The sequence below is a fragment of the Cajanus cajan genome, chromosome 5 (assembly GCF_000230855.2).
Source record: "Cajanus cajan strain Asha chromosome 5, NIPB_CcT2T_4, whole genome shotgun sequence".
Classification (NCBI taxonomy): Eukaryota; Viridiplantae; Streptophyta; class Magnoliopsida; order Fabales; family Fabaceae; genus Cajanus; species Cajanus cajan.
Genome location: NC_138521.1, coordinates 30,834,625 through 30,906,713, shown reverse-complemented (window position 1 = coordinate 30,906,713; position 72,089 = coordinate 30,834,625). Strand labels below are relative to the sequence as shown.

The following is a 72,089-nucleotide window of genomic DNA, read 5'->3' as shown; positions in this document are numbered from 1 at the left end:
GGGTTGTATCCTAACCCTTGTTTCCCCGGATTATCCTTGATAATGGGTAGCTCCGGGATTCCTTGGGAGTCCTTGCCTAATCCTTGTCCTGGCAAGTATCCGTTCTTAGTGAGCATGGAGGCTACCTTCTTCATTTCTCGGGGAAACGTTTCGACATTGGCGATTTCCAATGCTTGGAAGGCGGTTTCTAAAGCTTCCTCCGCTGCATCCACGTAAGGTATGGTGGATGGTTTGCTGATGAGTATGTCATCTTCAGCTTGTACAGTCACCAGTTTGTCACCCACTATGAACTTGACTTTCTGGTGGAGCGTAGAGGGTACAGCTTTCGCATCATGAATCCAAGGTCGGCCGAGGAGACAGCTGTATGCGGGAGTAATGTCCATCACTTGGAATTCGACATTAAAGATAGTGGGTCCAATTTGGATTGGAAGATTGATCTCTCCCACCACTTCTCTTTTAGAACCATCGAAGGCTCGAACGATCATGTTGCTCGGGCGCATTTGGACTCCCTTGATTGCCAATTGCTTGAGCGTTCTTTTTGGCATCACATTCAAGGAAGATCCATTATCTACCAAGACTTTAGCGATGTGATACTCCTTGCACTTTACAGAGATGTGCAAGGGCTTGTTATGATTCGGTCCCCCAGCGGGGATTTCTTCATCGGTGAAGGTGAGGTAATCACTAGCCGTGATGTGACTAACAATCCCCTCAAACTTGTCTTGGGAGATAGTGTGCGACAACAGAGTGATCTTTGCTGGCGTCTTATGAAGTTGATCCACGATGGAGTACTCGCTCTGTCGGATATATTTTAACAGCTTATCTGTCTCCTCCTCGGATTCTTTGTTTTCCTCGGTTTTCTCTTCTTTTTCTTTCCTTTTATTCTTGGGAGCTTCATCATGAAGATCTTCGGGAGTGTAGATCCTGCCACTCCTAGTTATGCCCCCAAGTCCAGCGATGTTAGAGATATCGCTGTCGGCAGAAGAATGGATGTCGTATATCCATGGCACAGCCTTATTTGATTTGTAGGGAAAAGTTCTTGGAATAGTGATCCTTAACGGTGTTGGACCTTCCCCTTTGTTCGTCTTGATTACCAACAACGGAGTTGACGTGTGTTCGCTTGGCGCGGTTGTTGGCTTACACTTAATAACAAATGGCGTGCGATCCATCTTGAACATACGCATCGATTTAATCCTTTCTTTTTATTAATGTTTATTAATGATTTACTAGGAGGGATGTATGAAATGTAAACCTAGATCCCTCCATGATCTTTGATAAGAATGCATGATATGAGATGATGACGTTGAATACGCATGCATTGTGTTTATTCAACTAAGCATTATCATGCTTTTAGGATGTCCCTAAGATGATGCATGATATTGCTTGGTTTGGATAAATAATATTTTTCTTTATTTTTCTTTTGGGTATTTTTGTATTTTTTGGGTGAAAAGGGAAACTACCTACATGAATGTGATGAAGGTAGATGTTAACACCATGCAATGGAAGATTCTTATTCCTATTTATTCTTATTTAAAAAGGAATGTTGTATGTTTAAAGAAATGCAATGTATGCTCAAACAATTTCACATAATCAATGCACAAACAATTCACTCATCCACGAACAGTCACGAGCGAATCACGAGGTAGGGGTATCCTGCAGAAAAGTTCATATTCAAGGTGGTTCTAACTGTTCTCACCGGTCTGAGGCCCCCAAGGTGCCCCCATTATAGGGACCCAATTCCTCTCGTCGTAAGCCGATGGAAAGCTCCAACGCACTGTCGGACTCGAGTTCATGGTTATCACCTTGAGTGATGCTTTCCGACAACGGTCTACGGGCACCTATAGACCCATTCGACAACCGGCCGTACTAACATCCACTCCCTATGGCTTACCACTCATGCCCCCGGGTATAGAGGGAACTGTTGTGTGCAAAGGTTTGTGTGCAGTTTTTATTTCAAACAATTGCGGAAAATTAAACAAACAACAGTTATTAAAGCCAAATAGATAAACATATTATCATACAAACAAGGGGTAATAAAGTAATTTTAACTATTATTTGTTAAAAATAATCTGTCACTAAATGGGACTGACTCTCGAGGCTTCCCCAGCAGAGTCGCCATCTGTCGCCACCGGCCCGAAACGGGCTTTCGGCATTCGTGAAGGATGGTTGGACTCTTTTATTTGTTTAAAAATATGGATTGCTAGAATGACTTATTCTCAAACTGAGACCTTGTCAAACGAGCAATTTTATTAAAAGGCTCACCAATCCATGTTAATCCCAAGCGGGACCCTCCATGGATTAGCGGTTTTCATAAAAAGGAAGGGTTCATGGAGTCGCCACCAATGTTTTACTCAAAACATTGGAAAAAGAAGTTTAAGGCAATCGATTCAAAAATCGACTTCGGCCATTACAACCAGAGTCGGGTAAGGGAGTCGGTTACGCGTGGGGAAGGTGTTAGCACCCCACAGCGCCCCTTTCGGGTTCCCTATGACAGATTATTTATTAAATAATAGCTCAAAATTACTAAATTACCCCTATTTATTATAAGCGATTGTAAATTAAATATCTACATGATGATAAATTTAAATATGCAACAATCAGAAAGCGGTAAAAGAAGGGATTTTTAGAAAAGAAACCTCTTGAAGCGTGCTTTTTATATATCAAGTAAAACTGGGAAGCTTTTTGGCGTTCCCTCGCTCTACAAGCCCGCTCACTCCTTCCTAAAAATAATTTTTGACTATGGAAATCCGGAGGATTTCCCTTCGACTAAGTTCGAATCTCCAAGCTAAATGCTCGGAATTCCAGAACTTCGTCGGATCGACTCCCAGAGAGATTTCTAGGGCAGAACACTGCTCAAAAACCCCAGAATACTCAAGGAGGGAGTCAAAACTTAGTCCAAAAGTGTGAAATGACGTCCCATTGACGTCATATTTATAGGGATGAGGCTCAATACGGTTTAAGAGGGTCAATACGGTCCGTATTGAAGTTTTGAACTACAATACGGCCGTATTGAATTCAATACGGCCGTATTGAAGTTCAAAAACCTCAATACGGCCGTATTGAAGTTCAGTGCAGCCGTATTGAGTTCAAAAACCTCAATACGGCCGTATTGAAGTTCAGTGCAGCCGCATTGAGTTCAATGCAGCCGTATTGAAGTTCAGAAACTTCAATACGGCCGTATTGAACTTCTGGGAGGCCGTATTGGGCTTCATTCCCTCCACTTTCTTATTTTTTGCTACTCTAAGACCTCTAAACCTACAGATTGTCATCCTAGGGTCTTCCAGGGTCTTCCAGGAGTCCTTCCGGCTGACTTTCCTTTGGTCTTCGAGAGTCTTCAAGCTTTATTTCCGACCCGGACAATTTTAGGGGTCTACAGTGCACCAAAGTTTGAATTCAAAATTCAAATTTGAATTCAAACTTTAGGCGCCATTTTGTGAGGCTTTAGTTTAGGCACCTATGGGTCACAATTCCGTGCATACTTAAGCCATTCTTTCACCTTTTGTATTCACTTTGAATGTTTAATGAAATTTGTGAGCCATAGTGCCGAGTTTCCTCTCAAAGTCTCCTTGAGTTCATCTTCAAAAGCCTTAGGAATTCACCTAGAATCCTTCTCTTTGAAGTGTGCTCTCCATTGATGCTTGAGCTTGGATGCTTCCCTCCTAGTTCTAGGTTGAGTTCATCCGTGAGTTCATAGCTTGCAAGTGTTCTTGAGTTGAAGAATTCATCCTCCATTGAAGAAGATCCGGCCTAAGCAAATCCGTGGAGAAGAACATCTTTCACTTCTCCTAGTTTTGCTATCATTTTTGGTATCAAGAGCAAGGTTCTTCAAGGAGATAAGTTGTTTCACTTTTGGTCCGATTGTTTTTGTGTTCTTTGTGTTCTAAGTGTCTTGTTTGAGTTTCTTTTCGGATCTACATGTTTTATATCATATTTTGTTCCATAGATCCATTGGTTGATTGTTCTTGAATTTCTTCCTCAATCAACTTGTTTAGGACCTATTAGCTTGTGCTTATTTTTTGATTTTAATTTTGAGTCTCTCCATTCCTAATATGTGTCCGTGATTGGAATGCATACATTGCATTTAGATTTTGGTTTTTAATCCATGTTTTGTCTTAGTATGTTTGTGTAGTCTTTATATGTCTTAAAATTCCTTGAATAGCATGTTGACCTAAATTTCTTTGTGTCTTGTTCATCAATTTGTTGCTCTCGGTTTGCTTATTGTTCTTGCCTCCTATATGTGCTTTTTCTTTTACCTTATTGTGTTCATAACTTGCTATTAGTTCTAGTAAGTTTCTTTAGAGTTAGGTTTCTATTGTGTCTTAAGTTTTCAAATCACATTTCCATTGAAAAATCTTATAAAAGTTTTTGTGACTCAAAATTTCAAGTGCTTAATCTTGCTTCTAGTGCACTATCTTTTGGATTCAAATTTTAAAAAAAGTAAATAGGCTGAAAACAGAGACAAAAACAGAGCCTAAATCAAAAGAAAAGTACAAAGATTCAAAGAAGAAAAGTGTACAAAAGAATCCAAGACAAAACCTAAAAACTAGTGCACTAGTTTCCTTGTTTTCACTTGAATTTTTGTCTAACTTGTAGTCACGGTTTCTATAGCTTGGAATCTTAGAAAAATTTGAAACAAAAGGCAAATATACTCTCTGGACTCTTAACTTGAATATAGAAAAAGAAAGAATTAAAAAAAAAATTAGAGAAAGCATTTTAAAGTGAAAAAGCCGAGAGGTGTACATTGGTGAAAAATCACTTGATTCCTTGTTATTGTTTTGACTACTACTTGTTCTATACTTGTCCAATTGCTTTCAAATTTTTTTTGTTTTGTTCATCTACTCTAGTACCTATCTAGGATTCATTCTAACTGAGTGCTAGCTTTGTTTTTGGAGTCTTATTTTCCAGTTTTACTTATTGAACTTCTTTGAGTCTTGTCATATATACATATTACTCTTAACTTTTGGTATAAGCTTTCCAAATTGTGCTTTTATTGCTTGTCTAGTTTTCTTTCAATAATTTCCCTGTGTTGGAAGTGGCCTCAAATCCTTGCTCAAGGATCAAGCATTGCTCAACAAAGAGTAGGAAAAGTTTGGACACTAAGACCTAAAAATTTGACCTAATTTAGTGACCAAAACTTCTCCTAAACTTCCTTCACTTGAGTGACCATTCCTTTCACCTTGTGAGGCAGCCACCATTAACCTCTTTTTTGTGTTTCTTTTGCAGGTCCAGTAGCATCATATTGAAGGATTAGTGGCGGATTAAACACTTGATTAAGTGTTGGAAAAATTTGCACAACAATCCGTCACTAGTTGGTCACCAAAACCGCCATTTATTGCTTTCTAGGCTAGTTTAAATTTTGCAATCTCTCTTGTATTTTAAAATCAATTTGTAAAGCTTGGAGGGAGTATTAAGAAGCTGGTCAGGTATATCTAACTCCTTGTTAGCATCCTCACGTGTAGTGCTAGTGGAAGTGGCTTGGAAATTTCATATGTTTCAAGCTTCCATTTAGGGAACCCGACTAGTTACTTATCTTGATTCCTTTAAGTTCTTTGTCTTTTAATTGCTTTATTTTGCTGCCTTGAAACGTCTAGACTTGTGTAGATTTACTTGCTCACGTTTAGTTTAGTCTCAAAAACAAACAAATTGTGAAAAAGCATTCAAAATTTTTGTGAAAAGTTTTGGGGAATTGGAAGTACCACAAAGGAGTTTAGTGATTTCCACTTGAAAAGGCTTGGTTATTAAGTGGCTCTTTGTAGCTCACCTCCCTTGATAGTGCAACTTGTACACTTAGACTTCCAAGTGCTATTTTCATTCCTAGAAAATACCAAAAACATTTTATAACTTTTTGCATAGCATATAAAATCTTATTGCTTAATCATGAGTCAACATTCTCAAAGTAGTAGTGACTTTGAATCTCCTAAAAGTTTTAAAAGAATTGTCAAGGAGGTTGAGGCACTAAAACTTTGGAAGCATGATGAAATACTTCAAAAACAAAAAGAAAAACTTGAAAAGGAAGTACAAATCATGGCTTTAGAACAAGAGATTCAAAAGATTAAGCAACGAGAAGAAAAACTTTTGAAAAGATTGAATAAAAATAAAAGTCCAAAAGGTTCTTCGAGGTGCTCAACCAAGAGCTCCAATGATTCTCAAAGCCAAGAATATGATGGTAGTTTGAACATGGATGCATACTACCAACCTCATCCTAGGAGAGTCATTAAAGAACACAAAGTGAGGGAATCAAGGGTTGATCTCCCTTACTTTCATGGAAAAGAAGATGTGGATGCCTACTTGGATTGGGAAATGAAAGTGGAGCAAATCTTCACTTGTCACCAAGTAGGTGAAGAAAGAAAAGTTCCCTTGGCCACCTTAGCTTTCCAAGGACAAGCTATGTATTGGTGGACATCCTTAGAGAGAGAGAAGACTTCACAATGACCCTCCAATCACTTATTGGAATGAGTTGAGGAGTGCTATGAGAAGAAGGCACATACCTTCTTATTATAGTAGGGAGCTTATGGATAAGCTCCAAAGACTTCAACAAAAGAATATGAGTGTTGAGGAGTATAGACAAAAGATGGAGTTGTATCTCATGAGGGCTGGCATAAGGGAAGAGGAAAGATTGACCATTGCTAGGTTTTTGAGTGGTCTAAATTTTGACATAAGAGATAGAGTTGAGTTACTCCCTTATAGGGACCTTGATGATTTGGTCCAACTTTGTATAAGGGTGGAACAACAAAATTTAAGGAAAAATTCTTTAAAAGGAAAAACTCAAGCTAACTCTTATATCAAGAATGACTACAAGAGGGAGGGTCAATATGACTCTTCTAAAAGCTCTAGTAAAAGTCAAGAAAAAGATAAAGAAAATGATAAAAATGTTGTCACTTCTAGTAGTAAAACTAGTGACATCAAATGCTTTAAATGTCTTGGGAGAGGCCATATAGCTTCTCAATGTCCAACTAAAAAGATCATGATTTTGAGAGGACAAGACATTTATAGTAGTCTTGATGAATCTAGTTCTACCACTTCAAGTGGTAGTGAGACTAGTGAGGAAGATCCTAAAATTGAAAAGTTATATCCTGTGGATGGTGATCTTCTTATGATCAAAAGGCTTCTTGGAAGCCAACCTTGTCCCACTTCACTATCTCAAAGAGAGAACATCTTTCATACAAGATGTTTGGTTTCTAAAAGAATTTGTTCTCTCATTGTTGATAGTGGATCATGTTCTAATTGTTGTAGTACAAGGTTGGTTAACAAGTTAGCCCTTACCACCATTCCTCACCCTCACCCTTATAAACTTCATTGGCTCAATGAAGGTGAGGAATTGGAGGTGAATCAACAAGTGAAGGTCAAGTTTTCTATAGGGGATTGTAAAGACAAAGTTTTATGTGATGTGATCCCTATGGAAGCTTGTCATATTTTGCTTGGTAGGCCATGGCAATTTGATAAACAAACTATACATGATGGCCTCACTAACAAAATATCCTTCACTCATAAAAATAAGGAAATTGTTTTTAATCCTTTAACACCATTCCAAGTGTTTGAGGATCAAAAGCAAATGAAAAAGAAAAGAAACAAAGAAAAGAAAGAAGGAAAGAGTGTGGATAAAGGGGACTCCACTAAGACCTTTATGACAAAAGAGAGTTGTTTTATGACCAAACAAGACTTGAAAAGAACTCTCTTTATTCACAAAAGTCTTGACTCTTATCCTAATGCTGCCACTTATCTTAAAGTTGAGAATGAGGAACAAAATGAATTTCAAGTAAAGAATTCTTCTCAACTTCGAGATATAGTGAAGAAAGAGTGGACTATAACGCCCGTTTCGGGCCGGTGGCGACAATAACGCTTGACTGACGCGAGGAGCTTCGATCAGTTTCCGACCGACCATACCCATACCGAGGGAGTGGTCGGGTATTGGCCGAGAGGGTCTTAAAGGCGGGGGGGATCGGAAAAGGGCCGATCTGGTTTAGGAGAGAGTGAGTGATGGAATCATGCTTTGGAGTGCAAGAGGTGACATACTCAAAGAACCAAGAGGAGTTGGCTAGACATGAAGGTTTGGGCCAGTCAGGGCCCAATGGGCCTGATGGGCCTGGGAAGGCCCAAGTTGAACTTTTCATGGGCCATATTTTGTTATAGCTATTTTCATATGTTTTGTATACATCATGTTAGTATAGGTATCATATATTTTGGTCTTGTATTTTGGACCACATAGAGTAGCATTTTAGGTTTTAGGCTAGTTGGGCCTAGTTTTGGGCTTCATGGGCCTTTGGGCTTTTGGTACCCAATATTGGGCTCATTTTCATTCTTGTAATTTTTCCTTTCCATTGTAATTGTTTGACCAATGTAATTAGGTCATTAGAATAGGAAAATACAAGGAATACTAAAGTATGCTAATTAGGTTAAATTAGGTTTAATTTGGAAGTCATTTAAGTTACATTTGAGTCACATGTTTAGCACCATGGGTGGCTGAACATGTGCCACTCAAATTAACCCTAAATGACTCTCAAATCACACCTAAATGCACCTTGGTACCTAAATTTTCGGACTTACACATGTGCACCAAAGTTTGAATTCAAAATTCAAATTTGAATTCAAACTTTAGGCGCCATTTTGTGAGGCTTTAGTTTAGGCACCTATGGGTCACAATTCCGTGCATACTTAAGCCATTCTTTCACCTTTTGTATTCACTTTGAATGTTTAATGAAATTTGTGAGCCATAGTGCCGAGTTTCCTCTCAAAGTCTCCTTGAGTTCATCTTCAAAAGCCTTAGGAATTCACCTAGAATCCTTCTCTTTGAAGTGTGCTCTCCATTGATGCTTGAGCTTGGATGCTTCCCTCCTAGTTCTAGGTTGAGTTCATCCGTGAGTTCATAGCTTGCAAGTGTTCTTGAGTTGAAGAATTCATCCTCCATTGAAGAAGATCCGGCCTAAGCAAATCCGTGGAGAAGAACATCTTTCACTTCTCCTAGTTTTGCTATCAGTGAGGTCGGATCCCGATCCGACTTTGAAGTTAGGCAAAATCGAGAATCAGCCGAGACGGTACAGTAGGCCAAATAGGGAATCAGCCAAGACGGTACACTTGCCTTCCAGCCTTGAGCCTATGAGGCGAAAAGGCTAAAGCAACTACGTGTCGGGGATCGGTCAAGACGGTACACTTTCCTTCCAGCTTTGAGCCTATGAGGCAAAAAGGCTAAAGCAACTGTACCTTTTAACGGCATCGGAAATAGGCCGAGAGTACTTGTCGGGGATCGATCGATATGGTTGACGGTGGGTCTTAGAGTGTTGCATACGAAAAGTCACGTATACCTTGTCTCTTCACCTTACCCTTGAAGAGACACCCATTTATTGTAGCGCCGTCATCGCAGTAGGCACATAATTACTGTGCCACGTGTTGTGCGTTTCGCATGACTTGAGTGTGTGGGGCCCTTGGGGTCATAGGGGCGTGGTGCTTCACGCACGTTATCCCTTCACGCCCTCTCACGCGCGCCCTTCCCCCGATTTCTTTTCTTTTCCGTTCTTCATCTCCGGCGAGTTTTCTCCTTTTTCTACGTCTTCTCACGGTGGTTCACGGTGGTTCTTGTGGCAGCTTTGAGTGGGGAAGAGGTGTTTGTGAGCCTTTAGGTACGCCTACCTATTTTATCGCGTTTGTGTCTAAGTTTTCTGGTTGTTTAAGAAATTTGGGTCTTTTTAAAGCATGGAGTACGTAAATTATAGGGATATTTATGAGTGGGTGAAGGATGATGTATTGAGGTGTGAGTCCTCCATAAATTCCTGGCCTATAATGGAGAGTTTTAACAGAGAACATGTGGTGTCACGAGGCCCCGAGGACGTCTTAGTGTGTGAACCTTGTGTAGATAGGGAGCCTGTGTGCATGAGTGCGACTTCTGAGCGTTTTACTTTTTGTTACGCCACTCTCATTTCCAAACTTAGGGTTAGGTGGCCCCTTACTGAGTGTGAAAAAGGAGTTCTCCAGAGTTTGAATGTTGCCCCGACCTAGTTCCACCCAAACTGCTGGGCCTTTGTCAGGGGCTTCGAGGTATTGTGTCTTGGGCTCGGTATAACTCCGACCACCAATGGATTCTTTTACTTTTTTGAAGGTCGGTCTTCTAAACGTAGTAGTTGGATGTCCGTGAGTGGTTAGTCGGGTTGGGGATTGTTAACCTTATTTCAATCGTCTTATAAGGACTTCAAAAAGTCTTTTTTCCGCGTCCGATGCCGTCCAGGACACGAGGATATATTTACGGGGTATCCTCTTTTTTGGAACAAGCACACAGCATCCTATGGCAAACTAGATCTCGAGTCACTCTCCGGGAGAGAACGAGAGAACGTTAAAAAACTCGAAGATCTTAAAACTATTTTCAACACTGCCAAACTCCTAGATCTAGAAAATAGGCCTCAAGAATTGAAAATATACATAGGTATTATGTTGTTTGAACGCCTTATACTATTATGATTTAACTTTTGCTCCTTTGTATAACTTGTGGATGCATTTTGCAGAAGGCTTCCCAGGTCGCCGGGTTGGAGGAGTCAACGACCGAGAAGGTCGTTGCTGCCAATAGGCCGACTCCCTTGATCAAGAATGTGGCCAAGACATCCCACAAGCGTCATCGAGAAGCCAACAAGCCTATCTCAGTGGTGAACCTGGAAACACTAGTAGCTGCCGAGGGAGATAAGGGCGAGGCTGAAGTGCAATCCACCGAACGGACTTTGAGCATGTGCCTTGGGGATAACTGGGACCCTGTGGATCTTGGGGCCGATCATGGTAAGACTTTATCTTTCTGGGATGAAAAATTTAATCATTCCACCCATATTCGTGAGATCGACCTGCTGGCTGGAGATAAGGATGACTTGGAAAAGATGAGCGCCTTTTCCATTGCCAAGGGAGTTGAGTCCTTAACGAACCGGCTTTCTGCCCTTTCCTTGATTAATGAAGACAAAGTTCGTGAGATGGCTAGGGACCTCAAGCTTCAAGGAAAGAAGCTCAACTCTTTGGAGGGAGAATTGAGCAAAGTGAAAGGGGACTTGAAATGGGTGACCTCCGAGAGGGATAGACTTCTGGAAGGGCGTCGGACTTTTGATGCCGAGAGAGAGAGCTGGGCCGCCGAGAAGATGGCGATGGAGAAAGAATTGGATGAGGCACGCCTGGCACGAGATAAGTCGGCTGATGCTGCGAACGTCTTCGAGAGTGATTTGTCCATAGTGAAGATTGAAGTGGAAAAGCTGCAAAGCGATCTACAAGCGGTCAAGATGGATTCTTTGAAGAAATTCACTCAAGGTTTCGATGCAGCCACGAGCCAAGTAAAATTTCTCCATGCTGATATCGACCTCGAGGGCATTGGATATTTCAAAGAAGTCATAGATGGGCAGCTTGTAGACCCCCCGGAGGACGACTGAGTTTACTTTGCAACCTTCTTGCTTTTGTATAAGTTTCTACCTATGTTTTGTGTTCGAGTCTTAATTTTCTAGGTGTAAACGTGTAACCTTTTGACCTTGGTATCTTCTAAAATTTGGTGTCTCTTTCCCTAAGTCTTGCTTATGTTCCTTGTTGCATTGTTTATTTTTGAGCTTTTGAATTGATCAAAAGAACTGAGACAAATTTTCTAAGTTAAAAATGAGCGTTTTCCAAAGCTAAGTCGCCTAAATGAGGAATTTTGTTAAGTAAAAAAAAAAAAATCTACTCGCCCAAATTCCGACTTCAAGAGAGTGGAAAATTTTTCCAAGTACAAAGAATCTTTGCAGATACTCGGTCAAATTCCGCCTCATGTAGCTAGTATGAAATATTTCTAAGTGAATTGTTGTGAGCTTAATCGGTTTAATTCCGATTCGTGTATCAAAGCTAAAAAAATTCTAAGTTAAAAAATGAAACTTTGCGAATACAGTCGGTAAAAATGAAACTTCGCGAAACCAATCGGTAAAATTCCGATTTACATGACATACTAGAAAAATTTCGTAGTTAAAAACGAAACTGCGAAAGCAGTCGGTAAAATTCCGATCAGCAATACATCTTAAAAATTTCTAAGTTAAAGACGAAAACTGCGAGTCCAGTCGGTAAAATTCCGATTTAAATGACCCACTAGAAAATTTTCTAAGTTAAAAATTGATACTCCACGGATCCAGTCGGTAAATTGCCGATTTACATGTCATACTAGAAAATTTTCTAAGTTAAAACTGATACTCCATGCATCCAGTCGGTAAAATTCCGATCTACATTTGATACTAGAAAAATTTCTTAATTAAAAACGAAACTGCGAAACCAGTCGGTAAAATTCCGATCAACAATACATCTTAAAAATTTCTAAGTTAAAGACAAAACTGCGAAACCAGTCGGTAAAATTCCGATTTAAATGACCCACTAGAAAATTTTCTAAGTTAAAAATTGATACTCCACGGATCCAGTCGGTAAATTTCCGATTTACATGTCATACTAGAAAATTTTCTAAGTTAAAATTGATACTCCATGCATCCAATCGGTAAAATTCCGATCTACATTTCATACTAGAAAATTTTCTAAGTTAAAAACGAAACTTCGCGGATCCAGTCGGTAAATTGCCGATTTATATGTCATACTAGAAAACTTTCTAAGTTAAAATTGATACTCCATGCATCTAGTCGGTAAAATTCCGATCTACATTTCATACTAGAAAATTTTCTAAGTTAAAAATGAAACTTCGCGGATCCAGTCGGTAAATTGCCGATTTATAAGTCATACTAGAAAATTTTCTAAGTTAAAATTGATACTCCATGCATCCAGTCGGTAAACTTCCGATTTACATGTAATACTAGAAAAATTTTCTAAATGAGGCATTGGCCTAAGAAGTCATCCAAATTCCGAATCGAATAATGGATGAGAATTTTTTCAAGTTGAAAATTAAAATTCAAATAGAGAAATCGTCATTACCCCGACTCGGTTGTGCTTTATCGCCAAAATTCTGACTGGAAAGAGTAATAACATGCATCGAGTTTTAAAAATTCCACCTCATTCATAGGCGATCGCAAGTTTGTCTTCAAGTTATTTATACTCGCCCAGTCGGATTTTTACCGATCAATCATGAGTTTGTCTTCGAGTTATTTATACACGCCCAGTCGGATTTTTACCGATCAATCACGAGTTTGTCTTCGAGTTATTTATACTCGCCCAGTCGTATTTTTACCGATCAATCACGAGTTTTGTGTAATTTCTGTATAAAAATGTCAGAGATCATATGAGGAAACAAGAAATAGTGATATTCATTGAATTGAGAAATTATTGAATTTTGGTGCCTCGTTAAAAACCTTCTCAGCAAAAAACCCCTCTCATTTTTACGGGGAAAAAATACTGAGTTAGGAAAAGAGTGCACCTAATACAAATATGGAAAGAAAAATTAGTTGTAATAGAAATGCAAATTTGCAGCGTTCCAAGTTCTCGGTATCATCCCTCCATCCAAAGTTCTCAGTCGGTAAGCTCCTTTGCCGACGACGTCATCAATTCTATAATGGCCGACCCATTTAGGTGACAATTTGTTCCTCATCTGAGTTAGCTGGGCGCGCTTCAAAACGAGGTCTCCTACAAAAAAATCTCTTGGGACAACTTTTTTGTTGTACTTGAAAGCTGCTCTTCTCTGGGCTGCTACTTGATTTATCCTTGCTCTCTCCTTTGTTTCAGTGATCAAGTCCAAATCCACTCATCTTCCCTGGTCGGATTCTTCCTCAGAGAAGGCTGTGGTACGCACTGAGGGTTCTGCAATTTCAATCGGGATCATGACATCTGTTCCGTACACTAGATTGAAAGGAGTATCTTGGGTTGACGAATGAACAGTTGTGTGGTACGACCATAACACTCGGGGAAGCTCCTCCACCCATGAAGCACCTGAGTCCTGGACACGCTTTTTCAGACCCGAGAGTATAATCTTATTGGCCGATTCCGCTTGGCCGTTAGATTGAGGGTGTTCAACGGAAGTGAATGTCATTCGGATACCGATCTCCCGACAGAAATCACGAACTCGTCCACTTGCGGATTGCGTCCCGTTATCCGATACCAGAACTTGGGGAACACCATATCTGCATACCACGTTCTTCCACAAGAACGTCTTTATCTTCTTCGCCGAAATGGTTGCTACTGGCTCCGCCTCAATCCACTTGCTGAAGTAGTCTACCGCCACTACCAAGAACTTTAACTGTCTCACCGCTATCGGAAATGGACCGAGAATATCAATGCCCCACTTGTGAAAGGGCCAGGGAGACAAGATTGAATGAAGGCGCTCAGCTGGGGAATGGTGCAGTGTTGCGTGTCTTTGGAATCCATCACACTTTTGGACCCAATTGACGCAGTCGTTTCTCAGAGATGGCCAAAAGTACCCTGCCCGAGCAACTTTATATACCAGAGCTCACCTTCCGATGTGACTTCCGCACATTCCGCTATGCACTTCATCCATCACTCTTTGTGCTTGTGACGTTGTCAAATACCTCAAAAGAGGAAAATTGAAACCTCTTCGATACAACCTTTCATTGATGACCACAAACCTGACTGACTCTCTTTATATCAGCGACACTTCCTTTTTGTCTTCTAGAAACTCCCCCTGAGTCAGGTATGCAATATAGGGCCCCATCCATGAATCAAGCTCTTCTTGGATGAAAAGGACACTCTCCTGCGGCTCATTAATACTTGGCTGAGCTAAGGTTTCTTGGATGACCGACCGAGTAGCTCCTGGCTTCTTTGTGCTTGCTAACTTGAAGAGGAGGTCTGCTCTCGAATTCTGCTCTCGCGGTACATGGTTAAGTGTAAACTCTCGGAAATTTTCTGATAAGAGCTTAACTTTTTCCAAGTACTTCGCCAATTTAGGATCCTTCGCTTGGAAGGTTCCAGCCACTTGTCCGGTGATCAACTGGGAGTCGCTTCTAGCTGACAAGCTCGTCGCCCCCATCTCCTTTGCTAAACTCATCCCTGCTAACAATGCCTCGTACTCGGCTTGGTTGTTGCTTGCTCGGAACTTAAATCGTAATGACTGCTCTAGTAGTATTCCTCCCGGGCCTTCCAAGACAATTCCAGCTCCACTTCCTCCTAGGTTCGAAGCACCATCCACTGATAGGATCCACTGCGTCTCTCCGACACCGCCCTCATCGGCGGGTGAGGTCAGCTCCATCACAAAATCAGCTAGCATTTGAGCTTTGATTGCACCTCTCGGCTCATACTTGATGGAATATTCTGATAGCTCTACAGACCATTTCATCATCCTTCCTGCCAGGTCGGGCTTCTGTAACACTTGCCTAATCAGATGATCTGTTCGGATTACCACCTCATAACTCTGGAAATAGTGTCTCAACTTCCGCGCTGCAACTAGTATTGCAAGGGCCAATTTCTCAATCTTCTGATACCTCGTTTCTACTCCCTGTAAGACCCGACTCATGAAATACACTGGAACTTGAGAGCCTTCCTGCTCTTGGACTAAAATTGCGTTGACAGCTCGATCGGACGCCGATATGTAAACCAGCAACGGGATACTCGGCCTTGGTTTCGTCAAGATCCGTGGCGACGCGAGCGACTTCTTCAGCTCCAGGAAAGCATCATCACACTCGGTTGTCCAAGTAAAATGATCATTCTTCCTTAAGCATTGGAAAAGCGGGAGGGCCTTGTCGGCCGCCTTTGAAAGGAAACGCGACAAAGATGCCATTCGTCCCGCAAGTTGCTGCACCTCCTTCACCGTCGCTGGACTTCTCATGTTGATGATCGCCGAGCACTTCTCAGGATTTGCCTCAATGCCCCGATGAGTTAGTACGAAACCAAGGAACTTTCCCGCTTGGACCCCGAAAGAACATTTTTCGGGGTTCAACTTGAGCTGATACTTGCCTATGGTCTCAAATAGTTCTTGCAGGTCGTCTAAATGCCGATTCAGACTCATTAATTTCACCACCATGTCATTACATAAGCTTCCACGTTCCTACCCAGCTGGTTCACCAACACTTTGTCCATCAAACGCTGGTACGTTGCACCTGCATTCTTCAAACCAAAAGGCATTACCTTATAGCAGTAGTTAGCTTGATCGGTGATGAACGCGGTTTTGTCCTCGTTTGCTGGGTGCATTCAGATCTGATTATAACCCGAATACGCGTCCATGAAACTTAACAGTTCGTACCCCGACGCGCCATCAACTAGGCAGTCTATATTTGGCAAAGGGTACGAATCCTTCGGGCATGCTTTATTTAAATCGGTGAAATCTGTGCACATTCTCCACTTTCCACTACTTTTACGTACCATCACGACATTTGCAAGCCAGGTCGGGTATTGTATTTCTCGTATGTGTGCTGCCATCAGTAACTTGTTGGTCTCTTCGGTGATGGCTTTTCGCTTCTCCTCGCCAAATTTCCTCCTCTTCTGAATCACTGGCTTCGCACCGGGGTCTACAGCCAGCTTATGGCACATGAAGTCGGGATCTACTCCTGAAATGTCTTTGGCGTGCCATGCGAATGCCGTCATGTTCGCTTTCAATACTTCTATCAATCTCGCGACGTCCTCCTGGCTCAAGGATGTACCAATCTTCACTTTCTTTCCTTCCGCCATTGCCACCTCTTTAACGTCCTCAACGGGAGCTGGTCGGCGATCAAAATGGCTTATCCTAGGATCTAAATCGATGGAGTGGACCTCTTGCTCTACTTGCGCAGTGTACAGTCGCCTTCGTGCCTTTAAACTATCCCCGTAGCATTTTCGAGCAACCTCCTGATCCACTCTAAGGACCCCCACAGCACCGTTTGGCAATGGATACATTACCTTCAGATGGGAAGTGGACACCACCGCTCCTAGCTTGTTCAGGGTCGGTCTGCCGATCAGTATGTTGTATGATGACTGAGCATTGACCACCAAATACCAAACGACCACCGTCTTCATCTGAACTCCTTGGCCGAAGGTCGTCTCTAGATCGACATATCCCCTTGCGATGACCTAGTCTCCTACAAAACCCACTAGAGTCCCTGCATAAGGAATGAGTCGGTTGTTAGGTATTTTCATCCCCTCAAAGGCTTCCCAGAATAAGATGTCCGCGGAACTTCCCTGATCAATCAACACGCGCTTCATATTGTACCCCATGACTGTAGACCCCTAAAATTGTCCGGGTCGGAAATAAGACTCAAAGACTCTCGAAGACCGAAGGAAAGTCAGCCGGAAGGACTCCTGGAAGACCCTAGGATGATTCTTTGTAGGTCTAGAAGTCTTAGAGTAGCTTAGAATAAGGGTGTGTGAGGATTGGAGTTCAATACGCCCTCCTAGAGGTTCAGTACGGCCGTACTGAGCCATTTGAACTACAATACGGCCATAATGAAATCAATACGGCCGTACTGAAGTTTTTGAACTTCAGTACGGCCGTACTGAATTCAGTACGGTCGTACTGTAGTTCAAAAACTCAGTACGGGCCGTATTGACTCCTTAGGCCGTACTGCGCCTCAATCCTATAAATAGGACGTCATTGGCTCGTCCTTCCACACATTTGGAGCATTTCTCCACCCTCTGGCTGAGTATTCTTGGGTTTTTGAGCTATTCTCTACCCTAGAAATCTCTCCGAGAGCTGATCCGACTAAGTTCTTGAGTTCACGAGCCTTTAGCTTGAGACTCGAACAAGTCGAAGGGAAATCTCTTTGATTTCCATAGTTAATATTTATTTTTAGGGAAAGGAGCGAGCGAACGTGTAGTGGGAAGGAGCGCCAAAAAGCCTCCTAACTCCTTTTTGAATATATAAAAGCCCGCTTCGAAGGTTTCTTTCCAAATCCTTTCTTTTACCGCTTTCATTTATCGCTTTTTGATTGTTGCATTGCACGTTTAAAGCTTTCATCATGTAGATAGTTTACTTATAATCGTTCTAATAAATAGGGGTAGTTTAGTAATTTTACGCTATTATTTATGAAATAAGCCGTCATAGGGAACCCGAAAGGGGCGTTGTGGGGTGCTAACACCTTCCCCACACGTAATCGACTCCCTTACCCAACTCTGGTTGTAATGGCCAAAGTTGATTTGCGAAAATCAATTGCCTTATGTCTTTTTCCAATGTTTTGAGTAAAACATTCGTGGCGACTCCAAGAACCCCTTTTTGCGAAAACCACTAATCCATGGAGGGTCCCGTTTGGGATTAATACGGATTGGTGAGAATTATTTAAACAAAATTGTTAGTTCGATGAGGTCTCAGTTTGAGAATAAGTCGTTCTAACAATCCATCATTTTTCAAAACTAAAAAGAGTCCAACCATCGTCGCGAATGCCAATGTCCGTTTCGGCGGGTGGCGACAGATGGCGACTCCACTGGGGAAGCCTCGAGAGTCAGTCCCATTTAGTGATGGATTATTTCTAAAATGATAGTTTAAAATTACTTCATTACCCCTCACTTGTATGATAATATGTTTTACCTAATTGGCTTTAATAACTGTTGGGTATTTAAATTTTCGCAATCGTTTGAAATATAAACTGCACACGAACCTTTGCACACAACAGTTCCCTCTATACCTGGGGGCATGAGTGGAAAGCCATAGGGAGTGTATGTTAGTACGGCCGGTTGTCGAATGGGTCTATAGGTGCCCGTAGACCGTTGTCGGAAAGCATCACTCAAGGTGAAAACCATGAACTCAAGTCTGACAGTGCGTTGGAGCTTTCCATCGACTTACGACGAGAGGGATTGGGTCCCTATAATGGGGGCACCTTGGGGGCCTTAGACCGGTGAGAACAGTTAGAACCTCCTTGAATATGCACTTGTCTGCAGGATACCCCTACCTCGTGATTCGCTCGTGACTGTTCGTGGATGAGTGAATTGTTTGTGTATAGGTCTATGTGACATTGTTTGTGCATTAATAATAAACCTCGTGATGAGGTCTAAGAATAACCCCCATGCATGAAAAATGTCATGACATGAGAGGAAAGACCATGTGTGAAAATATAATGAAAGTGAGGAGCATGTGCATCATTACCAATAAGACATCATGCATCCTCATAACCATTCATTTTAGGCTCACCAATACCCCTTGACATGAGTGAAAGAGACCCATGACTACTGAGATTCTCCGTTAGGAGAGAGATCATAAGTCAAGGAGGGTGGTAAACCTCCGTCTTAAAAGGGTAGCACCTTAAAGATGGAAGGTTATCAAGCTCATGTCAAGAGTGTATTCATTCCATAAATAAACTAATTAGATTAAGCATTCATTTTAGAAAGTGGCTGGTCATCTCTCTGTCCTCACGCGCGCGCAGAAACTCAAGAAGATGGACGCGTTGGAGGAACAAAATAGGAAGCTTACAGCCGAGCTCTCACAGCTCAAGGAGCAAATGGCGCAAATGATGGAACTCATGCGTCACCAAAACATACACGGGGCTCAACACAGTGACCATGAGTCCCATCATGAGGAGGAGCAAGAGCAAGAGCCTCCGCAAGCTGTACCCCTTGGGGCGGGGATTACAATTAGAGAGCCCGAGATTTCAAAGGAGCAATTCCACGCTCTCGAGGACCGGCTGAGGGCTATGGAGGGGCATGATTTTGATATCAAAGATGCCGCCGACATGTGCTTAGTGAGGGACATCCAATTCCCTCCCAAATTTAAAGTGCCCGATCTTCCAAAGAATGTGGGATCGACTTGCCCCAAAAGTCATTGTAGACCCCTAAAATTGTCCGGGTCGGAAATAAAGCTTGAAGACTATCGAAGACTAAAGGAAAGTCAGCCGGAAGGACTCCTGGAAGACCCTGGAAGACCCTGGAAGACCCTAGGATGATTATCTGTAGGTTTAGAGGTCTTAGAGTAGCAAAAAATAAGAAAGTGGAGGGAATGAAGCCCAATACGGCCTCCCAAGAGTTCAGTACGGCCGTATTGAACATTTTAAACTACAATACGGCCGCACTGAACTCAATACGGCCGTATTGAAGTTCAATACGGCTGCATTGAACTCAATACGGCTGCACTGAACTTCAATACGGCCGTATTGAGGTTTTTGAACTTCAATACGGCCGTATTGAATTCAATACGGCCGTATTGTAGTTCAAAACTTCAATACGGACCGTATTGACCCCCAGAAACCGTATTGAGCCTCTTCCCTATAAATATGACGTCAATGGGACGTCATTTGACACTTTCACACTGAGTTTTAACCCTCTTCTTGAGTATTCTGGGTTTTTTTGAGCAGTGCTCTGCCTAGAAATCACTCGGAGAGTTGATCCGACGAAGTTCTTGAGTCACGAGCCATTTGCTTGAGTCTCGAACCTAGTCGAAGGGAAATCCTCTGGATTTCCATAGTTAAAATTTTATAGAAGGGAGCGAGCGGTCTTGTAGAGGGAGGGAACGCCAAAACGCTTCCCAATTTCTGTCAAGATATATAAGAAAGCACGCTTCAAAGGTTTATCTCTTTAAAGTCCCTTCTTTTACCGCTTTCTGTGTGTACATATTTAAACTGTCATCATGTAGATAGTTAATTTATAATTGCTTAGAATAAATAGGGGTAATTTAGTAATTTTGCACAATTATTTTTAAATAATCTGTCATAGGGAACCCGAAAGGGGCGCTGTGGGGTGCTAACACCTTCCCCACGCGTAACCGACTCCCTTACCCGACTCTGGTTGTAATGGCCGAAGTCGATTTTTGAATCGATTGCCTTAAACTTCTTTTTCCAATGTTTTGAGTAAAACATTGGTGGCGACTCCATGAACCCTTCCTTTTTATGAAAACCGCTAATCTATGGAGGGTCCCGCTTGGGATTAACATGGATTGGTGAGCCTTTTAATAAAATTGCTCGTTTGACAAGGTCTCAGTTTGAGAATAAGTCATTCTAGCAATCCATATTTTAAAACAAATAAAAGAGTCCAACCATCCTTCGCGAATGCCGAAAGCCCGTTTCAGGCCGGTGGCGACAGATGGCGACTCCACTGAGGAAGCTTCGAGAGTCAGTCCCATTTAGTGACAGATTATTTTTAACAAATAATAGTTAAAATTACTTCATTACCCCTTGCTTGTATGATAACATGTTTATCTATTTGGCTTTAATAACTGTTGTATGTTTAAATTCTCGCAATTGTTTGAAATATAAATTGCACACAAACCTTTGCACACAACAGTTCCCTCTATACCCGGGGGCATGAGTGGTAAGCCATAGGGAGTGGATGTTAGTACGGCCGGTTGTCGAATGGGTCTATAGGTGCCCGTAGACCGTTGTCGGAAAGCATCACTCAAGGTGATAACCATGAACTCGAGTCCGACAGTGCATTGGAGCTTTCCATCGGCTTACGACGAGAGGAATTGGGTCCCTATAATGGGGGCACCTTGGGGGCCTCAGACCGGTGAGAACAGTTAGATCCACCTTGAATATGCACTTTTCTGCAGGATACCCCTACCTCGTGATTCGCTCGTGACTGTTCGTGGATGAGTGAATTGTTTGTGCATTGATTATGTGAAATTGTTTGAGCATACATTGCACCTTTTAAACATACAACATTCCTTTTTAAAATAAGAATAAATAGGAATAAGAATCTTCCATTGCATGGTGTTAACATCTACCTTCATCACATTCATATAGGTAGTTTCCCTTTTCACCCAAAAAAAATACAAAAAACAAAATACCCAAAAAAAGGAAAAAAGGGTTATTTATCCAAACCAAGCAATATCATGCATCATCTTAGGGACATCCTAAAAACATGATAATGCTTAGTTGAATAAACACAATGCATGCATATTCATCGTCATCATCTCATATCATGCATTCTTATCAAAGATCATGGAGGGATCTAGGTTTACATTTCATACATCCCTCCTAGTAAATCATTAATAAACATTAATAAAAAGAAAGAATTAATCGATGCGTATGTTCAAAGAATGGATCGCACGCCGTTCGTTATCAAGTGTAAGCCAACAACCGCGCCAAGCGAACACACGTCAACTCCGTTGTTGGTAATTAAGACGAATAAAGGGGAAGGTCCGACACCGTTAAGGATCACTACTCCAAGGCCTTTTCCCTACGAATCGAATAAGGCTGTGCCGTGGATATACGACATCCATTTTTCTGCCGACAGCGATATCTCTAACATCGCTGGACTTGGGGGCATGACTAGGAGTGGCAGGATCTACACTCCCGAAGATCTTCATGATAAAGCCCCCAAGAATAAAGAAAAAGAAGAAAAGAAAACCGAGGAAAAAGAATCCGAGGATGAGACAGACGAGCTGTTAAAGTTTATCCGACAGAGCGAGTACTCTATCGTGGATCAACTTCATAGGACGCCAGCAAAGATTACGCTGTTGTCGTTGATCCTAAGCTCCGAACCGCATCGGCAAGCTCTGTTGAAAGTTTTGAACAAGGCATATGTGTCGCATACCATCTCCCAAGACAAGTTTGAGGGGATTGTTAGTCACATCACGGCTAATGATCACCTCACTTTCACCGATGAAGAGATCCCCGCCGAGGGACCTAATCACAACAAGCCCTTGCACATCTCCATAAAGTGCAAGGAGTATCACATCGCTAAAGTCTTGGTAGACAACGGATCTTCCTTGAATGTGATGCCAAAAAGAACGCTCGATCAAGTGGCAATCAAGGGAGTCCAAATGCGCCCGAGCAACATGATTGTTCGAGCTTTCGACGGATCTAAAAGAGAAGTGGTGGGAGAGATCAATCTTCCAATCCAAATTGGACCCACTATCTTTAATGTCGAATTCCAAGTGATGGACATTACTCCCGCATACAGCTGTCTCCTCGGCCGACCTTGGATTCATGATGCGAAAGCTGTACCCTCTACGCTCCACCAGAAAGTCAAATTCATAGTGGATGACAAACTGGTGACCGTACAAGCTGAAGATGACATACTCATCAGCAAGCCATCCACCATACCTTACGTGGATGCAGCAGAGGAAGCTTTAGAAACCGCCTTCCAAGCATTGGAGATCGCCAATGTTGAAACATTTCCCCGAGAAATGAAGAAGGTAGCCCATATGCTCACCAAGAATGGATACTTGCCGGGACAAGGTCTTGGCAAGGATTCCCAAGGAATTCCCGAGCTACCTATTATCAAGGATAATCCGGGGAAACAAGGGTTAGGATACAACCCCAACAAAGATCAAAGAACGAAGAGGAATCAAGATCCTTCTCGACGTTCTTTAAGCCAGATCTTTAGGAAGGCCGGTTCACAAGCGTTAAGGACGGTCGTCGTCGTCAAGTGTTTTTCTCCTTCCGATAGGGATGTATAGACCTGATGACTATTAGAGATTACTCCTCGGGGACAGCCCGACCCCCGAGCCTCGATAGGGCACATGTTTCCTCTATGATTATAATAAAATCATTCTTCATTATTTCTTATTGCTTCTTTTCTTGCTTGCAATAAAATTCTAGACCGCATTATTTAACCCTGTTTGAATAAACATAAATGAGGTTAAAATCATCTTAATAAAAATAAACCCGCATCTTTTTTATGTGGAAGTGTGTGACAACTTGGAGAACCTCTCCTTGGCCTCAATAAGTACCGTCATGGATAAAAAGAAATCCATTCAGGACAAAAATCCTAAAAAACAAAAAGCTCGGCAGGAAACCCAAAAAGGGGGCGGCGCAAAAATAAGAGCAAAAGACCCGCTAGGAATCCCACAAAAGGGTGACCTAGGCAAAAATTAGGGTTACAAAATAATGAACAAAAACAAAAGCCCGCTAAAACTCCACAAATGGGTGTTTTAGGCAAAAGTTAGGGCAATCAAAAACAGAATAAATCCATGATGGTACCACCAACTGAATTCAACAAAGGGGCTCAAGAAAAGCTATCCAAGTTGTCAAATCACAAACGTTAATAACCAAGACGTGCTTAACTTCATAAGTGTTTAATCAAACAAGCCTAAACACTTAAGCCTACCATTGGCCAAGCCATTCTTACAAAATCCATTTTTCAAAAATAAATAATCCCCTCTAAAACACAAACTTTCGAAAAAAATATCCTTTCCTTCTTTTCTCTCTTGTCCCAAACGATTTTTGAATAATCTAGTGGAAACATGGAGATATAGTAGTCAATAGGAGGGTTGACACATCTTCTAAAGGAAAGGAAAATCATTTGGTTGATGACACCAAATCTCAATATAACATGCATCATTCCTCGGTTACAGAAATCGGCAGCACACAGCCCGTCTAGAGGAATGGCAAAAATCCAAACAAAAACGCATCGGTTAATTCTTTTGAAAGATAAATCAAATAGAATTAGGTGCATCATACTGCATACATGCATACAGATGATAGGTGTAATGGAAGATCACTTATTCTCTGTTTATTGAAAAAAAACAAAAAAATATAAACTTCAGAAAAACAATACGCCCGTATCATGTTCAGTACGCCCGTACCAAAATTAGGGTTATGAACAAATTTTCAATTCAATACGGGCATACTGAAATGAATAACGGCCGTATTGGCAATAACAGAAATCCTCCCTCACGTCGATGACAGAAATTCCTCCAAGAAAAGGAGGATAGGGAGAGCCATTCATTTTTCTAAAAACATTAAATAATAAAACTTGCATTTGTGCATCACACACATTAGTTGCACATTCAAAGACCTTATCATGAGGCAATTGCATAAAATAGAAAATAGGAAAAATTGCTTGTGTATGGCAGCGGTCAACAGAAAAAGCCGCAATTCAACAGAAAAGGCAAAAATACAGAAAAAGCCAAAAAAATGACAAAAAAGGCAAAAAATACAGAAAAAGCCAAAAATGACAAAAAAGGCAAAAGATTTAGAAAATCGATCGCCTCGTACAGAATAACTGAGCCTGGAGAGGCTTGCCGAAACAATACTCATGCAGAATAACTGAGCCTGGAGAGGCTTGCCGAAACAATACTCCCACAGAATAACTGAGCCTGGAGAAGCTTGCCGAAATAATACTCCCACAGAATAATTGAGCCTGGAGAGGCTTGCTGAAAAAATACTCCCACAAAATAATTAAGCCTGGAGAGGCTTGCCGAAATAATACTCTCCAAAAGACGTCTCAGCTCGCATTCTCGGGCTGAACAAAAAAACAATACTCATGCAGAATAACTGAGCCTGGAGAGGCTTGCCGAAACAATACTCCTACAGAATAACTGAGCCTGGAGAGGCTTGCCGAAATAATACTCTCTCAGAATAACTGAGCCTGGAGAGGCTCGCCGAAATAATACTCCCCAGAGATATCTCAACTTCCACTCACGGGCCAAATTCCCCAGTGAAAGCTATCAAAGCGAGATCAGCAAAATTCCCCAACGGAAGCATGATCCAAACAAAATATCCAAGTCAAAGGACTTAGACTTCCTCAGTGGAAGATAGCTTTCCAACTCAAACGAAGAGTGAAGCTAAGCCTGAAGAGGCTTTCTAAACAATACTCTGGGATACATAAGAACTTCAAATCCCCAGTCGCCTACACAGAGGCATTCCTACAAAAAGCAAAAATCCAAAAAATCAATAACAATTCCCCAAGCGGAATCTGGCTTTTCAGCCAAACATCAAGCGTCAAGATGATCTGCCTAACAGAAGAGGCTAATCACAATCAATGACAAAATCCCCCAGCGGATAACAGCCTACACAGAGGCGACAAAACCAGAAAAACAAAAAGAGTCACCCGAATAAGGATAACCGGGATACTCCACCATCGTCGAAAGGACGTCAGCCAATCATAAGGCACCGCTCATCTTAGAAAGAGCATCTTCGTGTCTACACCCCAGGGAAACAGAAATTCCTCAATGGGCACCAACTATGCAAAGGAAAGTTGGGACACAAGAACCTATGAGTAACTGCACATCCCCTAGACGGATCCCTGCGTTATCCAGCCCTCAGTGGCACAAAAATCAAAAACAATCGTCAAAGCAGCATCGTGGACTGTGGAGACAAAATCAAAATCAACATCCAGAACCCTCAGTGGATAATAGCCTACACAGAGGCTACAAAAATCAGAAAAATCAAAGAGAGACACCCGAATAAGGATAACCGGGATACTCCACTTACGTCAAAAGGACGTCAGCCAAACATAAGGCATCGCTCAAATCAAGAAGAGCATCTGTGTCTACACCCCAAGGAGTCAGAAATTCCCCATGGGTACCAACTATGCAAATGCAAGTTGGGGCACAAGAACCTATGAATGAATGCACATCCCCTAGACGGAACCCTGCGTTATCCAGCCCTCAGTGGCACAAAATCAGAAAAACGTCGAAGCAGCATAGTGGACTGTGGAGACAAAAAAAAAATCATCTCAGATCCCTGGAGAGGGTAAACTCGCATTGCCGAAGTGATCAGAAGACACGGACGCAGACCCTGGAGAGGGCAAACTCAGTTGCCTAGGTCATCAGAGACCAAACAAAGTCTGGAGAGACGGTACTCAAACAAAGTCTGGAGAGACGGTACTCAAACAAAGTCTGGAGAGACGGTACTCAAACAAAGTCTGGAGAGACGGTACTCAAACAAGGTCTGGAGAGACGGTACTCAAAGAAAGTCTGGAGAGACGGTACTCAATCAAAGTCTGGAGAGACGATACTCAAAGTCTGGAGAGACAGTACTCAAGGTCTGGAGAGACAGTACTCAACCATCAGCGTCGTCAGAGGCACGTTGGTGTTCAACTTCCGGCTCGGGCGTCGAGTGAAGTTGACCCTGGAGAGGGTAAACTTAGCTACCGAGGTTGTCAGAAGCGCCGAGGTATGCAACAACCTGGAGAGGCTACTCAACAATTTTCCACCGGAAGACGCTACAAGTCAGAAGGTTGGCACATCACCCGGACAATTGGGTCAACTCCTTTACTTGTCAGCCGGTACACCAAAAGGCCGTCCGACTAAGTAAAGGGGGGGCAGCTGTAGACCCCTAAAATTGTCCGGGTCGGAAATAAAGCTTGAAGACTATCGAAGACTAAAGGAAAGTCAGCCGGAAGGACTCCTGGAAGACCCTGGAAGACCCTAGGATGATTATCTGTAGGTTTAGAGGTCTTAGAGTAGCAAAAAATAAGAAAGTGGAGGGAATGAAGCCCAATACAGCCTCCCAAGAGTTCAGTACGGCCGTATTGAACATTTTAAACTACAATACGGCCGCACTGAACTCAATACGGCCGTATTGAAGTTCAATACGGCTGCATTGAACTCAATACGGCTGCACTGAACTTCAATACGGCCGTATTGAGGTTTTTGAACTTCAATACGGCCGTATTGAATTCAATACGGCCGTATTGTAGTTCAAAACTTCAATACGGTCCGTATTGACCCCCAGAAACCGTATTGAGCCTCTTCCCTATAAATATGACGTCAATGGGACGTCATTTGACACTTTCACACTGAGTTTTAACCCTCTTCTTGAGTGTCGCCACCGGCCCGAACGGGCTTTCGGCATTCGCGAAGGATGGTTGGACTCGTTTATTTGTTTAAAAATATGGATTGCTAGAATGACGTATTCTCAAACTGAGACCTTGTCAAACGAGCAATTTTATTAAATGATTCACCAATCCATATTAATCCCAAGCGGGACCCTCCATGGATTAATGGTTTTCGCAAAAAGGAGGGGTTCGTGGAGTCGCCACCAATGTTTTACTCAAAACATTGGAAAAAGGGATAAGGCAATTGATTTTTACAAATCAACTTTGGCCATTACAACCAGAGTTGGGTAAGGGAGTCGGTTACGCGTGGGGAAGGTGTTAGCACCCCACAGCGCCCCTTTCGGGTTCCCTATGACAGATTATTTTCTAAAATAACAGCGTAAAATTACTAAATTACCCCTATTTATTCTAAGCAATTATAAATTAACTATCTACATGATGACAGTTTAAATATGCACACAGAAAGCAGTAAAAGGAAGGATTTAAGAAGAAACCTCTTGAAGCGTGCTTTTATATATTGAGTGAAACTGGGAAGCTTTTTGGCGTTCCCTCGCTCTACAAGCTCGCTCGCTCCTTCCTAAAAAACTTTTAACTATGGAAATCTGGAGGATTTCCCTTCGACTAGGTTCGATCCTCAAGCAAAATGGCTCGGGGCTCAAGAACTTTGTCGGATCAACTCTCCAAGTGATTTCTAGGGCAGAACACTGCTCAAAAACCCCAGAATACTCAAGGAGAGGGTTAAAACTATCAAAAAAAGTGTGGAATGACGTCCAATTGACGTCATATTTATAGGGAATAGGCGCAATACGGCCTACAGAAGCAATACGGCCGTATTGAAATTTTTGAACTTCAATACGGCCGTATTGAGTTCAATACGGCCGTATTGAAATTCAAAAATTTCAATGCGGCCGTATTGAGTTCAATGCGGCTGTATTGAAGCTTCAATACGGCCGTATTGATTTCAGTACGGCCGTATTGAAGTTTTCAGAAACTTCAATACGCCGTATTGAGTTCACTGCGGCCGTATTGAAGCTTCAATACGGCCGTATTAAGTTCAGTACGGCCGTATTGGGCTTCATTCCCTCCACTTCCTTATTTTGGGCTATTCTAAGACCTCTAGACCTACAGAGAACCCTCCTAGGGCCTTCCAGGAGTCCTTCTGGCTGATCTTCCTTCAGTCTTCGAGAGTCTTCAAGCTTTATTTCCGACCCGGACAATTTTAGGGGTCTACAGCTGCCCCCCCTTTACTTAGTCAAACGGTCTTTTTAGTGTATCGATTGACAAGTAAAGGAGTTGACCCAATTGTCCGGGTAATAAGCCAACCTTCTGACTTGTAGTGTCTTCCGGTGGAAAATTGTCGAGTAGCCTCTCCAGGTTTTGCTTTGCTTGCTGCCCAAGCTGGAAGCTGTGAATACCGCCTCTCCAGGCTTAGCTTCACTCTTTGTTTGAGCCGGAAGCTAAGTACCCTTGTGACAACGGTAGCAGTGTGAGTTTCGCCTCTCCAGGCTTAGTCTCGCTCTTTGTCCGAGCCGGAAACTAAGCACCTTTGTGACGACGGTGAGCAGTGTGAGTTTCGCCTCTCCAGGCTTTGCTTTGCTTGCTGCCCAAGCTGGAAGCTGTGAGTACCGCCTCTCCAGGCTTAGCTTCACTCTTTGTTCGAGCCGGAAGCTAAGTACCTTTGTGACGACAGTAAGCAGTGAGTGCCTCCTATCCAGAGATAGCTTCGCTCATTGCTCGAGCCGGAAGCTGTGTACCTCCGTGTTTGTGACGACGGGGTAGTGTGAATATCCCCTTTTCAGGGATTTGTGATGATTTTGTCTCCACAGTCCACGATGCTGCTTCGACGTTTTTTCTGATTTTGTGCCGCTGAGGGCTGGATAACGCAGGGATCCGTCTAGGGGATGTGCAGTCATTCATAGGTTCTTGTGCCCCAACTTGCATTGCATTGTTGGTACCCTTGGGGAATTTCTGACTCCTTGGGGTATAGACACAGTTGCTCTTTCTCTCTGAGTTGAGCGATGCCTTATGTTTGGCTGACGTCCTTTTGACGTTGGTGGAGTATCCTGGTTATCCTTATTCGGGTATCTCTTTTTGATTTTCTGGATTTTGTTGCCTCTGTGTAGGCTGTTTATCCGCTGGGGATTTTGTCATTCATTTCTTGACTGGCCTCTTCTGTTAGGCAAATGATCTTGATGTTTGGTGCTTGGCTGGATGCCACATTCCGTTTGGGGAATATTTATTGATATATATTTTTTCCTTTTTTGGAAGAGTGCCTCTGAGTAGGCGAATTATCTTGATGTCCAGTGTTCGGCTGAGTACCGGATTCCTCTTGGGGAATGGTTATTGATCTTTTTGTGATTTTTCTTGAAGGGGTGCCTTTGAGTAGGCGACTGGGGATTTAGGGATCTTATGTATCCCAGAGTATTATTTAGGAAGCCTCTGCAGGCTTAGCCTCACTCAACGCTTGAGCTGGAGAGCTATCTTCACTGAGGAAGTTTAAGTCCTTTGACTTGTATATACTGTTTGGATGATCGCACTTCCATTGGGGGTTGCGTCGATCTTGCTTTGATAGCTCTCGCTGGGGATTTTCCGGTGAGCTTGAGCTGAGGTTCCCTCTGGGGAGTATTATTTCTGCGAGCCTCTCCAGGCTCAATTATTCTGCATACTGTGGAGGATGTGGAGTATTATTTTGGTAAGCCTCTCCAGGCTTAGTTATTCGGTTCAAACTGTTTGTTGGATTTTCTATATCCTTGCCTTTTTTCATTTTCGGCTTTTTCTGTATTTTGCCTTTTCTTCTGATTTGGCTTTTTCTGTATTTTGCCTTTTTTTATGTTTTTGGCTTTTGCTGTACAGAAATTAAAAGTGCTAAAGAAATTAAATTCAGTTATTATGAGAGAGTATTATTTCGGCGAGCCTCTCCAGGCTCAGTTATTTTGTAGGAGTATTATTTCGGCAAGCCTCTCCAGGCTCAGTTATTTTGAGAGTATTCTTTCGGCAAGCCTCTCCAGGCTCAGTTATTTTGAGAGTATTCTTTCGGCAAGCCTCTCCAGGCTCAGTTATTCTGAGAGTATTCTTTCGGCAAGCCTCTCCAGGCTCAGTTATTTTGAGAGAGTATTGTTTCGGCAAGCCTCTCCAGGCTCAGTTATTCTGTATGACGCTGTTGATTTTCTGAATCTTTGCATTTTGTTTGCTGCTGTCATACACAAGCAATTTTTCTATTTTTCTATTTTATGCAATTGCCTCATGATGAGGTCTTTGAATGTGCAATTAATGTACGCGATGCACAAAATGCAAGTTTAATTATTTTATTTTTGGAAAAAATGAATGGCTCCCCCTATCCTCTTCTTCTTGGAGGAATTTTGTCATTGATGTGAGGGAGGATTTCTGTTATTGCCAATACGGCCGTTATTCATTTTGGTACGGGCGTACTGAACATGATACGGGCGTATTGTTTTTTCTGAAGTTTATATTTTTTTGTTTTTTTTTTAATAAACAGAGAATAAGTAATCTTCCAGTACACCTATCATCTGTATGCATGTATGCAGTATGATGCACCTAATTCTATTTGATTCATTTTTCAAAAGAATTAAACGATGCGTTTTTGTGTTTGGATTTTGCCATTCCTCCAGACGGACTGTGCTCTGCCGATTTCTGTTACCGAGGAATGATGCATATTTGATTTTGGTGTCATCAACCAAATGATTCTTCCCTTTCTTTAGAAGATGTGTCAACCCTCCTATTGACCACTATATCTCCATGTTTCCACTAGATTATTCAAAAATCGTTGGGACAAGAGAGAAAAGAAGGAAAGGATATATTTTCAAAAGTTTGTGTTTTAGAGGGGATTATTTTATTTTTGAAAAAAATGGATTTTGTAAGAATGGCTGGCCATGGTAGGCTTATTGTGTTTAGGCTTGTTCGATTAAACACTTATGAGGTTAAGCACATCTTTGTTATTAATGATTGTGTTTTGACAACTTGGATAGCTTTTCTTGAGCCCCTTGTTGAATTCAATTGATGGTACCATCATGGATTTATTTTGTTTTTTTTTTTTTCTTTTTTTGACGGCCCTAACTTTTGCCTAAAACACCCATTTGTGATGTCTTAGCGGGCTTTTGTTTTTGTTCATTATTTTGTAACCCTAATTTTTGCCTAGGTCACCCTTTTGTGGGATTCCTAGCGGGTCTTTTGCTCTTATTTTTGTGCAGCCCCCTTTTTGGGTTTCCTGCCGAGCTTTTTTGTTTTTTAGGATTTTTGTCCTGAATGGATTTCTTTTTATCCATGACGGCACTTATTGAGGCCAAGAAAAGGTGCTCCAAGTTGACACACACACTTCCACATAAAAATGATGTGGGTTTATTTTTATTAAGATGATTTTAACCTCATTCATGTTTATTCAAACAGGGTTAAAATAATGTGGTCTAGAATTTTATTGCAAGCGAGAAAAGAAGCAATAAAGAATTAATGAAGAATGATTTTATTATAATCATAATGGAAACATGTGCCCTATCGAGGCTCGGGGGTCGGGCTGTCCCCGAGGAGTGATCTCTAATAGTCACTGAGTCTATACATCCCTATCGGAAGGAAAAAAACATTTTGACGACGACGACCGGCCTTGACGCTTGTGAACCGGCCTTCCTAAAGATCTGGCTTAAAGAACGTCGAGAAGGATCTTGATTCCTCTTCGTTCTTTGATCTTTGTTAGGGTTGTATCCTAACCCTTGTTTCCCCGGATTATCCTTGATAATGGGTAGCTCCGGGATTCCTTGGGAGTCCTTGCCTAATCCTTGTCCTGGCAAGTATCCGTTCTTGGTGAGCATGGAGGCTGCCTTCTTCATTTCTCGGGGAAACGTTTCGACATTGGCGATTTCCAATGCTTGGAAGGCGGTTTCTAAAGCTTCCTTCGCTGCATCCACGTAAGGTATGGTGGATGGTTTGCTGATGAGTATGTCATCTTCAGCTTGTACAGTCACCAGTTTGTCACCCACTATGAACTTGACTTTCTGGTGGAGCGTAGAGGGTACAGCTTTCGCATCATGAATCCAAGGTCGGCCGAGGAGACAGCTGTATGCGGGAGTAATGTCCATCACTTGGAATTCGACATTAAAGATAGTGGGTCCAATTTGGATTGGAAGATTGATCTCTCCCACCACTTCTCTTTTAGATCCATCGAAGGCTCGAACGATCATGTTGTTGGCGCATTTGGATTCCCTTGATTGCCACTTGCTCGAGCGCTTTTTTTTTTTTTTTTTTTTTTGGCATTACGTTCAAGGAAGATCCATTATCTACCAAGACTTTAGCGATGTGATACTCCTTGCACTTTATAGAGATGTGCAAGGGCTTGTTGTGGTTTGATCCCTCGGCGGGGATTTCTTCATCGATGAAGGTGAGGTGGTCATTAGCCTTGATGTGACTAACAATCCCCTCAAACTCGTCTTGGGAGATAGTGTGCGACACATATGCCTTGTTCAAGACTTTCAATAGATCTTGTCGATGCGGTTCGGAGCTTCGGATCAACGACGACAGCGTAATCTTTGCTGGCGTCTTATGAAGTTGATCCTCGGTGGAGTACTCGCTCTGTCGGATATACTTTAACAGCTCGTCTGTCTCCTCCTCAGATTCTTTTTCCTCGGTTTTCTTTTCTTCTTTTTCTTTATTCTTGGGGGCTTTATCATAAAGATCTTCGGGAGTGTAGATCCTGCCACTCCTAGTTATGCCCCCAAGTCCAGCGATGTTGGAGATATCGCTGTCGGCAGAAGAGTGGATGTCGTATATCCACGGCACAGCCTTATTTGATTTGCAAGGGAAAGGCCTTGGAACTGTGATCCTTAATGGTGTTGGACCTTCCCCTTTGTTTGTCTGATTACCAACAACGGAGTTGACGTATGCTCGCTTGGCATGGTTGTTGGCTTACACTTGATAACGAACGGCGTGCGATCCATTCTTTGAACATACGCATCGATTATTTCTTTCTTTTTATTAATATTTATTAATGGAATACTAGGAGAGATGTATGAAATGAATAACTCCTAGATCCCTCCATGATCTATATGCATGATATGAGATGATGGTGGTGGATATGCATGCATAGTGTTTATTCAACTAAGCATTATCATGTTTTTAGGATGTTCCTAAGATGATGCATGATATTGCTTGGTTTGGATAAATAACCCTTTTTTTTTTTTTTTTTTTTTTTTTTTTGGGTATTTTTATTTATTATATTTTTTTGTATTTTTGGGTGAAAAGGGAAACTACCTATATGAATGTGATGAAGGTAGATGTTAACACCATGCAATGGAAGATCCTTATTCCTATTTATTTTTATTTTAAAAGAATAGGAATGTTGTATGTTTAAAGAAATGCAATGTATGCTCAAACAATTTCACATAAACAATGCACAAACAATTCACTCATCCACGAACAGTCACGAGCGAATCACGAGGTGGGGGTATCCTGCAGAAAAGTGCATATTCAAGGTGGATCTAACTGTTCTCACCGGTCTGAGGCCCCCAAGGTGCCCCCATTATAGGGACCCAATTCCTCTCGTCGTAAGTCGATGGAAAGCTCCAACGCACTGTCGGACTCAAGTTCATGGTTATCACCTTGAGTGATGTTTTTCCGACAACGGTCTCGTAGGCTCCTATAGACCCATTCAACCGGCCGTACTAACATCCACTCCCTATGGATTACCACTCATGCCCCCGGGTATAGAGGGAACTGTTGTGTGCAAAGGTTTGTGTGCAATTTTTATTTCAAACAATTGCGGAAATTTAAACAAACAACAGTTATTTAAAGCCAAATATATAAAGCATGTTATCATACAAGCAAGGGGTAATGAAGTAATTTTAACTATTATTTGTTAAAAATAATCTGTCACTAAATGGGACTGACTCTCGAGGCTTCCCCAGTGGAGTCGCCATCTGTCGCCACCGGCCCGAACGGGCTTTCGGCATTCGCGAAGGATGGTTGGACTCGTTTATTTGTTTAAAAATATGGATTGCTAGAATGACGTATTCTCAAACTGAGACCTTGTCAAACGAGCAATTTTATTAAATGATTCACCAATCCATATTAATCCCAAGCGGGACCCTCCATGGATTAATGGTTTTCGCAAAAAGGAGGGGTTCGTGGAGTCGCCACCAATGTTTTACTCAAAACATTGGAAAAAGGGATAAGGCAATTGATTTTTACAAATCAACTTTGGCCATTACAACCAGAGTTGGGTAAGGGAGTCGGTTACGCGTGGGGAAGGTGTTAGCACCCCACAGCGCCCCTTTCGGGTTCCCTATGACAGATTATTTTCTAAAATAACAGCGTAAAATTACTAAATTACCCCTATTTATTCTAAGCAATTATAAATTAACTATCTACATGATGACAGTTTAAATATGCACACAGAAAGCAGTAAAAGGAAGGATTTAAGAAGAAACCTCTTGAAGCGTGCTTTTATATATTGAGTGAAACTGGGAAGCTTTTTGGCGTTCCCTCGCTCTACAAGCTCGCTCGCTCCTTCCTAAAAAACTTTTAACTATGGAAATCCGGAGGATTTCCCTTCGACTAGGTTCGATCCTCAAGCAAAATGGCTCGGGGCTCAAGAACTTTGTCGGATCAACTCTCCAAGTGATTTCTAGGGCAGAACACTGCTCAAAAACCCCAGAATACTCAAGGAGAGGGTTAAAACTATCAAAAAAAGTGTGGAATGACGTCCAATTGACGTCATATTTATAGGGAATAGGCGCAATACGGCCTACAGAAGCAATACGGCCGTATTGAAATTTTTGAACTTCAATACGGCCGTATTGAGTTCAATACGGCCGTATTGAAATTCAAAAATTTCAATGCGGCCGTATTGAGTTCAATGCGGCTGTATTGAAGCTTCAATACGGCCGTATTGATTTCAGTACGGCCGTATTGAAGTTTTCAGAAACTTCAATACGCCGTATTGAGTTCACTGCGGCCGTATTGAAGCTTCAATACGGCCGTATTAAGTTCAGTACGGCCGTATTGGGCTTCATTCCCTCCACTTCCTTATTTTGGGCTATTCTAAGACCTCTAGACCTACAGAGAACCCTCCTAGGGCCTTCCAGGAGTCCTTCTGGCTGATCTTCCTTCAGTCTTCGAGAGTCTTCAAGCTTTATTTCCGACCCGGACAATTTTAGGGGTCTACATTGAGTATTCTGGGTTTTTTTTAGCAGTGCTCTGCCTAGAAATCACTCGGAGAGTTGATCCGACGAAGTTCTTGAGTCACGAGCCATTTGCTTGAGTCTTGAACCTAGTCGAAGGGAAATCCTCTGGATTTCCATAGTTAAAATTTTATAGAAGGGAGCGAGCGGTCTTATAGAGGGAGGGAACGCCAAAACGCTTCCCAATTTCTGTCAAGATATATAAGAAAGCACGCTTCAAAGGTTTATCTCTTCAAAGTCCCTTCTTTTACCGCTTTCTGTGTGTACATATTTAAACTGTCATCATGTAGATAGTTAATTTATAATTGCTTAGAATAAATAGGGGTAATTTAGTAATTTTGCACTATTATTTTTAAATAATCTGTCATAGGGAACCCGAAAGGGGCGCTGTGGGGTGCTAACACCTTCCCCACGCGTAACCGACTCCCTTACCCGACTCTGGTTGTAATGGCCGAAGTCGATTTTTGAATCGATTGCCTTAAACTTCTTTTTCCAATGTTTTGAGTAAAACATTGGTGGCGACTCCATGAACCCTTCCTTTTTATGAAAACCGCTAATCTATGGAGGGTCCCGCTTGGGATTAACATGGATTGGTGAGCCTTTTAATAAAATTGCTCGTTTGACAAGGTCTCAGTTTGAGAATAAGTCATTCTAGCAATCCATATTTTAAAACAAATAAAAGAGTCCAACCATCCTTCGCGAATGCCGAAAGCCCGTTTCGAGCCGGTGGCGACAGTCATCTCACCATGTATTGCCGAAAGATGGTTGCATATGCCACTAATGAAAAGCTCTTAATCCATTGCTTCCAAGAGAGCTTGGCTGACACCGCACTCAACTGGTATATGCAGCTGGATGGGAATCAGGTGCGTACATGGAAGCAGTTGGCCGACGCATTTCTCAAGCGCTACAAGTATAACATCGACCTAACACCCTATAGGTCCGATCTTCAAGCCTTGAGTAAGAAAAGTGATGAATCCTTTAAGGCATACGCCCAACGATGGAGGGAGTTGGCGGCACAAATAGAGCCCCCGCTGTCGGATAAGGAGACGGTGTCCCTGTTTATAAACTCGTTGACCGGTCCCTATTATGACAAGATGATAGGGAACACGACAACGCTCTTTTCAGACATCATCACCATTGGAGAAAGAGTGGAACAAGGGCTGAAAAGTGGGAAGCTAGCTAAGCCTTCCCAATCATTTGAAGCTAAGAAGACCTATGGGAAGAATAAGGAGGGAGGAGTCAACGCCGTAACTATTTCTTCATCTTCCTCCGCTTCGAAGTCGGGAAAGTCGCAGTACAACCCTGTTAAGAAGTTTGATAAACTTCCGACCACATATAGCGACCTCCTGCCGAAGCTAGTGCAAGCTCATCTTCTAGCTTACATTCCACCAAGGAAAATTGATCCACCTTACCCCGATTGGTACAATCCGCAAGACAAATGTCTATACCATTCGGGGGCACCAGGGCATTCAACGGAGAACTGTAGAGCTCTCAAATATAAGGTCCAAGACCTTATCGATGCTGGGTGGATCACTTTTGATTCGACAGCGCCCGACGTGAGCAAGAATCCTCTGCCGAAGCAGGAGTAGAGAGAAGAGCAAGCCACGATAGGGCCCCTCCACATTTTTCTTTTCTTTTTGGGACTCATGATCAGTACCCGAGATCATGAGATCCTTTTCATGTAAATAAGGGTTTTTTTGTACAGTTTTTTATACATATCAATAAAGAGGCATTTTTCACACATCATTCTCTCATTTATTCTTTTCTCTCTTTCTCTCATTAACATTAATAATTCTAAACCAAAAACAGAACCGATAAAACAATTATGTCTGTGATTGTTCGCTCCGACCGGGATCCGAAAGTTGAGGATGAATGGGTTGAGTTGGACAGTGATGAGGAGACCATCTCTCCGGATCTGCAAAGACTGCTAGATCAAGAAGCTCGTCTACTCCAACCGTATCAAGAGAAATTGGAGACCGTGAATTTGGGGCAGGGCCAAGAGATAAAAGAGGTCAACATTGGGACCCATATCAGTGATGAAATAAGGGCGCAATTGATCCAATTGGGGGAATATAAGGACGTATTTGCATGGTCGTATCATGATATGCCCGGTTTGGACTCTAACATCGTCGAGCACAAGTTACCGTTGAAAGAAGGGTTTTGACCCGTCAAACAAAAGCTCCGACGAATCAAGCCCGAGTGGTCTTTAAAGATCAAGGAGGAGGTAGAAAAGCAATTAGACGCGGGATTCTTGGTTGTATCTCAGTATCCCGAATGGCTGGCTAACATCGTGCCAGTCATTAAAAAGAATGGAAAGGTTAGAGTTTGTGTTGACTACAGGGATCTGAATCGTGCCAGTCCAAAGGACGATTTTCCCTTACCGCACATCGATACACTAGTGGATCATACAGCCACGAACACACTTTATTCCTTTATGGATGGGTACTCTGGGTACAACCAAATCAAGATGAATGTGGAAGACCGCGAGAAAACTTCCTTCATTACACCCTGGGGCACTTTCTGCTACAGGGTGATGCCTTTTGGACTCAAAAATGCGGGTGCCACCTACCAACGAGCGATGGTGATGTTATTCCACGACATGATCCACAAAGAAATCGAAGTATACGTGGACGACATGATCGCAAAGTCAAAGGACGAAATGGACCATATCCAATATTTGAGAAAATTATTCAACCGGCTTCGCAAGTATCAGCTTAAGCTAAATCCGGCTAAGTGTACTTTCGGAGTTCGGTCGGGTAAGCTTCTCGGGTTCATCGTCAGTAAAAAAGGCATAGAGGTGGACCCCGATAAAGTGAAGGCAATAATGGAAATGCCTCCTCCTAAGACCGAGAAAGAGATAAGAGGATTCCTCGGCAGGGTGAACTATGTCGCAAGGTTCATCGCACAGTTGACTGACACGTGCAAACCAATATTCAGGCTGTTGCGCAAGAATCATTCCGAATCTTGGGATGAGGATTGTCAACAAGCTTTTGATAAGATCAAACAGTGCTTGGCCAATCCACCAGTATTGGTGCCACCTGTCGAGGGAAGACCATTAATCCTCTACTTAACCGTGCTTGATGAGTCCATGGGAGGTGTGCTAGGACAACAAGATGAAACGGGAAAGAAAGAACGAGCCATCTACTACCTGAGCAAGAAATTTCTCGACTATGAAACCCGCTACACGCCATTAGAAAAGACGTGTTGTGCGTTAGCATGGGCAACACAACGGCTCAGGCAGTATATGATTAGGCATACTACTTGGTTGGTTTCCAAAATGGATCCAATTAAGTACGTGTTCGACAAACCAATAATCACTGGGAAGATTGCCCGATGGCAAGTACAGTTATCAGAATTTGACATCATACATGTCACACAAAAGGCCATCAAGGGCAGTACCCTAGCTGATTACCTAGCACACGGGCCGACCAACGACTACCAATCCCTTCAGGATAATTTCCCCGATGAGGATATAATGAATCTACAACATGAAGAGCCTAAAGATGATGCGTGGACCATGTATTTTGATGGAGCCTCCAACATGCTTGGACGAGGGATTGGCACAGTGCTAATCTCTCCACAAGGAAAATACATTCCCATAACGGCAAGACTCAACTTCGATTATACAAACAACATGGCTGAATACGAGGCTTGCGCGTTGGGAATCCAAGCAGCCATCAACAATGGTATCCTAAAGCTCAAAGTGTTTGGTGATTCGGCCCTAGTCATCTACCAACTACGAGGTGATTGGGAAGTCCGAAATCCTAAACTGATACCATATGTTGAGCACATCAAAGATTTGACACATCTCTTCCAAAGTGTCGTCTTTGAATACATTCCAAGGGAGGAGAATCAGTTTGCCGACGCTCTTGCTACGCTCTCGTCGATGTTCGCCTTGGATAGTGAGCATGAAATGCCCATCATCAATATCCGGCGGCACGATAAGCAAGCGTTCTGCCTTCTGATAAATAAAGCTGTCGATGATTGTCCATGGTTCCATGACATCAAGCAATATTTAACAAAAGAGGAATATCCTGATGCGGCCAACGATAATGACAAGAAGCATATCCGAAGAAGGGCCATGGGATTTCTGCTAGTCGGTGAAACCCTCTACAAGAAAAATTATGACTCGGTCTTGTTGAGATGTATAGACCAAGTTGAAGCTCAAAATATGATCAAAGAAGTACATGAGGGAGTTTTCGGTACCCATATCCCCGGGCCTGCAATGGCTAAAAAGATCCTCAGGGCGGGATACTATTGGTCGACCATGGAAAGGGATTGTTACCAGTACGTGCGAAAATGCCATAAGTGTCAAGCATACGCCGACAACATTCATGTCCCACCGACTCTACTCAACGTATTGGCTTCACCTTGGCCATTCGCAATGTGGGGCATGGATGTTATTGGACCCATCGAGCCGAAAGCATCCAATGGACATAGATTCATCCTTGTGGCCATTGACTACTTCACCAAATGGGTAGAAGCGGCATCGTATGCTCATGTGACCCGAAAGGTGGTAACATCCTTCATCAAGAAGAACATTATATGCAGATACGGTATTCCCGATAAAATCATCACTGATAATGGATCTAATTTGAATAACAAAATGGTGGAAGAACTGTGCCAAGAATTCAAGATCCAACACCACAACTCTTCCCCATATCGGCCAAAGATGAATGGGGCAGTCGAGGCAGCCAATAAAAACATCAAGAAAATAGTGCAAAAGATGGTTGTCTCATTTAAAGACTGGCATGAGATGTTACCCTTCGCTCTTCATGGTTATAGGACTTCAGTACGCACATCTACAGGAGCTACTCCATTCTCCCTCGTCTATGGGATGGAGGCAGTTCTACCTGTCGAAGTCGAGATACCTTCTCTAAGGGTAATCATGGAAGCAAAACTTTCCGAGGCAGAATGGGTTCAAAGCCGATACGACCAGTTGAATCTTATTGAAGAGAAACGGCTGAACGCCATATGCCATGGTCAAGCCTATCAGAGGAAGATAAAAAAGGCTTTTGACAAGAAAGTCCACCCTCGAGTCTACCATGAGGGAGAACTGGTAATGAAGAAGTTGCTACCAGCTCAAAAGGACAAAATCGGAAAGTGGGCCCCGAATTACGAAGGACCATACGTGGTGAAGCGAGCCTTCTCAGGAGGAGCATTGATCCTCACGGACATGGATGGAGAAGAACTTCGATACCCAGTCAACACTGACGTGGTAAAGAAATACTATGCTTGAAGACGTTGCTTGCATAGGCCCGCTAGGATGAAAACCCGAAAAGGGCGTCCTAGGCAAAAGTTAGGGCAAAATAAAAAGCCCGCCAGTACAAGGGTACTAGGCAAAATAAAGGCGAATTTATCCCCGCTAGGATACGTCCTAGGCAAAAATTAGGGGCAAAAGAATAAGACACAAAAACAAAGCAAGCAACGATCACTTGAATCGAAAATCGAAAGGCGGTTCAAGTGATTATCTTCTAGAAGCAAGCGTCTTGCAGTGTCTACACTCCTGGCTCAAGCATCTCACCCGAAGCAATTAGGGGAACGTAAGAGCAACAATTACAGATATAATTGTTAAGCCTAATGTATATAGCCTACCCTGGCCAGCCATTCTTCAGAAATTCCTTTTGTATATCTTTCTGTAAAAACATTTGTGAATATCAATAAAATATCTATTCATTTCTCTTCTCTTGACCTTGTGATTATGCCTCTAAATTGGTGTTTCTTAAAAATTGTACGAAATTCCTTTAATAATCGGTCAATAAAGAAAGTTGGAGGGGTTCCTATAAAATCCGTAATCTCCTGCGTAAGAGGCTCACAGAAATCCTCCCTCACGTCGACGACAGAAATTCCTCCAAGAAGAGGAGGATAGGGAGAGCCATTCATTTTTCTAAAAACATTAACAAAATGATTAAACTTGCATTTTGTGCATCACACACATTAGTTGCACATTCAAAGACCTTATTATGAGGCAGTCGCATAAAATAGAAAAATAGGAAAAATTTCTTGTGTATGACAGCAGCCAACAGAAAAAGCCGAAAAATCGACAAAAAAGGCAAAAATTAAGAAAATCCAACAATCGTACAGAATAACTGAGCCTGGAGAGGCTTGCCGAAATAATACCCCCCAGAGACATCTCAACTTGCACTCTTGGGCCGAATTCCCAGTGAAAGCTATCAGAGCAAGATCAGCAAGATTCCCCAATGGAAGCATGATCATCCAAACAAAATATCCGAGTCAAAGGACTTAGACTTCCTCAGTGGAAGATAGCTTTCCAACTCGAGCGACGAGTGAAGCTAAGCCTGAAGAGGCTTTCTAAATAATACTCTGGGATACATAAGATCCTCAATCCCCCTTCGCCTACTCAGAGGCACTCCTTCAAAAAGAGAAAATCCGAAAAGATCAATAACCATTCCCCAAGCGGAATTCGGTATTCAGCCAAACACCGAACATCAAGATAATCCGCCTAACAGAAGAGGCCAATCAAGATCAATACGACAGAATCCCCCAGCGGATAACAGCCTACGCAGAGGCAACAAAACCAGAAAATCAAAAAAGTCACCCGAATAAGGATAACCGGGATACTTCACCAACGTCGAAATAACGTCAGCCAATCATAAGGCATCGCTCACCTCAGAAAGAGCATCTTTGTGTCTGCATCCCCAAGGAATCAGAATTTCCCCAGTGGGCACCAACTACGCAATGGAAAGTTGGGACACAAGAACCTATGAGTAACTGCACATCCCCTAGACGGATCCCTGCGTTATCCAGCCCTCAGCGGCACCAAAATCAAAAACAACCGTCGAAGCAGCATCGTGGACTGTGGAGACAAAATCATCACAAATCCCTGGAGAGGGCAAACTCACGCTACCAAAGTGACCAGAAGCACGGAGGTATGCAACCCTGGGGAGGGCAAACCGCAGACCCTGGAGAGGGCAAACTCACGCTACCGAGGTCGTCAGAAACACCGAGGTATGCACGAGCCTGGAGAGGCGACGACTAATACTCAGCTACCGACGTTGTCAGAAACACAGAGGTATGCAGCTGCCAACGTCGTCAGAAACACGGAGGCATGCAGACCCTGGAGAGGGCAAACTCACGCTACCGAGGTCGTCAGAAACACCGAGGTATGCACGAGCCTGGAGAGGCGACAACTAATACTCAGCTACTGACATCGTCAGAAACACGGAGGTATGCAGCTGCCAACGTCGTCAGAAACACGGAGGCATGCAGACCCTGGAGAGGGCAAACTCACGCTACCGAGGTCGTCAGAAACACCGAGGTATGCACGAGCCTGGAGAGGCGACGACTAATACTCAGCTACCGACGTCGTCAGAAACACGGAGGTATGCAGCTGCCAACGTCGTCAGAAACACGGAGGCATGCAGACCCTGGAGAGGGCAAACTCACGCTACCGAGGTCGTCAGAAACACCGAGGTATGCACGAGCCTGGAGAGGCGACGACTAATACTCACCCTGGAGAGGGCAAACTCAACCTGGAGAGGCTACTCAACAATTTTCCCACCTGAAGACACTACAAGTCGGAAGGATGGCTTACTCCCCGGATAATTGGGTCAACTCCTTTACTTGTCAACCGGTACACCAAAAAAGCCGTTCGACTAAGTAAAGGGGGGCAGCTGTAGACCCCTAAAATTGTCCGGGTCGGAAATAAGACTCAAAGACTCTCGAAGACCGAAGGAAAGTCAGCCGGAAGGACTCCTGGAAGACCCTAGGATGATTCTTTGTAGGTCTAGAAGTCTTAGAGTAGCTTAGAATAAGGGTGTGTAAGGATTGGAGTTCAATACGCCCTCCTAGAGGTTCATTACGGCCGTACTGAGCCATTTGAACTACAATACGGCCATAATGAAATCAATACGGCCGTACTGAAGTTTTTGAACTTCAGTACAGCCGTACTGAATTCAGTACGGCTGTACTGTAGTTCAAAAACTCAGTACGGGCCGTATTGACTCCTTAGGTCGTACTGCGCCTCAATCCTATAAATAGGACGTCATTGGCTCGTTCTTCCACACATTTGGAGCATTTCTCCACCCTCTGGCTGAGTATTCTTGGGTTTTTGAGCTATTCTCTGCCCTAGAAATCTCTCCGAGAGCTGATCCGACTAAGTTCTTGAGTTCACGAGCCTTTAGCTTGAGACTCGAACAAGTCGAAGGGAAATCTCTTTGATTTCCATAGTTAATATTTATTTTTAGGTAAAGGAGCGAGCGAACGTGTAGTGGGAAGGAGCACCAAAAAGCCTCCTAACTCCTTTTTGAATATATAAAAGCCCGCTTCGAAGGTTTCTTTCCAAATCCTTTCTTTTACCGCTTTCATTTATCGCTTTTTGATTGTTGCATTGCACGTTTAAAGCTTTCATCATGTAGATAGTTTACTTATAATCGTTCTAATAAATAGGGGTAGTTTAGTAATTTTACGCTATTATTTATGAAATAAGCCGTCATAGGGAACCCGAAAGGGGCGTTGTGGGGTGCTAACACCTTCCCCACACGTAATCGACTCCCTTACCCAACTCTGGTTGTAATGGCCAAAGTTGATTTGCGAAAATCAATTGCCTTATGTCTTTTTCCAATGTTTTGAGTAAAACATTGGTGGCGACTCTAAGAACCCCTTTTTGCGAAAACCACTAATCCATGGAGGGTCCCGTTTGGGATTAATACGGATTGGTGAGAATTATTTAAACAAAATTGTTAGTTCGATGAGGTCTCAGTTTGAGAATAAGTCGTTCTAACAATCCATCATTTTTCAAAACTAAAAAGAGTCCAACCATCGTCGCGAATGCCAATGTCCGTTTCGGCGGGTGGCGACAATGACAATTGTCGATATGACGACGGGGTCGTCCTCGTGAGGAGCTACTCCTTCGTAATCCGAGTCTGAGAATGAAATTTCAGGCTGTAATGGTCGCCTGAATTCTGATGCTGTCAGGACCGACCGAGTATACCTCTTTCGGGCAGCAAAGGTAGCTCCCCCGCCGGCGAAGCCCCCTGCGATGGTATTGAAGTCCTCGTGGATGGGTTGCTGGTGGGTTTCTGACACCTTCATTGGCATGTCTCTAGGAGGAGTTCTCTCTCTACACCTATCCCTCCTGGTATCATCTTGTGCGCGCCTATGTCGCCTATCCGATGAACCTCCTTCCTGTTTCCTTGCCGCAAACTCTTTCAGTAGCCCTTCCTTGATCAAACGCTCGATCTGCCTCCCTAGGACGAAACAATTTTCAGTGTGGTGTCCATGAGCTCTATGGAACTGACACCAGTCAGTTTTAAAGGGTCCCAATTGACGTTCCGTCGCCGCTGGAAACTCAAACAGTGATGCGCTGTTGACATCGTGAAGTATCTGTCGCCTGGGAACATTGAGTGGAGTAAACTTCTCTTCGTCATTGTTGCGTGTCCACTCGCCCCTCTCCCGACCACCATGATGAACTACCTGTAATTTCCCTCCTTCAAGTTGTATCGGTCACATCGTTTGCTCCGGTCTGATCGTGGTCGGAGATACTTATTTCCCTCCTTATTTCTGCCCCCCGCTTCTCGGCTTTTCGCTGCTCTTTTGCTAATCTGTCCTTCCTCCGTCTTAATGTGACTCAGTGCGAAGGCTCTCACCTCCGACATCGTCTGGCAATTTGCTCTTTTCAGAGCAATGTCGAAAGCTCCAGACCTCAGGCCCTTTTCGAATGCGATGACAGCCATCCTTTCGTCCAAAGATGCTATCCTCAATGCGACCTCATTGAACCTTTGCATAAAGTCCTTCAGCGACTCCTCCCGCTGCTGCTTGAGATCGAACAAGTCCGATGTAATCGGTGGCTTCTTCTTGTTGGCGGCGAATTGTGCCATGAAGAGTCTACTGAAGACGTCAAAGTCGGTGATTGATCGGTCAGGGAGACCACTAAACCAATCAAGTGCTGCCTTTTTGAGTGTTCCCATGAAAAGTTTGTAGCGAACTTCCATGTCTCCACCACAGATCAACATTTGGGCTCGGAAATCTGTCAAATGCTGACTGGGGTCCTGGTTCCATCAAAAGGCTCGACTTGGGGTATCCGATGATCCCTGGGGATGGCCTCGGCCTCTATGGCTTCTGAGAAAGGCTGAAAGTCCCTAGGGAATTCCAACATGACATCCTCCTCCACCGTCCTGGTACTGGCTTCTATTCTGGCCTGCATCTCATCTGCTCTCCTCCTGATCTCCTCGTTCTCGCGTTGAATGGCCTCCTCTCTCTCCCTGGAACGCGCATTCTCCTCCCTTAAGCCATTGATCATGGCCATCATCTCCTCCATGGTAGGGGGTTGTGAGTTGTTGTTGTTATTGCCACCTCTCGCCATGGTAGAGTGCTAGTTCTTCTCTATGATTTGGGGCGTAGGAATTGTTTTACCGTAGCCCCACGGTGGGCACCAAAATGTTCCGGCCAAAAGTTCTACTAGGGTTTTTTCCTAGGTCAAGCCTCAAAGCCAGAGCATTCAAAGGGTGTAATCTGCCTTCTTAGCTTTAGGGTTTTAGGTTTTATACTTTCTCGTTCATGGGCCTCACGGGCCCCGTGAATATGGGGATCTCCTTAACCATTATTATTTGGATAACGCTTGATTGACGCGAGGAGCTTCGATCAGTTTCCGACCGACCATACCCATACCGAGGGAGTGGTCGGGTATTGGCCGAGAGGGTCTTAAAGGCGGGAGGGATCGGAACAGGGCCGATCTGGTTCAGGAGAGAGTGAGGTCGGATCCCGATCCGACTGTGAAGTTAGGCAAAATCGGGAATCGGCCGAGACGGTACAGTAGGCCAAATCGGGAATCGGCTGAGACGGTACAATATCTAATAAATAATATGCTCCAAAATTGTTTAGGAAATGCCTAGGTCACTATTTAGGGTACCTTAGGCAAGATGTTTTAGTTTTTAGGAATAACTCTTTCAATTGTTATAGTCTTAGTTTAATCATATTTTTAGGATTTATTTACACACATAGACTTTGCCTAGGTAAGGATCCTATTTCTACCTTTAGAAAGTATAGTGTTTTTAGTGTAAATTTCATTTCTAGGGTGATTACTCTTAGGATATATTCTCCATTTCCACCCATTGAACATGTTACCTCTCATGTATGGTATTTTATTATTGTAGATCATGATATCTATCATAAAGATCCTCGTGATTTGAGGACAAATCATTTTCAAGAGGGAGGGAATGATGGAATCATGCCTAGAAGGGCAAGAGGTGATATTGTGAAGGAACCAAGAGGAATGGGCTAGACATGAAGATTTGGGCTAGTCAAGGCCCAATGGGCCCGATGGGCTTGGAAGGCCCAAGTTGAGCTTCACATGGGCCATCTCTTGATAAATCCATTTTCTTATATTTTTTACATATTATATTATTATAGGTTTCACATATATTGGTCTTGTATTTTGGACCACACAGATTAGCATTTTTGGGCCATAGGCTTATTGGGCCTGTTTTTGGGCTTTTGGTACCCAATATTGGGCTCATTTTGTTTCTTTTATTATTTCCTAATGTTTGTATATGTTTGGCCATTGTATTTGGGCCATTAGCATAGGAATATTGAAGGAATACTAAAATAGATGGAAGTAGGTAGGTGAAGTGAAACTTGATCTTCCCTTGCCTCCTCCAAGCTCACGGGCCTTTCTTCCTTGATGATGATTTCTGGACTTGAATGTAGAATGGAGATCAAATATGAAAGAATTCCTAAGCTAAGATGGAAGTATCCTAGCTAGAAACTCAAATGAAAGCTCACGGACTAAGCCTAGAATTTAGGATTCCTAAGGCTAAGGCTATGAACCTTTGAGAGAGACTTTGAGAGAGACTTGACTGAATGAAAATTCAGAAATCTCTATTATGACTCAAAGTGTTTACAAAGAGTGAAGGAACAAGCATTTATAGATCCTAGAAGCAAGCTAGGTGGCACTAACTTCACTAGCCAATATTAGAGCCAAAAATTCAAATTTCAAATGGAAATTTGAATTCAAATTCAAGGCTCCATGTGCTTAGTCCGTGAATATGGGGCTGCCATGCATCTAAATGTCATTTAGGGGACATTTAAAGTGTATTTGGAGTTGCACATGTTCAGCCATGCTTGGCAAGAAACATGTGATCCAAATGCATCTCAAATGACTACTAAATGAAACCTAGATTTTAGCTTCTTGGTCTATTTTAGTATTCCTTCAATATTCCTATGCTAATGGCCTAAATACAATGGCCAAACATATACAAACATTAGGAAATAATAAAAGAAACAAAATGAGTCCAATATTGGGTACCAAAAGCCTAAAGGCCCATAAAGCCCAAAAACAGGCCCAATAAGCCTATGGCCCAAAAATGCTAATCTATGTGTTCTAAAATACAAGACCAAAATATGTGAAACCTATACTAATATAATATGTAAAAAATATAAGAAAAATGGATTTATCAAGGGATGGTCCATGTGAAGCTCAACTTGGGCCTTCCAAGCCCATTGGGCCCATTGGGCCTTGACTGGCCCAAATCTTCATGTCTAGCTCATTCCTCTTGGTTCCTTCAAGATATCACCTCTTGCCTTTCTAGGCATGATTCCATCAGGGACAAACCTTCCGGGTTCCACCTTCATCTCCATGAAGACACGCCCGACACGAGGAATTAAGCTCGACATTAACGTAATTTTCTACAATTCCAGAAACCCAAACAGAACATCTCATAATTCACCAGTTGATATACAACTAACATTTTCACAATCCAATCGGTTAGAAATCATCACTATTACATGAAAACACATTATATTGCATTAATTTCATAAAAAGCATTCTTCAATTTATAAAATCCCAATCATTCATGAACCTTAACCTATAGGCACATTTTAATTAATCCTATCCCTCATCCAGAACAACAATTACAATAATTAACACTATAAAAACTAATATAAATCCATACAAAAATTGTTGTGATTATCAAACATGCAAATGGAAATCATTATACAGTTACTAAAAATCCTAGGGAACTCTCCTTCTACCCATTCCCCCTTGTGACTACGCATATGGAAATCCCATCTTCCTCCATATCTTATTACGTTATTCCAAATAACTCTGATGCAATTGGAGATTGTTCGTAAGCACTCCTCCTTAGAGCTCTTTGTTTTTCCTCTCCTCTCCTTTTACTCTTAACCCTTTTGAATGAAAAATGAGGCAAATAGGGTTAACTCTACATAACCCCTTTCTTAAAATAATCCACTGGGCCGAGTTAACCCAACCCGCTTCTCTTCCCAACCCACTTTTTTTTCTTTTCCAAAATAGTTAAATAAATAAATAACTAAATATAATATAAAATATTTTTTCCCTATAATAATAAAAAAAATTAACCAAAAATCATATAATAATAATAATAGATTTTTGAAAAATGGGGTGTTACATATCTTTTGACGTCGAAATACCATGGATGATCATGAGTCTCTTCATCCATCACCAAATAGAAAGGTTGTTTTTCTTGACGTCAAATTTTGATGACCCAATACACATCCCATGGACTCTTCTAGAATCGTGATGTATAGAATCAAAGGTCTTCCGTTGACAAGAGGTACTAGCACTAGTGGATTAGTTAAGCTCTACTTGATTTTGTCGAAAGCCTGTTGGCATTCCTCATTCCACTCCATTGTTAGATTGTTTTGGAGAAGTTTGAAGATAGGCACACAAGTATCCATCAATTAAGATATAAACCTCGCAACATAGTTTACTCTCCCAAGGAAACCTCTAACCTCTTTTTCTTAGGAGGAGGCATTTCTGCAATAGCTTTTACTTTATCTGGATCTACTCCTGTTCCTTTCTTGTTGATGATAAACCTTAGGAGCTTTCTATATTGGACTCCAAAAGTACTTTTGGCAGGGTTCAACTTTAGTTGGTACTTCTAGAGACGGTTAAACAATTTTTCAAATGGATAAGATGAGCATGCTCGCCTTTTGACTTTACGATCATGTCATCCACATAGAATTCAAAACTCCTTATGGATCATATCATGGAACAGAGTCATCATGGCTCTCTGGTAGGTAGGTTTGGCATTCTCTAACCCAAATGGTGTAACCCTATAGCAAAATGTGCCCCAAGGTGATGAGTTCCAGTTTCTTGGAATTTCAATGAATACACTTCAACCTCTTCTTGCAAATTCCTTGAGGAGACTCAAGGAGAGAATCCGAAGCTTGAAGAGGCAATGTTGCTTCCAATTTTTGCTAACCTTCTTGATTTAGAAGATGAACACTTCTAAGGCTCCTAAAAGGAAGGCTCAAGGAGGCTATGAGGAGAGAAATCTCCTTAGAGACTTTCAGAGAGAGAATTGGAAAATCTATATCAAGATTAATTCTCATTCAAGCCAAAAGTGATTACAAGTTCATGGCCATATGGAATATATAGGCCTAGAAAGTGTGTTGGATAAGCTAGCCTTAAACTAAGGTTAAAATAAACCATGGTATGGTTTAGGTTAACCTTAGGCACCAAAATTTGAATTCAAATTCAAATTTTGGGGCCCAGCCATGTGCTAGGCTCATGTGCATGTGATTTGGTGTGCATTTGAGTGGCATTTGAGTCATGCCATGTGCGCCACTCCCTTGGCCGGTCACATGGGTCAAATTCCATCTAAATGCAAACTAAATTACATGTAAATGAGGTGGCACATGTGCTTAACTAAACCTAATTCTAAAATGGCCAAAAATTACAAGGCCCAAAATCCTATGCTACTTGGCCAAAATACAAGGCCCACAAACAAGAATTACAAGCCCAATGGGCTAACCCTATTCTACATGGGCTTTAGTGTATAACCCAACTAAAGAGAACTATGGGCTTTTCTTGATTATTGGCCCATTCTTCATTCATTCTCTTGATGGCCCTAGTGATTGGGCCCTTGGTCCATGGACCTCCATAACAAGGTGTGATGAAGGATATCTTCTCGCGACCCTCAACAACCATCTTAATCTGGTTATACCCTGAATATCCCTCCATAAACAAAAAGATGGTATTTATCTCAATATTGTCTACTAGCATGTCAATGTGTGGTAGAGGGAAGTCATCTTTAGGACTTGCTTTGTTCAAATCTCGGTAATCTATGCGGACTCAAGCTTTCTCATTCTTTTTCTATACTAGTGCTATATTTGCAAGCCATTCAGGGTAGTGCGAGTTAATTAGAAATCCTGGGTCCAACTAATTTTGATAGCTTAACATATAGTTGCTTAGCCTTAAGGGTTTGCAATACCATCCTAAGATGTTCAATACGTTCTTCCCTAGTCTTAGAATATACAAGGATGTCATCTATGAAAACTACTACAAACCTATCAAGGTATGGGTGAAATATCTATTTATGTACTCCATGAATACTTTGGGTGCATTAGTCACACCAAAAAGCCATAACTAAATGCTCATAGTGCCTATAACGAGTCCTAAAATCAATTTTTGGAATATCCTCAAACTTCATCTGAATCTAATGGTAACCTGATCTCAAATCTATCTTACTGAACACACAAGCCCCAACAAGTAGGTCTATAAGGTCATTTATCATAGGCAAAAGGATATTTATTCTTAATGGTAACTTTATTAAGTTGACGGTAGTCTACACATAGCGTCATGCTCCTATTCATTTTCTTCATTAACCACACAGGCGTTCCTTGAGGTGATACACTGTCGCAACCCGAAATTTTCGATCTCGCGACTAATGGTTTAGACATCCTTTTAAAAGTCTCTTTAATTAAGGAATGCCCGGACACCAGAATAATCCTTAATTAATGGTTTTGAAAATAGGTTCATGGAGTCTCCACCAATATTTTACTCAAAACATTGGAAAAAGAAAGGGTTTTTAAAGATCCAATAATGGACTTGATAACCAGAATTGGGTTCGGGGGTCGGTTACGTGTAGAGAAGGTATTAAGCACCCCTACAACGCCCTCAATCGGTACCCTGTGATGAAGTTAACATGATAAGAATTAATAAATTAAATATTGAATCCCCTTTATTAATATTTATTTACATATTGAAAATTCAAATTATACGACTAATCATAAAATATTTACATGATTGCGTTTGCTATAAATAAAAAATAGAGATAAAGATAAGAAATAAAAGATATAAAAAAAAGATTAATTGAAATACCTCTTGAACAAGCTCTATTGAATCTTCAAATATGGAGAAGGTGCTTTATGGCAACCTTTCACACTACAATATGCCTCAAAAATCTCAAGAAATACAATAGAAGAGAAAGAGAGAGAAATTTTGAGCTCTAAGGAGTCTTGGAAGAAATTTTTGGGGTCCTGAAAACTGTGCCCAAGCTGTCTATTTATAAGCATCAAAAAGGGTCCAGAACGGCCCGTTCCAAAATCGGAACGACCCGTTCTAGATCTGACCGTTCCGTGTTAATTTTGTAACTGGAACGGCCCTTTCTGAAACTAGAACGACCCGTTCCAGCGATGGGATTAACACATAATTGGTTAGGTTGGAACGACCGTTCCAAAGAAGGGTTTTTAGGCCTTTTTCATAACTTGGAATGGCCCGTTCCGGTTTGGGAACGACCCATTGTAGTTAAGGTGAACAGCCCGTTCCAATTTTGGAACGGCACGTTCTGACTTAGGAACGGCCCGTTCCAGCCTATTATTTTTAGGCCTTTTGCGTGGTTTGGAACGGCCCGTTCTGGTTTTGGAACAGCCCGTTCCAGAGTAGGTTTTTAGGCCTTTTTTTGTGGCTTGGAACGACCCGTTCTGATTTTGGAACAACCCATTCCAGGCCACTAAAACCAATTTATTTGGGCTTTAGGCCTTCTAAGGTCCTATCTTGTTGTTTGCATGCTTTGGGAGCTCCTTCCCTTCATATAACAGAGGTCCATTTCCTTGTTTGTATGCCCCCGGACGAAATTGGGTGTCTACAGCTGCCCCTCTTTACTTGTCCTTTGGAATAGTAATGTGTTGCTTTTCCAAAGGCAAGTAAAGATATATACATTTTGTCTAGGTATTCTCTTTATCTCTTTGGTGCTTATGCGTTGTTTCATGGTAGTGTGTTTCTTTATTTGTAGCTTGTTAAAGAGGGAGTATATTCTGAGCTCAGCCTCTCCAGGCTGGACTGATAATTAGGGCTTCAGCCGGCCCACTCTAAGGTCAGATAACCCTCTTTGTTTGTTGAAGTAGTTTCATAGCTCAGCCTCTCCAAGCTGGACTGATATTTTAAGGCTTTAGCCAGCCCACTCTAAGATCAGGTAACCCTCTTTGTTGTTGAAGTAGTTTCATAGCTCAGCCTCTCCAATATGGACTGATATTTTAAGGCTTCAGCCAGCCTCATTTAAGGTCAGGTAACCCTCTTTGTTGTTGAAGTAGTTTCGTAGCTCAGCCTCTCCAAGCTGGACTGATATTTTAAGGCTTCAACCAGCTTCCTCTAAGGTTAGGTAACCCTCTTTGTTGTTGAAGTAGTTTCGTAGCTTAGCCTCTCCAAGCTGGACTGATATTTTAAGGCTTCAACTGGCCTCCTCTAAGGTCAGGTAACCCTCTTTGTTGTTGAAGTAGTTTCGTAGCTCAGCCTCTCCAAGCTGGACTGATATTTTAAGGCTTCAGCTGGCCTCCTCTATGAGACCCGTGGCTGGTATATACACACTTCCCCTCCCAACTCTCACTAGAAAAATTCTCTTCCCCTCTCAAGGCTCTCACTTCTCCTTTTCTTCCTCTTGCTTGTGGTGATATTTGGCAGCTGAAGGTGCTGATCAAGCTTAGGCAAGGGCTAGCTGAAGATTTCCTCCTTTCTTCATTCAAGTTTCTCTTCTTCTCCAATCTCCGCAGACCCGAAACTCGGATTTTCTTCAAAACTGAGGTAAGGGAAGTTAGTATTTTGGCTGCGTTTTTGACTGGAAAATGGGTGTAGGAACTCATCTGGCTGCTGGTATTTGATTGTGTTTTGGCTGGGTTGCTGGAAAAATTGGGGGTTTTGGGGTTTTATGGTTTGGAGTAAAAATTTGGGATTTCTTTGATCTGTTGTTGCATGCGTATAAAGCTGGAACTTTCGAGCTCCTTGATGAAAATGTAGCATTTTGAACTGTTTGCATGTGAGTTTGCTGTGAAATTTTGCAGGTTTTGGGAATTTTTCGAACTTGGGAGAGTTACTGATGAGTTCGCGCTGGGCGTTGTTCTTCGCGCCGGGCGCGCGACCACCAGGAGACTCTGTTTAGGCAAGTCCGCCAGGCGCAAGGCTGTGTGCGCTGGGCGAGATTGTAAATGGGAGTCTCTGGTTGGCCCGCGCCGGGCGTGGCTCGAGCTGCGCTGGGCACGATATCAAGAGTAACATGTTTTTTGGGGATACTTGGGTCGCGCTAGGCGCACCTTGAACTCGCTGGGCGCAGAGGCTCCTTGGGAGTCTCTGCCAAGAGCACGTCAGGCGCAATTGCGAATTGCGCTGGGCGCGAGACCTTGGTAGGTCTCTGCCTTCCCCACGCTGGGCGCGGGTTAGGCCCCGCTGAGCGCACGAGGCTCCTTGAGTCTCTGCCAGGCAGGCGCTGGGCGCAATTTGGAATTGCGCCAGGCGCGGGAGAGCCTTGGTGCTCTCGGGTTGAGTCTCGCAAGGAGATGATGATCTATATGATGTTGGCTGTTGAGTTGTGCCGAAATTGTTAATCAATGATGTTATATGCTGAACCAAGTTGAATTTGATGAATATGTTGTGATAACTAGGGGATAAAGCTGAGATATATATATATGTTAGTTGTATTAGAGGTGTATTGTTGAGCTGGAATCAATGGATTAATAAGAGAAATTATACACTATAGCAGAATTATAGACTGTTGGGCTGAATTGTAGAAAATAATAATTTTGTTGAATGGCTGTGCTGTGTTATGCTGTGTTGTGTTGTGCTGTGCTGTGCTGTGCTGAGCTTTGCTGGATTGGGTGATATTATAGCCGCTAAGTCGGTGCTGTTGTTAGCCACACATGTGGTGTTGATTCTAACCGCTAAGGCGGTGCTGTTGTTGCCGCTGCGCGGTGCCGTCATAGCCACTTGAGTGGTGCTGTTGTTGCTGCTTAGCAGTGCTGATATTGCCGTATTGCGGTGCTGATATCGTTGAGTGGTGTAAGCTGTACAAGTGTGTGATAACTGTATCTGTGGTTATTCATATTGATATTCATATAATTGTATGTTGAATTTTAATTTCACTAGCTTACCCTTTTGCTGTTTTCCATGTTATTGGACTGCGATGATCATACTATGTATGGGAGCAGGGCAGGAATAGGTGGGCGTCTTGTAGTGAGTCTCCGGCGGACCTTGCAGTTGTTTTGCTTGTGTGGTTGTTTTGCTTGTAGCTACTTGGGTAGTAGCATTTGGTTGTAAACTTCTTTGGTACACTTTAACTCTAGTCAGACTAGAACTTGGTATATTTATATATTCTAGATCCTATATTTATATACTTGTTCTATCTGTCTGGTGTTTCTAGTGTGCTATGCCGTGTGTAGTGACCAGCCGGGTCGTTACACTTTAGTGGTATCAGAGCAGTTCGAGTCTAGTGGACACTCTTTGGGGGTGGTCCCTTTAGGCTTTTTGTTGTGTTAACTCTGTGCTGTGTTGTTTGCTGTGATGTTTGTTGTGCTGAAATTGTCGTGTTGAAATTGTTGTGATGACTTGTTGTGTTGTTGATGATGGTGTGGTTTAGTTATTGTTCACTAAAGATGCTGTTACTTTTGTAGACGATGACTAGGACCAATGAGCAGATAGCCCGGGCCATAGAGATGATGGCCATGGCTATGCAACAGCAAAATGCTTATTTTGCTAGGATGGAGGCTGAGAGAGCTGCTGCTGGTGCAGCAAGACCTGCAGGGTCACAGGAAAGTCGGGATCTTGCGGAGTTCCGGAAGTGTAATCCTCCACAGTTTGTAGGGGATGCAGATCCAGAGGTAGCTGACCGCTGGATCCGTGAGTTAGAGAAGATCTTTACTGTACTGGGATGTCCTCCAGAGAGGAGGTTAGCATATGCTGTGTATATGCTTGTTGGGGAGGCTGAACATTGGTGGAGAGGCACCTATCAGATGCTTGCCGCTAGAGGAGTCACAGTTGATTGGGAATGCTTCCGGACAGTGTTTATGGAGAAGTATTTCCCAGAGAGCGTGAGACACGCTAAGGAGGCTGAGTTTATGAGGTTACATCAGGGAGGGATGACGGTTTCTGAGTATGCGATAAAATTCGAGCACCTGGCCCGTTTTTATTCGCAAGGTATGCCTGAGGCTTGGAAATGCAGGAAATTTGCATATGGATTGAGATATGAGTTGAAGAGGATGGTGGTGCCTATGGCCATCACAGAGTTCCCAGCCTTGGTAGAGAAGGCGAAAATAGTAGAACAATTGGAAGGTGGTAACCGTACTATGAGGACTGCAGGTGGGCCATCTGGGTCCAAGAAGGGTGAGAGTCAAAGGAAGCTGTATGACAGGCCCCAGTCTCATCAAGGGGGTTCTGTTGCTCGGCAATCCTCCAGTGCTGCTAGTGGAGGAAGACAGAGTGGAGGTGCCACTCTGAGATGTTTCAGGTGTGCTGGGCCCCACTTTGTTAGGGACTGCCCACACACGGAGAGCCGTTGTTTTAGATGTCATCAGATGGGCCACGAGTCAGCCAACTGCCCTGCTAGGGGCAGACCCGAGAGGAGTACTCCTAGGGGTGATGCGCAGAGAGCTGATACTCAGAGGAGTAGCGCACAGAGAACTGATGCTCAGAGGGGTGACAGACCCACTACTGCTCGTAGAGTATTTGCCTTGACGGGTGCCGAGGCTTCGACTTCTTCTGATCTTGTGAAGGGGAAGGGCAAAGCTGCTGGTAAGGATGTGATGATTCTCTTTGACTCTGGTGCTTCCCATTCTTTTATATCCTATGCATGTGCTGCTGTGTTGGGTGTACCTGTGTGTGATTTGGGGTCGAGACTATTAGTGTCTACGCCCGCTTCTGCTTCTGTGATTGCTTTTGAATTGTGTGTGGGTTTCCCAGTTGTGGTGAATGAGAAGAAGTACAAGGTGAATCTAATTTGTTTACCTTTGGTGGACATTGACATAATCTTGGGAATGGATTGGTTGTCTGCCAATCGCATTCTAATAGATTGTGCCAATAGGCGGTTGATCTTTCCTCAAGAGGAGGATGAGCTGTTGATCTCAACTGGTCAGGCTGAGTCATTATTGAGAGATGGAGCAGAGTGCTGTCTTCTGCTTGCTGCTATGAGTGTGGAGACTGAGAGGGTCTTAGCTGACATCGATGTGGTGAGGGAGTATGCCGAGGTGTTCCCTGACGAGGTGCCTGGGTTGCCTCCTGTTAGGGAGATGGAGTTCATCATTGACTTGGTTCCAGGTGCGGGACCAGTGTCAGTAGCTCCCTATAGGATGGCTCCTGCTGAGCTGGTTGAGCTGAAGGGTCAATTAGAGGACTTGTTGGAAAAGCAGTTGGTGCGACCGAGTGTTTCGCCGTGGGGTGCTCCTGTGTTGTTGGTAAAGAAGAAGGATGGGGGTAGTCGACTGTGTGTTGATTACCGGAAGCTGAACAAATTGACCATTAAGAACAAATATCCACTTCCCCGGATAGATGACTTAATGGATCAACTGAGGGGCGCGTCGGTGTTTTCTAAGATTGACTTGAGGTCAGGATATCACTAGATTAGGGTGAATGAGGGTGACATATCGAAGACTGCTTTCAGGACTAGGTATGGTCACTATGAATATGTTGTGATGCCATTCGGTGTGACCAACGCCCCCGTGGTGTTCATGGACTACATGAACAGGATCTTCCGGCCGTTCTTGGATAAATTCGTGGTGGTGTTTATTGAAGATATCTTAATCTATTCGAGAACCCCGGAGGAGCATGGAGAGCACTTGAGGACAGTGTTGGAGATTTTGAAAGCAAAGTAGTTGTATGCTAAGCTTTCAAAATGTGAGTTCTGGTTGGATGAGGTGAAGTTCTTGGGCCACGTGATTTCAGCTGAGGGGATTGCTGTTGATCCGGCTAAGGTGGAGTCAGTGTTGCAGTGGGAGCGCCCGAGGACTGTCACGGATATACGGAGCTTTGTGGGCTTAGCGGGTTACTATCAGAGGTTTATTGAAGGGTTCTTTAAGATAGTAGCGCCTCTGACCCAGCTGACTAGGAAGGAGCAGCCATTCATTTGGACTGATGCCTGTGAGCGGAGTTTTGTTGAGCTGAAGAGGAGGTTAACTACTTCCCCTGTACTGGTGTTGCCAGATTTCGGTGAGCCTTTTGACGTGTACTGTGATGCCTCTCATCAGGGTCTGGGGTGTGTACTGATGCAAAATAGGAGAGTGTTGGCATATGCTTCAAGGCAACTGAAGACTCATGAAGGGAATTATCCCACTCATGACTTGGAGTTAGCAGCTGTGGTGTTTGCCTTGAAGATCTGGAGGCATTACTTATGTGGTGCCCGGTTCAGCGTCTTCAGTGATCACAAGAGTCTGAAGTACTTGTTTGATCAGAAGGAGCTGAACATGAGGCAGAGGCGGTGGATAGAGTTTCTGAAGGATTATGATTTTCAGTTGATGTATCATCCGGGCAAGGCCAATGTGGTGGCAAATGCGCTGAGTAGGAAATCCATCCACATGTCGGCTATGATGCTTAGAGAACTGGAGCTGATTGAGGAGTTCAGAGATTTGAATCTCCGGGTGGAGTTAGCTCAAGATCACATTAGTTGTGGGACAGTTACCATAACTAATGAGTTCTTGAGGCAGGTTGGACTTAAGCAGTTGCAAGACGCCGAGCTGGTGAAGCTTCTTGGATTGCTAGGTATTGAGAAGGCTGTGGGCTTTGAGTTAGGAGGAGATGGAATCTTGAGGTTTTGGGGCAGAATTTGCCTACCTCAGGATGCTGAGCTGAAGAGAGCTGTGCTGGAGGAGGGTCACAAGAATAGACTTAGTATACACCCAGGTATGACTAAGATGTACCAAGACCTCAAGAAGACTTTCTGGTGCTTGTCGCCACCGGCCCGAAACGGGCTTTCGGCATTCGCGAAGGATGGTTGGACTCTTTTATTGTTTTGAAAAGTATGGATTGCTAGAATGACTTATTCTCAAACTGAGACCTCGTCAAACGAGCAATTTTATTAAAAGGCTCACCAATCCATGTTAATCCCAAGCGGGACCCTCCATGGATTAGCGGTTTTCATAAAAAGGAAGGGTTCGTGGAGTCGCCACCAATGTTTTACTCAAAACATTGGAAAAAGGGATAAGGCAATTGATTTTTATAAATCAACTTTGGCCATTACAACCAGAGTTGGGTAAGGGAGTCGGTTACGCGTGGGGAAGGTGTTAGCACCCCACAGCGCCCCTTTCGGGTTCCCTATGACAGATTATTTCTAAAAATAATAGTGCAAAATTACTAAATTACCCCTATTTATTCTAAGCAATTATAAATTAACTATCTACATGATGACAGTTTAATATGCACACAGAAAGCAGTAAAAGAAGGGATTTTTAGAAAAGAAACCTCTTGAAGCGTGCTTTTTATATATCAAGTAAAACTGGGAAGCTTTTTGGCGTTCCCTCGCTCTACAAACCCGCTCACTCCTTCCTAAAAATAATTTTTGACTATGGAAATCCGGAGGATTTCCCTTCGACTAAGTTCGAATCTCCAAGCTAAATGCTCGGAATTCCAGAACTTCGTCGGATCGACTCCCAGAGAGATTTCTAGGGCAGAACACTGCTCAAAAACCCCATAATACTCAAGGAGGGAGTCAAAACTCAGTGTAAAAGTGTCCAATGACGTCAAAATGACGCCATATTTATAGGGAACAGGCACAATACGGGCTATGGAATCAATACGGCCGTATTGAAATTTTTGAACTTCAATACGGCCGTATTGAGTTCAATACGGCCGTATTGAAATTCAGAAATTTCAATACGCCCGTATTGAGTTCACTGCGGCTGTATTGAAGCTTCAATACGGCCGTATTGATTTCAGTACGGCCGTATTGAAGTTTCAGAAACTTCAATACGCCGTATTGAGTTCACTGCGGCCGTATTGAAGCTTCAATACGGCCGTATTAAGTTTAGTACGGCCGTATTGGGCTTCATTCCCTCCACTTCCTTATTTTAAGCTACTCTAAGACCTCTAAACCTACAGATAGCCATCCTATGGTCTTCTAGGAGTCCTTCTGGCTGACTTTCCTTCGATCTTTGAGGGTCTTCGAGTTTTATTTCTGACCCGGACAATTTTAGGGGTCTACAGTGCTCTGGTATGAAGAGGGAGATAGCTGAGTATGTGGCGGCCTGTCTGACCTATCAGAAGGCGAAGGTTGAGCATCAGAAGCCGAGTGGGTTGATGCAGCAGATGGAAATTCCAGAATGGAAGTGGGATAGCATTACTATGGATTTCATCGTGGGGTTGCCTAGGTCAGCTAGGAATAGTGATGCTATCTGGGTGATTGTTGATCGGTTGACCAAGTGTGCACATTTCTTGCCGGTCAACATCAAGTGGTCTTTGGAGAAGCTGACGCAGTTGTATATAAGGGAGATAGTACGGTTGCACGGGGTGCCTTCTAGTATTATTTCTGACCGAGATCCGAGGTTCACCTCCAGATTTTGGCAGAGTCTACATCGAGCCTTAGGCACGAAGCTAAAGCTGAGTTCTGCTTATCATCCGCAGACGGATGGTCAGTCGGAGAGGACAATCCAGTCCTTGGAGGATCTGCTGAGGGCTTGTGTGTTAGATCACTTGGGTAGTTGGGAGGAGGTTCTACCGCTGGTGGAGTTTACTTATAATAACAGCTTTCATGCTAGCATTGAGATGGCACCGTATGAAGCGCTGTATGGCAGAAGATGTAGGACTCCTCTGTGCTGGTATCAGGATGGTGAGTCAGTAATTGTAGGACCGGAGCTGATCCTACAAACTACTGAAAAGGTGAAGATGATTCAGGAGAAAATGAGGACTACTCAGAGTAGGCAAAAATCATATGCTGACAAAAGGCGTAAGCCTTTGGAGTTTGTTGAGGGGGAACATGTGTTTTTGAAGGTGACTTCGACTTCTAGTGTGGGTAGAGCGCTGAAGGCTCGGAAGTTAACACCAAGATTTGTGGGTCCCTATCAGATCGTACACCGGGTAGGTCCAGTTGCTTATCGGTTGGCTTTGCCACCGTCCCTTTCAAATCTGCACGATGTTTCATGTTTCCCAGCTGAGAAAGTACGTCCATGACCCGAGTCATGTGGTGGAGCTAGATGATGTACAGGTGAAGGAGAATTTGACGTATGAGAAGTTGCTAGTAGCTGTGGTTGATCATAAGCTAAAGGAGTTGAGAGGCAAGTCCATTGCCCTGGTAAAGGTGTTGTGGGATGCAGCTACCGATGAGGCTACTTGGGAGGTGGAGCAGCGGTGCCGGGAGCAGTATCCGCTTCTTTTCCCAAGTAAGTCTGTTTTCGGGGACGAAAACTCTTGTTGTTGGGGAGGTTGTGAGACCCGTGGCTGGTATATACACACTTCCCCTCCCAACTCTCACTAGAAAAATTCTCTTCCCCTCTCAAGGCTCTCACTTCTCCTTTTCTTCCTCTTGCTTGTGGTGATATTTGGCAGCTGAAGGTGCTGATCAAGCTTAGGCAAGGGCTAGCTGAAGATTTCCTCCTTTCTTCATTCAAGTTTCTCTTCTTCTCCAATCTCCGCAGACCCGAAACTCGGATTTTCTTCAAAACTGAGGTAAGGGAAGTTAGTATTTTGGCTGCGTTTTTGACTGGAAAATGGGTGTTGGAACTCATCTGGCTGTTGGTATTTGATTGTGTTTTGGCTGGGTTGCTGGAAAAATTGGGGGTTTTGGGGTTTTATGGTTTGGAGTAAAAATTTGGGATTTCTTTGATCTGTTGTTGCATGCGTATAAAGCTGGAACTTTCGAGCTCCTTGATGAAAATGTAGCATTTTGAACCGTTTGCATGTGAGTTTGCTGTGAAATTTTGCAGGTTTTGGGAATTTTTCGAACTTGGGAGAGTTACTGATGAGTTCGCGCTGGGCGTTGTTCTTCGCGCCGGGCGCGCGACCACCAGGAGACTCTGTTTAGGCAAGTCCGCCGGGCGCAAGGCTGTGTGCGCTGGGCGAGCTTGTAAATGAGAGTCTCTGGTTGGCCCGCGCCGGGCGTGGCTCGAGCTGCGCTGGGCGCGATATCAAGAGTAACATGCATGTTTTTTTGGGATACTTGGGTCGCGCTAGGCGCACCTTGAACTCGCTGGGCGCGGAGGCTCCTTGGAAGTCTCTACCAAGAGCACGCCAGGCCCAATTGCGAATTGCGCTGGGCGCGAGACCTTGGTAGGTCTCTGCCTTCCCCATGCTGGGCGCGGGTTAGGCCCCGCTGAGCGCACGAGACTCCTTGAGTCTCTGCCAGGCAGGCGCTGGGCGCAATTTGGAATTGCGCTAGGAGCGGGAGAGCCTTGGTGCTCTCGGGTTGAGTCTCGCTGGGCGCGAGTACTCCTGCGCTGGGCGCGCTGGTCCTGGTGCTCTCGGATCATGCCGCGCTGGGCGCGGCCTCGAGTGCGCCGGGCGCGCAAGGAGATGATGATCTATATGATGTTGGCTGTAATCAATGATGTTATATGTTGAACCAAGTTGAATTTGATGAATATGCTGTGATAACTAGGGGATAAAGCTGAGATATATATATATATATATGTTAGTTGTATTAGAGGTGTATTGTTGAGCTGGAATCAATGGATTAATAAGAGAAATTATATAGTATAGCGGAATTATAGACTGTTGGGCTGAATTGTAGAAAATAATAATTTTGTTGAATGGTTGTGCTGTGTTATGCTGTGTTGTGCTGTGCTGTGCTGTGTTGTGCTGAGCTATGCTGGATTGGGTGATATTATAGCCGCTAAGTCGGTGTTGTTGTTAGCCACACATGTGGTGCTGATTCTAACCGCTAAGGCGGTGCTGTTGTTGCCGCTGCGCGGTGCTGTCATAGCCACTTGAGTGGTGCTGTTGTTGCTGCTTAGCAGTGCTGATATTGCCGTATTGCGGTGCTAATATTGTTGAGTGGTGTAAGCTGTACAAGTGTGTGATAACTGTATCTGTGGTTATTCATATTGATATTCATATAATTGTATGTTGAATTTTAATTTCACTAGCTTACCCTTTTGCTGTTTTCCATGTTATTGGACTGCGATGATCATACTATGTATGGGAGCAGGGCAGGAATAGGTGGGCGTCTTGTAGTGAGTCTCCGGCGGACCTTGCAGCTGTTTTGCTTGTGTGGTTGTTTTGCTTGTAGCTACTTGGGATAGTAGCATTTGGTTGTAAACTTCTTTGGTACACTTTAACTCTAGTCAGACTGGAACTTGGTATATTTATATATTCTAGATCCTATATTTATATACTTGTTCTATCTGTCTGGTGTTTCTAGTGTGCTATGTCATGTGTAGTGACCAGCCGGGTTGTTACATCCTCTGAGGTCAAGTAACCCTCTTTGTTCTTGTACTAGTTTTAGGGATCTAGCAACCCTTTCCGTGCTTGTACGTGATGTCTTCTTGTTGGTGTTGTGGGATGAAAGACTGCCCCAGGTGGATGGGCAGGAGATGTTTAATGTGCCCCTGTGTTGGTGGGTAGAGAAGTGGATGGCTAGCAGGGATTCCAGTGTTGCCCCTGTCACGTGAGTATTGTGATGCCTCTCCAGGCGCCTTCTTGTGGTAGGTTGGTAAAAGTTTGGTGTTGTTCTTGTCAAGGTGAGTATTGTAATGCATCTTCAGGCGTCTGCTTGTGATAGGTTTTTTTTCTTCTGAATTTTATATTTGTTTAGCTTCGGCTTTTTCATGTTTAAAGCTTGCCTTTTTCTGCTATTTTTCTAAATGCTTCGGCTTTTTCAACATGTATGAAGTTTGCCTTTTTCTATTTTATATTTTGTTGTCATCATTGGTGGAGGGATACCATTCCATGATGATGTTATTTGCTGAATCTTTATTGATGAGTATTATTTTGGAAGCAACTCCTGGCTTTGGTAGGAAAACATTCCTGGTCATGGCATTTTCATGAATCTTCCATCATTCGGTTGAGGAGTAGGGCTCGATGGCCTCTTCATGCTTATGGGTTTGCTTATTTGGTTGATTCCATTCTATTCCACTATTGATATGTCTTTGCTTAGTGGGCACATAGAATCACTTGGGGTTGTCGTTTGCCACTACTCGGCTCATGGTTGGCTATTTAGCTTGTGCTTCGTCCTGATGACCCCTTCTGACCCATAGCAAGCAGAATGCATGGATGCATGGATGCAATGAAAATGCAAGACAGAAGTGATTTTATTATTATTATTTTTTGTGTAACGCCCTTCCATATGCCCCTACCTCATATGCATGCAATGCAATTTATGCTCCTTATTCCTAAAAAATGCAATTTTTTTTTATGTCGGGAAATTAACCTGTACGCGTTAAGGTTAATGATGATGATTCCTTTTTATTCATGTCATTTTTTATCATTGTTGAGATGTGTTCCTTTGAACCCAAGCTTTTAGTGGCTCATTGATTATCCAGTTGATGTGTAGTCAAGCGTCTCCCAGCTCTGTTTGGGGACATCTCGATCTTCCCTCTGTGAGTATTCACTGTGCATTTTCCATGTATCTTTTTGGTACCATTTTAATGCTATAAGGGTCAAGAGAAAAGAAGGAAGGAATGTTATTATTATTATTTTGTTTTTTTTTCAAAAGGGGTTATTAGAAGGGATTTTTCAAAAAGAGTTTTTTAGAAGAATGGCTGGCCAAGGTAGGCTTTGGTGTTTAGGGTTATTAAACAAAACGTATTTGCTGCAAGGAAGCTATCATTGTGTTTTAGCCTTTTTGAAAAGTGGAGTAATGACTTGGGGTTGTGCTTTGTTTAGATGATCCCCTAAGCCGCCTTTTGGTTTTCAACTCAGGTCGCTGCTTTGACGTCCTAACTTTTTCCTAGGTTACTTGAGATGTGTTCCTTAGCGGACATTTTCTTTTGATCCTTACTTTTGCCTAGGTTACCCCTTTTGATTGTGGGTTGCCTAACAGATCTTGCCCTAACTTTTGCGCAGCCCCCTTGGTGGGTTTCCTGCCGGGCTTTCATTTTTGCAACGTTTTTGTGGGACGCTCTATTTTTATTAAACCCTAGTCATGTGTTGAATTCCTGATTGTTCCTTTGTTATCCTTTCCATGCTATTATTGAGTAACATCTTTGTCGCAAATACATTTTGTTTGCTAAGGGCTGATGGATGAGGCCTAGATTGAATATTTAAAGGGAGAAGAGAAACGAAAGAGTGTTATGGTATTTAAAATAGTAGTTTCAATTTACACGTGCCCCTTTAGCAAAGCTCGAAGGCTCGGGCATGCCCCGAGTTCGTGATTCATACACAGAGAGATAGACGGAAGTTGCCCCCTAGAGAGTCATGGATGATTTGATAATTTCAAAAAATCCGTTCCACTTGCTTTAAACGTGAGTGTTTTGAATTTGGAGTGAAACCTTTATGAATTCTTGCTTTCAAAGGGAATACTCGAGCCACCTTTCAATTCCAACTCAGATAGACATTTCTTATTTTTATATGTCCCTAACTTTTGCATAGGACGTATCCTATCAGAATTTTGATTCTTTTTTCTTCACCCTAATTTTTGCTTAGGATGCCCTTTACGGGTTTTCATCCTAGCGGGTTTTTGTCATGCAATGCCTTTATTCTTTAATTGAGTTTTGTTGTAATTCCCCAGAAGCAAGGATTCATTCATTCTTGATCATTCCTCCTATCCCCACAGTTGTCATTTCCGCATGGGGAACTCTCGGTGTTTGAATCATCAATTTGGGCGTGTTATGCCCTGTAGACCCCTAAAATTGTCCGGGTCGGAAATAAAGCTTGAAGACTCTCGAAGACTGAAGAAGGATCAGCCAGAAGGACTTCCAGAAGGCCCAAGGAGGGTTCTCTATAGGTCTAAGAGGTCTTAGGATAGCTAAAAATAGAAAATAGGAGGAATTGGGACCAATACGGGCTGCTTGGGGACCAGTACGGCCTGTATTGAAGTTTTGAACTTCAATACGGCCGTACTGGACTCAATACGGCCGTATTGAAGATTTGTGAACTTCAATACGGCCGTATTGAGTTCAATACGGCCGTATTGAAGAACAAATTCTCAATACGGGCCGTATTGACCCCAGCGCCCGTATTGCTCCTATTTCCTATAAATATGGCGTCATTTGACGTCAATACACACTTTTCAACCATTTCTTGACTCTCTTATTGAGTGTTCTGGGGTTTTTGAGCAGTGCTCTGCCTTAGGAACCTCTCTGGGAGTCAGGACCGGTTAAATCCTCGAGTTCTGAGCGCTTTGCTTGAGTCTCGGATTTAACCGAAGGGGAAATCTTTTTGATTCCCTTAGTCAAAAATTTTCTTCGAGGAGAGTGTCGAGCGAGCTTGTAGAGGGAAGGAGCGTCGCAAAGCCTCCTAGCATTTATTGAGATTTATAAAAGCACGCCCCAAGAGGTTTTCTTTAATTCCCTCCTTTTACTGCTTTCTGTGTGTTTAATTTAAGCATCATGTAGATATTTAAAATAATAATCGTTCATAAATAAAAGGGGTAATTTAGTAATTTTGTGCTATTATTTGTAAAATAATCCGTCATAGGGAACCCGTTAGGGGCGCTGTGGGGTGCTAACACCTTCCTCACGCGTAACCGACTCCCTTACCCGACTCTGGTTATAATGGCCGAAGTCGATTTTTGAAATCGATTGCCTTAACTTCTTTTTCCAATGTTTTGAGTAAAACATTGGTGGCGACTCCACGAACCCTCCCTTTTTACAAAAACCACTAATCCATGGAGGGTCCCGCTTGGGATTAAATTGGATTGGTGAGACTCTTTCAATAATAAATTGGATAAGATCGACGAGGTCTCAGTTTGAGAACAAGTCTTTCTAACAATCCAATACATTTTCAAACAAAAAATAAAAAGAGAGCTCGACCGTCTTCGCGACCGCCGAGGCCCGTTTGGGCCGGTGGCGACAGATGGCGACTTCACTGGGGACTTTCTGAGAGTCAGTCCCATTTAGTGATGGATTATTTTCAAAATAATAGTCTAAAATTACTTCACTACCCCTCACTTGTATGATAACATGATTTATTATATGGCTTTAATAACTGTTGTTTGTTTAATTTCCGCAATTGTTTGAAATACAAACTGTACACAAACCTTTGCACACAACAGTTCCCTCTATACCCGGGGGCATGAGTGATAATCCATAGGGAGTGGATGTTAGTACGGCCGGTTGATGGGTTTATAGGAGCCTATGAGACCGTTGTCGGAAAAACATCACTCAAGGTGATAACCATGAACTCAAGTCCGACAGTGCGTTGGAACTTTCCATCGGCTTACGACGAGAGGAATTGGGTCCCTATAATGGGGGCACCTTGGGGGCCTCAGACCGGTGAGAACAGTTAGAACCACCTTGAATATGCACTTTTCTGCAGGATACCCCTACCTCGTGATTCGCTCGTGACTGTTCGTGGATGAGTGAATTGTTTGTGTATAGGTTTATGTGACATTGTTTGTGCATTAATAAACCTCATGATAAGGTCTAAAGAATAATCCCCATGCATGGAAAATATCATGACATGAGAGAAAAAACCATGTGTGAGAATATAATAAAAGCAAGGAGCATGTACATCATTGTTAATAAGATCTCATGCATCCTCATCAGTCATTCATTTTAGGATCACCAATACCCTCTCGATGTGAGCAAAAGAGACCCATGACTATTGAGATTCTCCGTTATGGAGAGGTCATAGGCTAAGGAGGGTGATAAACCTTCATCTTAAAAAGGCAGCGCCTTAAAGATGGAGGGTTATCAAGCTCACTTCAAGGGTGTATTCATACCATGAATAAACTAATTAGCTTAAAAACATTCATTTTAGAAAGTGGCTGGTCATCTCTCTGTCCTCACACGTGCGCAGAAGATCAAGAAGATGGAAGCTCTGGAGGAGCAAAACAAGAAGCTCACAACCGAGCTTTCACAGCTTAAGGAGCAAATGGCGCAAATGATGGAACTCATGCGTCATCACAACGTCCATGGATCACACCACAGTGACCATGGGTCCCATCATGAGGGAGAGGAGGAAGAGTATGAAAAAGATCCTCCAAACGCTGTACCTCTTGGGGCTGGAATTATAATAAAAGAGCCCGAGGTTTCAAAGGAACAATTCCATGCCCTCGAGGATCGGCTAAGGGCTATGGAGGGGCATGATTTTGATATCAAGGACGCCGCCGACATGTGCTTGGTGAGGGACATTCAATTCCCTCCCAAATTCAAGGTGCCAGATTTTCCAAAGTACGTGGGATCGACTTGCCCTAAAAGTCATCTCACCATGTACTGTCGCAAGATGGCCGCATATGCCACAAATGAAAAGCTCTTGATTCATTGTTTCCAAGAGAGCTTAGCTGATACCGCGCTCAACTGGTATATGCAACTAGATGGAAATCTAGTACATACATGGAGACAGTTGGCCGACGCCTTTCTCAAGCGCTATAAATACAACATCGACCTAACACCCGATAGGTCCGATCTTCAAGCCTTGAGCAAAACAAATGATGAATCCTTCAAGGCGTACGCCCAACGATGGAGGGAGTTGGCGGCACAGATAGAGCCCCCGCTGTCATATAAGGAGACGGTGTCCTTATTCATCAACTCGTTGACCGGTCCCTATTACGACAAAATGATAGGGAACACGACAACACTCTTCTCGGACATCATCACCATTGGAGAAAGGGTGGAACAAGGGCTCAAAAGTGGGAAGTTAGCTAAGCCTTCCCAATCATACGAAGCTAAGAAGACCTTCGGGAAGAAGAAAGAAGGAGGAGTCAATGCCATAACCATCTCTTCGTCTTCTTCCACTTCGAAGTCAGGAAGATCGCAGTCTACCCCTGTGAGGAAGCTTGATAAACTTCCGACCACATATAGCGACCTCCTGCCGAAGCTAGTAGAAGCCAAACTTCTAGCTTATGTTCCACCAAGGAAAATGGACCCACCCTACCCCGAGTGGTACAAACCTCAAGATACATGCTTATACCACTCGGGAGGACCAGGACATACAACGGAGAACTGCAGAGCTCTCAAACATAAGGTCCAAGACCTTATTGATGCTGGGTGGGTCACCTTTGATTCGACAGCGCCCGACGTGAGCAAGAATCCTTTGCCCAAGCAGGAGTAGAGAGAAGGGCAAGCCACGATAGGACCCCTCCATGTTTTTCTTTTCTTTTAGGGACTCATGATCAGTACCCGAGATCATGAGAACCCTTTTATGTAAATAAGGGTCTTGTACATTTTTACACATATCAATAAAAGGCATTTTTCACACATTACTCTCTCATTTTGTTCTTTTCTCTCTCTCTCATTAACATTAATAAATTCTAAACCTAAAACAGAACCAATAAATAATTATGTCTGTGATTGTTCGCTCCAATCGGGATCCGAAAGCTGAGGATGAATGGGTTGGGTCGGACAGTGATGAGGAGACCATCTCTCCGGATCTGCAAAGACTGCTAGACCAAGAAGCTCGTCTACTCCAACCGTATCAAGAAGAATTGGAGACTGTAAATTTGGGGCAGGGTCAAGAGTTGCAAGAGGTCAACATTGGGACCCATATCAGTGATGAAATAAAAGCACAATTGGTCCAATTATTAAGGGAATACAAAGATGTATTTGCGTGGTCATACCGTGATATGCCCGGTTTGGACTCCAAAATCGTCGAGCACAAGTTGCCATTGAAAGAAGGGTATCGACCCGTTAAGCAAAAGCTTCGACGAATCAAGCCCGAATGGTCTTTAAAGATCAAGGAGGAGGTGGAAAAACAATTAGACGCGGGATTCTTGGTCGTATCCCAATATCCCGAATGGCTGGCTAACATTGTGCCAGTTATCAAAAAGAATGGAAAGGTTAGAGTGTGTGTTGACTACAGGGATCTAAATCGTGCCAGTCCAAAGGACGATTTTCCCTTGCCACATATTGATACACTCGTGGACCACACAGCCACAAACACACTCTATTCCTTTATGGATGGATACTCGGGGTATAACCAAATCAAGATGAACATGGAAGACCGCGAGAAGACTTCCTTCATTACACCTTGGGGCACGTTTTGCTACAGGGTAATGCCTTTTGGACTCAAGAATGCGGGTGCCACCTACCAACGAGCGATGGTGACATTATTCCACGATATGATCCACAAAGAAATTGAGGTCTACGTGGATGACATGATCGCAAAGTCAAAAGACGAAATGAACCATATCCAATATTTGAGAAAATTATTCAACCGGCTTCGCAAATATCAGCTTAAGCTAAATCCTGCTAAGTGTACTTTCGGAGTCCGGTCGGGTAAGCTTCTCGGGTTCATCGTCAGTGAAAAAGGCATAGAAGTGGACCCCGATAAAGTAAAGGCAATAATGGAAATGCCTCCTCCTAAAACTGAGAAAGAGATAAGAGGATTCCTTGGCAGGGTGAACTATGTTGCAAGGTTCATCGCACAATTGACTGACACGTGCAAGCCAATATTCAAGCTGTTGCGCAAGAATCATTCAGAAACTTGGGGTGAGGATTGTCAACAAGCTTTCAACAAAGTCAAACAGTGCTTGGCCAATCCACCAGTATTGGTGCCGCCTGTCGAGGGAAGGCCGTTAATCCTCTATCTAACTGTGCTTGATGAGTCCATGGGAGCCGTGCTAGGGCAACAGGACGAAACAGGGAAAAAAGAACGAGCCATCTACTACTTGAGCAAGAAATTTCTAGATTATGAGACACGCTACACGCCATTAGAAAAGACATGCTGTGCGTTAGCGTGGGCAACACAAAGGCTCAGGCAGTACATGATTAGGCATACTACTTGGTTGGTTTCCAAAATGGATCCAATCAAGTACTTGTTCGATAAGCCAATAATCACTGGGAGAATTGCCCGATGGCAAGTACAATTATCAGAATTCGACATCATACATGTCACACAAAAGGCCATCAAGGGCAGTACCCTAGCTGATTACCTAGCACATGGGCCGACCAACGATTATCAATCCCTTCAGGATGATTTCCCCGATGAGCATATAATGAGTATACAACATGAAGAACCAAAAGATGATGCGTGGACCATGTATTTTGATGGAGCCTCCAACATGCTTGGACAAGGGATTGGGACAGTGTTAATCTCCCCACAAGGAAAGCATATCCCCTTAACGGCAAGACTCAACTTCGACTGTACAAATAACATGGCCGAATACGAGGCTTGCACGTTAGGAATTCAAGCGGCTATCAACAATGGTATCCTCAAACTCAAAGTATTTGGGGATTCGGCTCTAGTTATCCATCAGCTACGAGGTGACTGGGAAGTCCGAAATCCTAAACTAATACCATATGTTGAGCATATCAAAGATTTGACACAATTCTTTCAAAGTGTCATCTTTGAATACATTCCAAGGGAGGAAAATCAGTTTGCCGACGCTCTTGCTACACTCTCATCAATGTTCGCCTTGGATAGTGAGCATGAAATGCCTGTTATAAATATCCGGCGGCATAATAAGCAAGCGTTCTGCTTTCTGATAGATGAAGCTATTGATGATCATCCATGGTTCCATGACATCAAACAGTATTTGACAAAGGGGAAATATCCTGATATGGCCAGTGATAATGACAAAAAAAATATCCGGAGAAGAGCCATGGGATTTCTGCTAATCGGCAAAACCCTCTACAAGAAAAATTATGACTCGGTCTTGTTAAGATGTGTAGACCAAGCCGAGGCTCAAAACTTGATCAAAGAAGTACATGAGGGGGTTTTCGGTACCCATATTCCCGGGCCCGCAATGGCTAAAAAGATCCTCAGAGCAGGATATTATTGGTCGACCATGGAAAAGGATTGCCACCAATACGTGCGAAAATGCCACAAATGTCAAGCATACGCCGATAACATCCATGTTCCGCCAACTCCACTCAACGTATTGGCTTCACCTTGGCCATTCTCAATATGGGGCATGGATGTTATTGGACCCATCGAGCCAAAGGCATCCAATGGACACAGATTCATCCTTGTGGCCATTGACTATTTCACCAAATGGGTAGAAGCGGCATCGTATGCTCACGTGACCCGAAAGGTGGTAACATCCTTCATCAGGAAGAATATTATATGCAGATACGGTATTCCCGACAAGATCATCACTGATAACGGATCCAATTTGAATAACAAGATGGTGGAAGAACTGTGCCAAGAGTTCAAAATCCAACACCATAACTCTTCCCCATATCGACCAAAGATGAATGGGGCAGTCGAGGCAGCCAACAAAAACATCAAGAAGATAGTACAAAAGATGGTTGTCTCATTCAAAGACTGGCATGAGATGCTACCCTTCGCTCTCCATGGATACAGGACTTCAGTGCGCACGTCCACAGGAGCTACTCCGTTCTCCCTTGTTTATGGGATGGAGGCAGTTCTACCCGTCGAGGTCGAAATACCTTCTCTAAGGGTAATCATGGAAGCGAAACTTTCCGAGGCAGAATGGGTTCAAAGCCGGTATGACCAATTGAACCTTATTGAAGAAAAGCGGCTGAACGCCATATGCCATGGTCAAGCCTATCAAAGGAAGATCAAAAAGGCTTTTGACAAGAAAGTCCACCCTCGAGTCTACCATGAGGGAGAGCTGGTGATGAAGAAATTACTACCAGCCCAAAAGGACAAAATCGGAAAGTGGGCCCCAAATTACGAAGGAC

At 43.1% G+C, this 72,089-nt stretch overlaps 1 protein-coding gene across 1 annotated transcript; it reads right to left on the bottom strand.

Annotated features, from left to right (window-relative positions):
- Positions 1 to 16,902: 16,902 nt before the first annotated feature.
- On the bottom strand, positions 16,903 to 45,394 carry LOC109788346 (uncharacterized). The gene is made up of 3 exons (XM_083074397.1): positions 45,050 to 45,394; positions 44,268 to 44,876; positions 16,903 to 17,010 (listed from the first exon to the last, which is right to left on the bottom strand). The coding sequence occupies exons 1-3, from the start codon at positions 45,392 to 45,394 to the stop codon at positions 16,903 to 16,905; spliced, it is 1,062 nt and encodes a 353-aa protein (XP_082930523.1).
- Between the last annotated feature and the right edge of the window lie 26,695 nt (positions 45,395 to 72,089).

Coding starts and splice junctions, on each gene's coding strand:
- LOC109788346 (XM_083074397.1), bottom strand. CDS start 45,394: ATGGAAGTTCGCTACAAACTTTTCATGGGAACACTCAAAAAGGCAGCA. Junction 44,877..45,049: donor ATTGCCAGACGATGTCGGAG/GTGAGAGCCTTC, acceptor GGGAAATTACAG/GTAGTTCATCATGGTGGTCG. Junction 17,011..44,267: donor CCGTCGTCATATCGACAATT/GTCATTGTCGCC, acceptor TTGATTGATCAG/GGAAGTTCCGCGGACATCTT.